The sequence below is a fragment of the Brachyistius frenatus genome, unplaced genomic scaffold (assembly GCF_029030835.1).
Source record: "Brachyistius frenatus isolate BFR_SWC_R1_liver_20210118 unplaced genomic scaffold, ASM2903083v1 Contig_113, whole genome shotgun sequence".
NCBI lineage: Eukaryota > Metazoa > Chordata > Actinopteri > Embiotocidae > Brachyistius > Brachyistius frenatus.
In genome coordinates this window covers 489226-561314 of record NW_027210712.1, presented here as the reverse complement: position 1 = coordinate 561314, position 72089 = coordinate 489226, and positions in this window count along the sequence as shown.

The window sequence follows — 72089 nt, the reverse complement described above, 5'->3', positions numbered from 1 at the left end:
AGACACACTGCTACAGAAAGATAAGGGGCATCACATCATAATATTAGAGAGGTGTGACATATGAATACAGGTGAAATAGGGATTTTAATCGCATTCTGAGACTGAGACTTTATTTTTTATCTCTGTCTCACCATCTTTTCGTTGGAGTTTCGAGTGAGTTGTCTCGGGTTTTTCAGGTGTCACCGAGGACACAGGGAGGCGAGAACCAAGAAGACGAGGGGGAATAAGAGGAGGGGAAGATGGGTTGATGGCGTCATTCTTGGTCTGATGTGTAAGGAAGAGATGACAAGATAAAATCTGCAGTAACAATAGCATACTTCTTTCTTATGGTGGAAAGAAGAGAATGAATGGATGATTTAGGGATTCATTGTATTAATACAGGATTTATTTTTAAAGTTTTAAGCATGAATTATTTGAACAGTGTGGACAAACTTCTAAAACACTTAGAAACCGTTTTTTCTAAAGATTTCAAACTCCAAACCACATCCTACTTTTTTTTGCGAGGTTTTTCTCAATCTGTCTTTGTTTTTTTTATATTTTACCACCTCGCATTCATTATTGGAAACCAGCGTCCTTGAATAACCCGCTCGAAAAAGAAGTGGATTTAATACATGTACTGGGTTTATTTGAGTACACTCGACGTAGACACTTTTCCACTGTGACCACAGCGCATACTTACTGTAAAACTGCTTAGGATTAGTATGTATGGAGTTGGGACACGGCTTTATACTCTGCCAGCTCTTTCTTTTTCAAATCTCCTCTTTTCTCCTCCTCCTCCTCCTCCTAATTCTTCTCCTTCCTCTTCCGCTACCCGACTCTTCTCGTTTAGCCACCCGAGAGTGATGCTCAAATGAAATTTCAGCTTGCACAACACACTCCGTGAGAAGTCGTAAGTGTTTGCAAAATCCAACATTGAAGTCAGTGAAGTAGCATTGGCATAACGGTTATTTTGACAGCACTGATGAACATGTGGACGGAAACAGAGAGGAGGGCTAAATGGTTTCAAAAAGGATGATTAGAGGGAAATATGGAGATGGGATTATGGAGGGATGAGAGTTTGTACTGCAGCGGACCAAAAAAAAAAAAAAAAAAAGCGGGGGTTAAGGAGTAAGGAAGGCAGCGGGGGAAGAAGGGGGGAAGAAGGGGAGGAGGGGGTGAGACGCGAGCGAAGAGAAAGCTTTTTGCAACCTGCCACCAGAGACATCACAGTTTTTCTGCTCAGAGGGTTTTCACTCGTTAGGAAGAGCGGCTTGTGTGTGTGTGTGTGTGTGTGTGTGTGTGTGTGTGTGTGTGTGTGTGTGTGTGTGTGTGCGCGCGCACACCAAACTAAGCCTGGACATGTTAGCACCGCCGGAAATCCCGTCTGCTCTGTATTCTTCTCTCTTGCACTTTTGTCTTTGTGTTGATGTCTCTGTCTTTCTTCTTTTGATTACTTTTTGTTGTTGTTGTTGTTGTTGTTGCGTTCCTTTCACCTCTCTTTGTCTTCCTCCTCTTCCTCTTCAGTGCCTCCTTACTTCCTCTTTCCTTCCTCTCCCTTTCCGTGTGGTTCCGCGGTTCATTTTTTTTTCCCCCCTCAGAAGGTAAAGAAGTCTGCGTTGCTTGTTTTTTTATTTATTGCCACAGTCCCATTAGGTCCATATCCCTTCACTCTACACCTGAGTGTCCCTGACAGGTTGTGAACATTCAAAGAAAAGCCTCACTGTCAATAATGGATTAAACAACATGCAAAAAGGAGTGAGATGTATACAGGAGAGGATGGAATGAATAAAAGAGGAGTTTCTTTTTTCAGTAACAACTGCCACCGTGAAGAAAGCGAAAGACTCCACGTGAATACTGTTGAATACTGAGCGGGTGACGGAGCTCCTGCTTCGCATGTTATCAGCTCATTAAATGTCCATTATCAATTTCCATCAGTCCCATAGATAAGGCTCATATGACCTCCACCTTCTCGACGACTGAGTAGGCTGTTATTTACGACATGTAGGGGAGAGTTGCCAGTGACCTTCGTCGCCACGGTAACAATAATAAACACATAGCTGACGCTGTGACAAAAATGTCATTAGGGTAAGAAAAAAATGATGCTTTGGGTTAAAATAAGCATGTCTGTAAATGATGTTACGGATGTGATGCAATTTTTAGTTTCACACGGGAAACAAACTGCCGTCTCCTCGGTGAAAAGTCTTGAATATGAACCAGCCGACTGGCAACGATTCATATGCAGACTTTCAAACTCTTTACACTAACTGGAGTCTGATTGATGTGCCGGCTGATATTGGCCCGTCAGATACAGCGTTTCCCCTCAGCAGACAGCTTCGGGAGGGCGTGATGGGTCGTCCAGGTTTGTCCATCAATAACTTAATTGTGGGCTTTTCTTTTGCATACAGAGCATATGCAGAAACAGATTCTTGGGGTAAATTAGAAATTGTGTTTTTTATATTTATTTATAATGATCAAATTCGTATACCAGAATATCAAAGTTATTTCCCTCTCTAATGTCAATATTGGCATTAATATTGGCACTACATCACCTGACTTCCTCCTTTGCTCCCATCATAATTACTACAGCCACTAGAGGTTGCGAAGTAAAAGCATTTTGCCCCAGTCTCAACCGTAATTACTCGGGTGATGACAGCTGATAACGGCCAATTAATGCTGATTAATGTCGAATCAGGTGGACCGAGGTAAATGGCCGAGGAAAAATAAAAGAGTTTGAGTTTGTATCCCCCCCACCCCCGAAAGAAAATGATGTCAGGTACCGGTCTCCAACAAGCTCCGTGCCGCTCGGTCGAGATTATTTATCAAACATCAGAAATGCTCCGATATGAGGAAGGATGCCTCGGCTCGGAGGGGCCGCGGCACTTCAGCAGATGAGAGCGAGATACACTGTGACAAGCAGACAGATAGATAGACACGCAGTCAGACGTGGCGCAAAATTGGTTGGTGGGAGGTAAGATGTACTCAGACGCGGGTCACGTCAAACAGGGCATCGCAGAGACAAATTGCATTTTTCAACCATCTCAGCCAGACATGAGCAGGTTTTAGTGCGGCGATCAGACTGGTTTTATGAGAGCTGGAGCTTCAGTCTGGAGATGAATCTGCACTCTCCTTCCAATGTCTTCGCTCCTATATTTTATCAGCCTATTGCTTCAGGTTGTGGTGTGAGTGATCGATATTAGAAAAAAGGTGAGAGCATGAAAAGAAATGTTTTCAAAATTAAAACCTATTAAATGAGTTACAGCAGTGTCGAGCAAAACGGCAGAAATTCAGTATCCATGTCAAAGAGGCATCAACAAGGAGTGTTTGCATGCATGTATTTGGCATTGTTTTGCTGGAGACCCCTCTGTTGCCCCTCAGCTGTGCAAGCAGACTGGCTCCATTTAAATAAATGAAGCTGCTGCTGTTTTTAAAGACGTTGGGTGAAGGTAGAGTACACGCTGGACCGAAGGCCCAAACACACACACACACACACACACACACACACACACACACACACACACACACACACACACACACACACACACACACACACACACACACACACACACACACACACAACCATTAATATCCAATTCAGAACCACCAGGAACACAGAACGCATGTGGTGTGTGTGTGTGTGTGTGTGTGTGTGTGTGTGTGTGTGTGTGTGTGATGTGTGTGTGTGTGTGTGTGTGTGTGTGTGTGTGTGTGTGTATGTGTGTGTGTGTGTGTGTGTGTGTGTGTGTGTGTGTGTGTGTGTGTGTGTGTGTGTGTGTGTGTGTGTGTGTGTGTGTGTGTGTGTGTGTGTGTGTGTGTGTGTGTGTGTGTGTGTGTGTGTGTGTGTGTGTGTGTGTGTGTGTGTGTGTGTGTGTGTGCGTGTGTGTGTGTGTGTGTGTGTGTGTGTGTGACATTTAGTTCCTCACTTTATTTTCACTCTAATGGCCTCCACAGACTGTTTACATGCTTCTCTCAAAGTTTCAGAGATCCTCAGAAAAGTGCAGAAATGAGAATGAGCGGGTATCTAAACGTGTTTGTACGTAATCTGAATACACGCACTTTATGCTCTCTATCGCCCCCTATTGACATTGCTGATGTATTGCACTGGAACAACTTAAACTGGAGAAAGACAGTCACATGGTTTTATAAGGAAAAATGAAATACATGATATGAAATTCCCTTCCAGTTAGTTTAATGCACTTTTGTGTTGTGCTTTTAAGATATTTAACAAGGTTAGACTTGGTTTTACTCAGTCATAACATTAAATCACTGTTTAATCATAACGTTAAACAGTGGAAAGGATTCACAGAACCTGCCTGAAATCTACTTGAAATGTAAACTGCTCCATTTTTCTAATTCCAAATGAACGTCCTCTTCATATATAGCCTACTTGTGAGTAATGTCTGTTGTGGTACAGCCTGACAGAGGTTTCAGACTACGTTTTACCAATCTGCATTGAGTCACTGTACAACAGAAGGGCACATTTGTGTTGCTCAGCAATATACTGTGTTCATGTTGTCAATAGTTGGTTTTTCAGATCCTGGTGTACCTTTAGTTGGAGGACTGTATTTTCCTTACTATTTAAACATCAGTCCAATCATTCAAATGATGTCAACATACACATGTATTTATGTTACAGTATTTATGGATGGTCCAAATTCCAATAGCACATAACTACTGCTTTTGTCTGATGAAACTGGGTGTTAGTAGGTTAGATTTTAGTAGCCTATGTTTTACACATGCAAAGCCTCTGTCTGCTAATATAAAGATATCTAAAGCTCTCCAACATATTTACTTTTGGGTGTACTTTATGGATGCATGTTCTGGTAGCATAAATAATACAAACCATATGGAAGAAAGTTTCCAGAAGAAGAATGCCTGTTTATAATATATTGAATTGTTACAGAGACTTTGTTCCAACTGAACAGCTCAACATTTCTGAAGGTCTTTGACTTACTGGGAATCAAACTACAACTAAACTAACCCTTGTAAATGATAATATGGTATTCATCACAGAACCCAGTAGACATGTTGTCTGCTGATGCACAGATCACGTCATGTGTTTCCTTGCTTTATTTTGAACATGCTAACCTGTCAAACAGGCCTGTGAGGCAGAGTTGAGAAGTGCAGAATATTGTGGTGACCTGGCTGCCATCAGCTCAGGCTTAATTGATGGCCCATCAAGGGGGGGAGGGAGGAGAGGGGGAAGGACTCCCCCCCCCCCACCTGCACTGCTGCTGCCTCAGAGCAGGCTATGTTCAGAGCAGGTAAACCTGCACTGAGGAGCAATGAGGACATTTATGAAACCCTGTCACCATTAGAGAAAGAGCTGAGCAAGCTACTAACTCGCATAGAAGTCCGGAGAAAAAGAGGCAGGAAGGTCCCTGTTTTCTTTACTGAGAGAATGAAGGAGTCAGTTGATTTGTTGATTGAAAGGAGAGATGAAGCTGGCGTACCTGCTGACAATCCTCATCTCTTTGAAGTGCTGGTGCCATGACAAACATACGTGCTTTCTCTCTCCCATAGTTTTTGCTGGTTGTCTTTTGCCTCTCCATTCAGTTCCCTCGCTCACATAGTTCCCGTTCTTTCTTTTGCAGATGGAGGTCTCTGCTCTGTGATTGTCAGCCCCACCAACAGTTCATGTTTTGGATCTCTATGCTGTCCTTTTCTCTCTCTGCTCTCCTCTCACCCCACACGTCCGAGTCTGGTTCTGTTGGAAGTTTCTTCCTGTTAAAAAGGGAGTGTTTCCTTCCCAGTGTTGGAGGTTTTTCTCCCTTAAAGAGGAGTTTTTCCCTCCTAGGTTGAGGGAATTATTTAATTTGTTGGGTTTCTCTGAATACTGTTGTAAAATTCTGTTTTAAGTACTTTAATGTGTTAAGTGCCATGAAACAACCCGTGTTGTGATTTGATGCTATATAAATACATTTGAATTGAGTTACTGATCATCACAGATAAAGACTATGGTATCAATTGGCCCTAAAACATTTTGGCAAAGACTTCCACATCAACAGATCAGATTTCCTGGAGGCTGCTATGCTGCTTGTTTGTGAACTCATTTAACAAAGAAGTGAGACATTTCCAAATAGGAACTTTTCCAATTCCCATCTGCCAGAATGCATGTTAGGAACCACTTTAAACTGTAGGCCGTTTCTACCAACAGGAGGAAGAGAGGGCCTGAAACACCAACGTTGCATTTTTAATGAACTTTCAGCAGCGAGTCAAATTACTTAAATCTAGTTAAAGGGCAGCTGTTGTTTTTCGTTAAACTTATTGTTCCCCTTGTGTGGGTACAAGATCCCCACACCTCCTTCCACAGGGATTAAAAAAGGAGTGTAGAACCAGGGAGAACCCACAAACACTCGCTGCAGCCAGGAAGCCAGCAAGACATGATGAAGATGGTGTGGAGTCAGAATGACAACAGTCCCGTGAAGCAGACTTGTTGCTCCTCAGTCTGTCTCTTCCTACAGGAGGTTTCCAACCTCTCCTTCTAACACAGGAACAGATCTCCTGCTTCACTGTCAGCAACACTCAAAGTCCCAACCAGCAGCCTCCCACCACAGTACCCATGCTACAGCCACAGACAGCACTTCAGTGTTTCTCCAACACCGTCCGGCCGTTCAATGCTCCCTTTTATTCCTGCGTGATCCTCCACACCCTCTGACACAGCTGAGAGTCATCAGTCGTTAGTTCTCTCAGGTGTCCACAGGGAGATAGAGACCCTCCCCTACATTTCTTTACTAAAGTTTAAATCCACCATTTTAAGTGTTCCCTGCTTTTTACTGTTATATTCAGTCAGCTTCCTCAGAGCAAAGTTCAACCAGCTCCAGTTTGTCAACATTATTTGAACAGAAACCTCATTTGTGTCAGTTATGAACCCTTGAATAGATTCAGAAGCATGAATTCATAGTCTGGTAATTTTATGGAGGAATGACCATTCACACTTCTCTCTGTCTGGTTTTCACATCAAGATGTCACAACAATAAAAACCAATGAAGACTTCAAATGTTTAGATTTTATGAGGAGACTAATAATAACAACATGGAATATCATAATCATAATTCCTTGATTAATAAAAGGGCTTTCCCACCATTCGGTGCTCGGGTCCTGATGAATTGTCAGATCATTAATTGACAGACACACCGATCTCTCAAATTCATTGATCACGTACAAACACCACGAAACCATATCTGTCTCATTAGTGGGAAAATAGAAGAGAGAACAGAAAAATATTACACGTTCATGGGGAATTTTTCAAGCTTGAAAATAGGACAGAAAAGGTTATCAGATATAATAAAAAGCTTTTGGTTGATCCAGGAGTAGTGAAGTGACGGTACGTTCTCCAGCCAGCAGGGTTGGTGAGATAAATCTTTGGGTGTTGGGGAAACAACGAACTCAAGAATTACTAACATGTAAATTACAGGCTATTTTTGACAAGTATGAAGAGTTCATTATTTTTCCATCATCAGTAATCATCAGTAATGTGGGCATAATGATTATGTGGATGAAGACAAACAATAACAGGTAGAAGAAACTGTTCAATTCAGAAAATGACATCACCGTCATGCAGCCTTTAAAACCAGGAAAACACGACACTTATGGCACATCAACATAAACAAAATCTAGAGTCATCTCATGAAACCAAAACAATATTGATTTCTTACCCAGCCCTACATTCATGGACATTTTAAAACACACAAGATGGATGAAGACTATTCATTAAATATGACAGTAATACTTTGTGTTTTCTTCAGATTTCAAGCCTCCTGACCAGTCAGTACCCAAAACCTGAGTTTATCAGGTTGAAGGGCTCCCTGTCTCTGTCCTCTGTCCCTCCTCATCCTCCCTGTCTCTCTCCTCTGTCCTCTGTCCCTCCTCATCCTCCCTGTCTCTCTCTCCTCCTGTGTCCTCTGTCCCTCCTCATCCTCCCTGTCTCTCTCCTCCAGTGTCCTCTGTCCCTCCACATCCTCCCTGTCTCTCTCCTCCTGTCCTCTGTCCCTCCTCATCCTCACTGTCTCTCTCCTGTGTCCCTCCTCATCCTCCCTGTCTCTCTCCTCCTGTGTCCTCTGTCCCTCCTCATCCTCCCTGTCTCTCTCCTCTGTCCTCTGTCCCTCCTCATCCTCCCTGTCTCTCTCCTCCTCTGTCTACAGAGGACATATCTCTACTGTCCTCCTTTAACTTCCTGTCTCTCCACAGAGTCTCAGCCCCTTTGATCTTTGATCTGCAGGACATCTGACATGAGAAACAGGACGGAGGGGGAGGGCTGAGGTGGATTCAGAGATGTGATTGGACCGGCCCGCTGTTAGTCAAGAAAATGACCCAACGGGCTGCCGTCTCTACTTTACGGTCCGGTCGTTGGTCCCACATGTTTTTTTCTACACATCAATCAGCCGATAGATTAAATTTCGGAGATTAAAACATTTCAGAGTAACTGTTGTGTTAATATTAGTCAACAGTTTAAGAGAAGTGTGTCGGCTGGTGTTCATGATCCATGTTGAAGTCTTAATCTAGATATCTGATTGCGTAATATTCTCTCACACACACATAGCAACCCTCCCTAGCAACAACTCTGTTATCTGTGTTTGAAGACTCGTTAACTTCAGTGGTTTTAGAGACATTTCCTCTCACACACACACACACACACACACACACACACACACACACACACACACACACACACACACACACACACACACACACACACACACACACACACACACACACACACACACACACACACACACACACACACACACACACACACAGTCTGCAGTTTGTAGATCTGCAGCCATTTTGTTGATCTTTCCACCTTTTCCAGTGTTTTGTTGACTCTTTTTTGAGGTGTTGCTTCAATCAAATTGATATAAAATAAGATAATAAGAAGATATTTTTCATAGACAAAAGACAACATGTCAAATGTTGAAGCTGAAAAATGTTATTGTTTTATTTTCAATGAAATATGGATTTATATGATCTGCCAATCATTTTTATTTACATTTTACACAGCGTCCCAACTCTGTTAAAAACAGGGTTGTACATATAACAGCAACAAAACTGAGAGATAACAATAATATTATTTATGCATTAAAAGCAACACAAATTATTTCACATATAAATGACAAAAAAAACATGATCATCTTATCATTAAATTTCAAAACAAAATCTGTGTAATAAAACAAGACAAAAGTCAAAAGATAAAAGAAAAAATTGTTTAAATGTTTATAAAATATGATTCCAAAAGAGATGGGCCGCCTCCTGTGGGTCAGAGTGCAGGCAGATATCCACAACAACTTCACCATCACCTTATATATCTATATTTATTTGTTTTTTTATCTTCACTTATTATTCATCTTTTCATGTCTGTTTTTACTTTTCACATTAAGACTAATTAATAATAATAAACCCACATTTCTGATGAAGGGTGTCGCATCCAAGTGAAACTCAGTAAATAAAAAAAAACAAAGAATTTGAAAATATATTTCATGGATAAAACATAATTCATCACGAGTACTTCACACAACATTTCATAGATATTTTTTAGAAACAGATGAAGAAAAAAAATACTTAATAAACAAATATAACCAAAATACTATAATGTTTGTAATAATAAAATCATATTTACATTTGATTCTTTTTTTTTCATCACAACAGTTGATGTGGCTTTTTGTTTGTTTTTAAGATGCACATATATCACACACTGTAAAAGCAACGAGACACAAGCATTATAAAGATGATTCCTGCATTGGAACGTTTTCGTACTCGACCACTGTGTCAGCTGGAGGCTGCTCTCCTCTCCTGGTCTTCAGGATCACAGCGAGCACAGCAACACAAACCATCACCAGCAGGACAATGAACACTGAGGACTTCACTACATGGACGGGGGAGGAAACCACAACGGGCTCTCTGAACTTTACAAGAGTTTTGGATCCTGAAAAACACTGATTGTACCTGTCTACATCTACACACCAATACTCCCCTGTGTCTTCTACTGAGACATTAGAGATTATCAGGCTCATATTAGGGTCAGAAATGTTAAATCTGCTCGTCAGACGTTTCATATCAAACGTTGAGACAAATTTTCCTTCTGTTTGATTCAACTTAATGAACCATACAGGGTTCTCACTCTCTCTCCAACTAATGTTGCATCTGAGAGTGACTTCATCTCCCTCTGAGAAGAGCTCTACAGCAGGTGGGTCATATGTTGGACACACTAGAAGACTGTACTGTTTTAATGTGTAATCACCACCACAGCTGTACACACCTGAATGATTCAACATCAGAGATGAAAACACCAGTGAGTTGTTTTGGTCAACGTACCGATTCTTAGTGGAGAAAATGTTCTTCATTTGGTCAAAGTTCTTTATCAAAGTTTCATTGTTCCATTTCCAGACTGGAGGCTGGTCAGTGATGTCATCAGGACAGTGCAACGCTGCTGTCTCTTCCACTGAGTGAATGAATGTCTCTGGTATCATGGTCAACCAGACATATTGACTGCTGACACACTGCTGTTGGTTCATCACCAGACACATGTAGTCCGTATTGTCTCTGATGGTGGATAAACGAAGAGTTGATGTATTTTCCACCTTTTGGATTATTTTTTGTGAACTGTTCACCACCAATGTCGTATTGTCCTTAAAAACTCTTCTCCATGATCCTTGATCATACTGCACCCACTGGACCGTCAGATTTTCAGCTGCTCCATCACATGTTATCTCCTCTGTTCCTCCAAGACTCGTATCAACTCTTTTTACATCATTTCTTTTGCCACAAACAACAATGCTGAAGTTTGTCTCACGTGTCACGTTGTCCTCAGTCCAACACTCCTCTTGGTACAGGCCGAAGTCTGATTGGATCAAGTTGTTGATTCTATAAGAAGTCTCATTGTTCCTGTTGGTGTCAACTTGAAGTCTTTGTTTCAAGTCTTCAGGTACTGTGGAGTTCTCAGTCGAGGGGTCGGAGGTGTTCCACAGGACAAACTTATCTTCACCAACAAATTTAGAAATCAGGCAGAAGTTGTTCTCTTTTGGTGGATGGAAGTTGAAATCGTGCCCTTGATCTCCCACCTGGAGAATCTCATTGGCTTGAATGTTGTAGATGAGAGCAACCAGCAGGAAGAAGAGCTGCGTGACTGCAGCCATTCTGCTCTGAGGTCTCCTCCTGAGTGGAACACCGACTCTGCTCACCTCGCTCTAAGTACTGTGGTCCAACCCTCAGCAGAGACTTGTCATCTGTGGTCGGAGGAGGAACACGACTTCTTTATCAGATCGTCACATGGAACTTTTCAACACGACACTCTGCATCATGTGGTCTGTCTCATTTCACAAGTTACAGATCAAAGGGTTAGATACGTTTAGTGAGGTTGCTTTTAGACAGCGAGGTGCCAGATCCATCCGTCCATTGATTATCTAGAATCAACAGCTGACGTTGGGTGAAGGTGGAGTACACGCTGGACCGAAGGCCCAAACACACACACACAACCATTAATATCCAATTCAGAACCACCAGGAACACAGAACGCATGTCTTTGTTCTGTGGGAGAACCGACCGTTGTGGGCCGACCCATCAAACATGCTCGTGTGGAGGAGTGTGTGTGTGTGTGTGTGTGTGTGTGTGTGTGTGTGTGTGTGTGTGTGTGTGTGTGTGTGTGTGTGTGTGTGTGTGTGTGTGTGTGTGTGTGTGTGTGTGTGTGAGTGTGTGTGTGCGTGTGTGAGAGTGTGTGTGTGTGTATGTGTGTGTGTGTGAGTGTGTGTGTGTGTGTGTGTGTGTGTGTGTGTGTGTGTGTGTGTGTGTTGTGTGTGTGTGTGTGTGTGTGTGTGTGTGTTTGTGTGTGCGTGTGTGTGTGTGTGAGAGTGTGTGCGTGTGTGAGTGTATATAGGGCTCAGACTGCGGCGATATACAGCGTCCTGTTATCTAAAGAAAGTCAGAGAGATAATTAAATACATACTGTATTTATATTTCTGTCTGACCATGTGTTGTGATGTAGGGTTGTTGTTGATAACTTACTTTATTTAAATGCAATAAATGCGAAGAGCTTGAGTCTTTCAGCCGAGAAGACTGAGAGAGGTTCACCTGTCTCAGAAAGACTGCGTGGGCAAATAGTGCAACAATTTAAGAATAATGTTCCTCAATGTAAAACTGCAAATAATTTCCTCATCTTGTTTAGTTTCAACATTTTATATTTGTCATTTGTAAATCATGTCATTCTGTTTCTATTTACATTTCAGCGTCCTGACTTTTTTGGAAATAGGTTTGTATACTTTCTAGTTATACATAGTTTAATTTTCATAGTTCAGTTTTTAAGATATGCATTTAGGAGATTCAAAGGTATACTGTATAGATTTTTTTCTTTTCTTACGTAAACAATGGGAAATGTACATTCACAGTGAGGTCCTGGCACATAAAACCAAATCCATCTTCATGGATAGAAACCACAAATGTCAAATTGGCTGCTTTTTTCCCTTTCTGTGTATCACATTTTCCTTTTATCCCTCTGCTCCCTTCTTTCATACGTCCTGTGATAATCTCATTTTCTCCTCTCTACTTTCTCACCTCGCTCTCTATCTCATCATCTGTCTTCACTTTTGTTTGTCAAGGTCAACTCTTATCTCAGTGCCTCCATGTGGCTGTTTCCCTTTTGACGTTTCTGCTCCTCCGTCCCGCCCCTCTGACCTCCACAGCTTCCACCACACATATGCCGTATTTGCGATGTGCTTTGACGTACATGACATACATTTGACCCTTTATGTGCCGTATGCAACATTCATGAGTCTTTTGTGTCCTGAGATTCACATTAGTGGAGGAAGACATCCTCCTCTGCACATTGGTACATAGAGACATTAATATAATATCATCTAGAAGGTGTAAGAGTGCAGAGAAAATGACAGTGGCTGCATGTATGGGCACCTGTGACTTCCATTAGGGCAGTAAACAGAGCTGGGATAGTCTTTCTCTGTATGTGTGGTCACCATTCATAAAAAAGTATGTCACATTTATTTAGGATCTGTTCATGAAAATAAATGTTTTCATCTTGGCTGAACTGTGCTTTGCTTTGAAAAGTGCTGTAATAAAGTCTAATGTTATATTTTTTATTGTCAAGATGCCACTGAGCTCTTCATGTCACGTCCATTTTTTTTAATTCTCTCTCAATTGTTTGCGTATCGTAATGTCACAGCAAAACTCGGTGTTGACAGTCGGACCCTGGGGAGGGGGGGATTCATGATGCACAACCCCACTAATGTCAGAAAACTCACTCGGTTGCTTCGGACCTGGCGTGCCTTCTTCGATCTCGGACGGTGACGTTCTTCCCCTCTTGAAACAAAGGTCACCTCACCGACCCCATTACTTCATTGCCGTCTCAGAACGTGTTGATTGACTCTCGTATATGTTGTCACACAAGTGATACACCATGTTTTCAACAGCTTCTAAATGTTTTCTTTTTTCTTTTCTTTTTTACAGCAGTTTCATAACTGCTGCCAATGTTCCCCCAGTTTTACTGCCTGAAATAATGTTGCATATCAGTGATCAAATAAAGCGCTGCGTTCGGCAATTTAACCTTCTTTTATAGCCTAAAATGTGTAAAAATGTTTCCTGCCTTTACAATCCTGGCTGAAAATAAACAGGCCCGGTGTTTGTTCAGTATCAGCCTGGGTATGAAATTATTTTCTCACATGACATGTGGTTTTATGTCCCTGGAAAATACAAGTCAGAGGTGCTAAAATCAGAAGGGGGGTTATGGTTGTGAAGGGAAAAAAAAAAAAAAGAAACTGGGATTTAAAAGGATTGAAAGCTGCACCAAAAAAAAAAAAAGTTATTTGTATGATATGTAGAATATATATATATATCATACAAAATTCAGCAATCATCCACAGAATTCCAGGATATTAAAAAGGCAAATAAGATGCGGAAATTAAAAAAAAATAAAGGACCAAAAAAATAATAAAATAAAGCTGATTATACTGAGCAAAGATGAAAAGTTACATAACGATGTAGCTGCTGCGAGGGGTGAGAACGGTGTGACAGACTGAGGTGGGAGGATTAAGGAGGCAGATGATGGCAGCGTGCGAGGGCAGACCAGACAGAGGAAAAAAGATGGAGGCAGGAGTTTTAAGAGGAGAGAAGATGGTTGAAACACTTTGTGTGTTGAAACGAATTCAGACGACACGGGTGGGTTCAGGAACAGGCTAAAAAGGTGTGAAATGAAAAGTGAAAGGAGAAAAAAAAGGGACGGCAGTTTTACATACGAGGAGCTTTGCCGCGACAGCTAAGATAACAGTGGTTATAATTTCCGAAATAGTTTTCTTGACATACTCTACTTGCCATGTTTGTTGAGTCGCCAAAAATCTGCCAGCATTTGTAACCGTGCCATCCTTGTTCCATCCCGGTATATTTTTGGGGGGGTTGAGGGGTGTAATTCAATTGACATGCACTCGGCCGCAGGATTTTCCTTAATCTTTTTTTTTTTTTTTTTTTTAAGGAAAGGTAAAATCTGGACCTCCAGGCTTTCTCGGCACCTCAGGACATGTTCAAGTTCAAGGACACGCAAAAGCACCGACACATCTCTAAATAGCTGCAAACGGAAAGACACTCAAAAAAGAAAGAAAAAAAAGGCATGCATTGAATGACTGAAGGACACTTTGCGGATTATCTTTTCTTCTTCTTCACACACACACACACACACACACACACACACACACACACACACACACACACACACACACACACACACACACACACACACACACACACACACACACACACACACACACACACACACACACACTGTACATCCCAGCACCACAGCTCAGAGAGGACACGTTGAGCCCACAGTGATCCGTCTTCATAGCAGCAGCATCTGCTCTCGTCCCTGTCCGTCTGCACAATGTATGAGTGGGAGGTAAATGCACTGGCCGGCACCACCGCGCCGACATTAACACACGATGGGGATTAAGTGAGGTCCGATACTTCAGTGCTAATATTATCATATCTTTTTTTTCCCATCCCTGATTCCCGCTATGTCTTCTCTGCGGCACATTGCAGGCGGTGTTATTGTCGTTCTTCTTCGTCCGTTATTGTTTCGTCTTTCGATTTGGTTGCTGTCACAAAGGAGGCTGTCAACAGCTTTGTCAAGATTATTTTTTTCATGGCTTTTCGGGCTGTTTGAAAGTGAACGCACAACCAATAAAATGTCACTAATGCCGGTTGCGGCTCTGGACTTTCTCGACTTTTGGCCTCTCGGCTCCAAAGTTGGAATTTGGACTGACATGTTATCCAAAAGAGGCGAGGGTGGATCGGAAAGTTCTGCGATGTGAGAACTGAGTGTAGCGCTGTAATTAGCATGGAGCAGGAGGAATTCCTTATGAGTAAGTATTCCAAGTTACTACCTGTGATCTATAACAGCCCCTGAGGTGCAGGCAGTTTGTTGACCACGGGTACGTCCACATTTCCGTTTTCGTATTCATGGCCGTTAAACTTGAGCATTTTGCGTCAAAACTTTTGGGGAACAGAAAGAAGTCGCAGGAAGACAAATCCTAATAAAACGTGTGGTTGGGAGCAACAATTGTGTCAACGATGATCAGAAACTTGCTTGTTTTCGACGTGCATTGTCAAATTGTCAAATGTTCTCCCTGAGACGTCCCAGAAGGTCTCAGTAGAACTCGGTGTTGACAGTTTGACCCTTGAGGGGTGAATTGCTTGGTGCACAACCCCGTGAATGTCAAAGAAAACACACCTGGTTGCTCCTGACCTGAGGCGCCTTCGCTCTTCGGCGGTGACGTTCTGCCTCCTCTTGAAACGTGAATTTAACTCCGAACACCTCGCCCGGCTTGTCGCTTTATCGCCATTGACTTTCTGCAGCATTTCAAGGGGTCTCTGTTCCGGATTTCCAGAGTTTGACACGGGTTTCAGATCCATGCTGAAATGCAAATCTGCATCTATCACTGCTCACAAAAATGTGTGTAACTCAGGTGCTGATTTTGATCAAGTGACTGAATTTGGAATACTTATTCATGAAGGTTTTTGCTTCCTCCTGTATTCGGGCGCTGGCCCAGGAATAATAACAACCTAGGGAAGTGTTGAATGATCAAAGGCTGACTGAATTTGTACAATTTTCATATTTTTAATCCAATGATTTTCTTTCTACAAGGGAGACACGACGTTTCTTGAGATAACACGTTGATCTGGATGTTTCTGAAATTACAAAAAAAATAATATTTAAGCTTAATGAACCCTGTGTGGAAACCTTATCTCAGCTAAAGGTGATAAATTACTACTTAATACACATTTGTTTTTGTAAGACGTCTGTCTATCGTCTCCTTAAACACCTCTGCAGTCTGTCTGCCACCAAATTATAAACAGGAGATTTGTAACTCATCAAAGCATGTCAGTCATGTGTCTCTGGAGCTGTTTTGGCGAAGATGATTTGAAATCCCGTCACATATAATCTGCCCTCTCCCCCCCCACCGATGACTCATTATTCCCACTAAACACTATCACACAAAGGTCACAACAAATAATTCTCATCTGATTGCAGTGCTTATTTCAGTAACTGTAACAGATTACAGCTTCATTTTTTTTTCCATAATCAGATTCATATAATCCTGTTACACGTAATCCCTCACTCCACAACCCTGCTGAGTCATCACTTCCATTAAGAAATAGTCACACATATTACACAACTATTATCTTCCATAGGCTTTTATCTCCCTTGGCTCTCAGCTGGTTCCCCTTATCTTCATAAAAGCAAGCTTTTATCTTGTGTTTTTGCTGGTAGCATTGTCTTGAGGGTAGGGTGGAGTGTGTGTGTGTGTGTGTGTGTGTGTGTGTGTGTGTGTGTGTGTGTGTGTGTGTGTGTGGGGCTGGGTATTCCTCTTACATCTAAATCATCCTGTGACATCTGAACCAGATTTCGTCATTAGCGTCCAGCTGTGTAGCGCAGTATATTTCTGTATCGCGCTCCAGATACGTACCATTGGCTCTTATGTTATGTGATTTTTACAATTAGCTCCTCTCCTCTTTAAGGGAACAACCTTTTATCCTGCCGCTTGCTCTTAACCTCGTTTGGTTCGCCTCTGTAATCATTCCCCGTTCGCATCACATCCCTCTTCCACTATTCTCCTTCATAGTATTGGTAATGACAGGTAGTTACAGTAAAAAACGACTTATTTTTATCAGTGTGTGGTAGTTCCAGTGTTTCCCATTACGACTGTGAGTGAAGCATATAAATGAGCAACTTAGTGCTGAACTGATAATGAGAGCACAACAATTTGAACAACAAGCAGCGGGTGTCCCTACTGAAGCAGCAAAGGTGATGACGTTGGCTTTTTTTTTAGGATTATCATATCACAAAAAGGACAGAATAAAGAGCTGTGAGCATAAATGACAAGGTCAGTGGGTGATTTGGGGTCAATCAAAAAACTGAAAAGCCTGTTCGTCAAATCCCATTTTAATTTTGGCAATTTTACTGTACAAGAGTGGTTGTTAATATATATTTTTTGTTTAATAAATGTCAAAAGTAGTTGTAAACATCATACTTTTATTAGGTTTAATTATTGTCCTAAATCTTACGACGTCTGTTTGTTAGCTATACAAACATTCCCCTGCTCATGACCGTGCACAAGTGCACTACACAGGATGCACTTCGGCCTCAAGATCCCCTCTGGAGTTGGAAGATGCGTAGAAAAACTTTTTGCGACATTTTATTTTGCACGCTTCTACAACACCGTACGATGGGAAACAATGAGTTCACTGAAAGTTTTTATTACAAGGCAACAGAAAGTAACGGCTGTCGACCTTAGGAACTTTCCACCGGCCCCTTAAATCCAATGTTCCCTACAGAACGTATCGATCAGAGGTGAAACCGTGTCTCAGACTCCGGCAGTCACAGTGCTTTATTTTTTTTACAACGGGATAAAGCGGATTTTTACAAAAGTCTTGCTCTTGCTGAAATATAACTGTGTCAGCTGAAAATCTGTGATGTAAATGTAGAAACGTTAACATCATTACTCGACTCCCCGTATCTCCGTAGATGTGGAGAACACAGAGGCCACGCTGAGTAAAAACTCGCCTCGGGCACGGAGCGAACAGTGCGGCCTTATACTGAAATGCACTGAAATGCACTGAAGGCTGGCTGGTGAACAGAAAGTTGATTAAAAAAAAAAAAAAAACCTACCGGCTTCGCGTCCAAATGTGTCAAATCCTGCGTGTCGACCTAAATACTGTTTGTGTATTTGTATCATTTGTCTTTCTTTGTACTTGACCTCGCAGCAAATCTGTCGAACTAATGTCCAGAGAGCAAAGTATTAAAAAAAAAAGTATTATAAAGTAGAAGAAACAGAGAAAAGTCGATTGAAAGCAAAGGCCTCGCCGCGGTCGAGACTCCTTCCGGCTGTAATGATCCAGCCTCCTCTGGGTGGCAGCTGTGATGAGGAGCTGTGGAGGCAGAGCAACCCTGGAAAAAACAAAAACCTGGGCAGGTAAAGTGATTGATAAATACTCCCCTCCCCCTGAACCACGCAGATAACCTTCAGCTGACCATTTGCAACCGGTCAAACACTGAAGCTGCCAGATTCGGTATAAATATAGGTGAGAGTGAAACAAGCGCACGCTGTTAGCCTGCAGCGATATGAAAATTAATTCACCGACAGGATATTTTGGATGCGTTTAAACTTCATTATTAGCGGTTCCAAAAATGGAATGTTGTTATTTTTGTTATTGTTTGGGGACACGTTGGGGTTTCTTTGTGTGCATACACATACCGATCTGGTGTTTTATCATCTGCCGTCTAAGGGCCTGATTTACGAAAGGTTTGCATGGGTGAAACACTCCAAGCTGATCTCTTAACGACTTGCAGTGCGGATCGCGTCTTTCGAATGTTTAATTCAACACGATGTCCATTTCCACGGCGCTGACTGTCTCGCTGATAATCTGTCATACAGCGCTTCTTCTTGTTATATTTCTATTTCTATGCTGTAGCTAAACAATGTGCTTATTGGCCTCCTCCACTATTATTCGACGGGATTCAAATTTTCCTTTTCTTTTTTACGGTCGTTCTGTTTTCCGCCTGAACTTCCAAACTGCCCGTCGCTAGAATCACTTTACGTGCAAACCCTTCGTTTGAATAGAGCAACATGCGCCAGATAACCACCAGATTGCACCAGATATAATGATGTTATTACTCTCCGTAAATCACCCATCAAGCAGGTGCAAAATAAATATGCAAATTTGGGAATAAACACAATAATTTGGTGCCCTTCGGTTGAGAGCCCAGTAAATCAGGCCCTGAGTGTACAACAGCCGAGCTGATCCACCACATCGTCCTATGTAATACGCATACCTGTGAATCTGTCTCTCAGACGAGACGACAGGAGATAATGCGGTAGTTTGATGTTCCTTCAAGGTGATCCGAGTGATTACCAACGCGCAATAAACACCACATATATTATTTACAAAGCCGGTTCGCGGGCTGTCTTGTACTGAATTTGCTCGAGTACGTGCGATCAGAGATAGGGATACGCACAGACAGACTCACTGTGCAAAAATACCTATGGGGGCGATGAAATCTAACCAGGCGTGTAATCTGGAGATTTCAACCGGACGAATATTCACTTTCCCGTCAGTCTGTTGCTTCATCGCTCTGTTATCACTATTCCTCCACCGTTCCCGTCCTCCCTCCCTCCGTGCAGGAGCAGACGCTCTCACTTGCTAAAGTAAACATCACCAGATGGAAATGGACTTATTCTGTGTGTGTGTGTGTGTGTGTGTGTGTGTGTGTGTGTGTGTACAAGTCATCTTTTGCTGTCTCGCTGTCTGTTTGTGTAATTTTTTATTTATTTAGTCTTTATTTATTTAAATTTTTGTTTTACTTATTCTGCACCATGCCCCTCCCTCTTCTTAGATTTCCTTCCTAAAAGCAAATATCACACACACACACACACACACACACACACACACACACACACACACACACACACACACACACACACACACACACACACACACACACACACTTACTTACTTTAATGGACCAAAGGGCTCTCATGTGCCCGCGAGGGGGAAAGCCAATCGTCCTATGGTGGTATTGCTGCCGTATGAAAAATGGATGATGGGATATGTTACACAGCAGAACCCATATCTGCACAGTTGTGAATTAATCATTCGATTTTAAGAGCACTCAATAAGTCCATTGGTGGCTTACGTTTTTTTTTTTTTTACTAATATTTTCTTTTTCTTTAACGAGCTGTTTCGGTGCCTTCGACTCCCTCCCTCCGCCGTTCACTGTCTGTGCCCCCCCCCCCCCGCCCTCACACACACACACACACACACACACACACACACACACACACACACACACACACACACACACACACACACACACACACACACACACACACACACATACTTCAAGCCTCTCTATCTTCTCTTCAAGTACTGGCTCTGATTCAGTAAACACTGTCCTAATCATCCTGCCCTTCCACGAGTCCGATTGTCAGCTTCCGGTTTGAAATATCATCAATATTTAATTAAGCGATTATCTTTTTAGGACACAACAGAGATAAGAAAAGGAAAGAGGCTTAAAAGTTGGCTCCAGTTCGTGGATAATCCTCTTGTCAAAATGGCCACCCCTGCAGTGGTGTTACTGTCCGCCCACCAGACCAAACTGAAATCCTGCCGATAAACAAATGGGGACTAAGATGGCACCAAACTGTTTTTTTATTGGGTTTATTTTAGCAGCCAGGGCTTCTGCTTCCCTATAAACTTCCTCCTGTCCCCCCCAGCTGCTCTGAGGCATGCTGGGAGATGTAGTCGGTGTAGCTGTGTGGCAATTTCTGTTTTTTTTTTTTGTCAGTGACATGAAGTCAAAACGCTCATCCAAATATGGTCACTTCCTGCACCAAACCGCTCCGAACTGGGAAGATGGCACCAAAATCCGAACTCAAGGCTTCATAACGGCCGTTTTACAAACCGATGGGTGACGTCACTGCTGGTCGCCGCTTGTCTCTGACACTTGAATCACGTCATGTTTTACTCTTTACTGGAATCTCTTGATGGTAGATCAGAATTGGGACGAGAGTTTGCTACCAGAAAAATGGTGTTGCTTTGGTCCATTTTTGATGGATAAAATGATAAAAAAAAGAAAGAAAAACATCCGAGTTGTTTCTGTGCCTAAATCGTACCAAAACCGAGAAACCACGGGACTCCAACCAGCAGATGGTAACTCTAAGAGGAAAAAGGTCGGAGCGCCCCGGTGTAGACAGCGGTCACTTTCTTCTAAGACTAATTGGTAACGATGAGCAGCTCAGCAGGCGCGTCGCTCCGTCAGGTGACCAAAGAATTAAACTGAAAGCTCTTCAGTTGCAGCTATTCGACAGCTGAAGTAAAAATACACGTTAGAAAGGACTTATCAGAGCAGCAGACGAGTGAAGACGGGAATGAGGCGTACAGGTCCAGGACAAGGACAATTATCATCTACAAACTCCAAGATCCTCTGAACCCCTTTGAAAAAGAAAAAGGTACTTTCAAGGCCTCAGCTGTGCTTTTCTATGACGGAGTATCTTGGAATGAACAAACACCAAGGGTCATCTTATTCAGAGGCCGAAGCCTTGAGCCAAACATGTGAGCAGAGCTTTTTCTCTTTGGAGACCAGATGGCTACTTCACACTTCCACATGACCTCACTCAGGATACCTCGGCTAACAAACGCACAAGCTCTCGAAAACCTACTTTGTTAAAAGTTAAACGGCTTTAAGGAGGGAAGCTGAGCAATATCATTTTTAATAAGTGGAAAACACCCTTGAGCCTCTGTTGAATTTTTTAGGGCCGAAGTTATTCGGTTATTACTGGTGAGGTACAATCTGCTGGTACACAACGAGTGTTCTGCCACAGCCTGAAATGGTAGCTTTTCTTGGAGGGGCATTAGAGACTCATATTGAACCATCAGAAGGCAAACTATATCTATTAGGCCTGCTTTGATTTTAATAGCTGGACTCTTTTAGAAGCATCCGGGGGGCAAAACCACTACCACGTTGCAGTCTTAAGTGGCAGCCCACGTTAGTCCCACGGTCGGGCATGTTGCCGGGAGCTGGGTAACTTGACACTCGAGGGTACAGTATACTGTTAAATGTCGGCAACTGATAAAGAAATACGAAGGGCAGTGAAAAGGAGTCCAAAACTACCTGCAAACAAACCCCGGCCCATTTGATATTTAACATCTGACATGTTGTGCAGTCACAGTCAAAAATCCAATACTTCTTTTCTTTTTTTTTTCCGACTTCACCTAGATCGTAATTTAATGCCGACGACTTGACATTTGCAGAAGTTAGCCTGGGTTTGTCCGTATTACGGGCCGGGTCAGCACTTTTCCACGTCTCTCTCTCCTCTGCTTAAACTGAATTAAGAACCCTATGGCTTTAAACGTCTCCACTGCTGGGGGAAGCTCTCACAGCGGAGCCCGCCCACCCCCATTAAGACACACAGCTATTATATCGGTGTTGTTGTTGGAGGTGATAAATCAGCAGCTCTGAATAATTTACCAGCGTGGAGGAGGAGTGTGATGAGATTTAAAGGTTCTACGATGGAGAATGGGAAGCTCTCATTTTGTTTGTATCTCGCCCACTTTTCTGTATTTTTCTCTGTGACTGCTTACACACGCACACACACACACACACACACACACACACACACACACACACACACACACACACACACACACACACACACACACACACACACACACACACACACACACACACACACACACACACAAACGTACAGTAAACACACATAACTCTATCTAGTGTTTGTGGAAATCGTGCATCACCGTGGGCAGGGATCTTATCGAGCTAAACTTTGATTTTGGCATGTACCAAACCGTCGCGTTATCTTAACTATGTTCCCCGATGTTTTCAGTTGATAAAGCTTATCTATTGAAAGGATTTTTTTTTTTTTTTTCTGATGAGGATTATCCAAGGTTTTGACAAAGAAGAGGGTGAAATCTGCAGTAACCTGTGTGTAAGTGGTTTCTTCTGGATCTAAACCAGCTCCACTATCCCACACAGCACAGTTTTTTTGTTATTGTAAGTGTAAATCCTTGTGTTTCTCTATTATTATCTGCTCTCGAACCGTCCGACCTTTGCCCGCTGTTTACTCTCCATCTTACTGAAGCTTTTGTCCAAAGACGGGATGAAGATAAACCCTCTAATCCGCAAAGTTTTTCTGCCATAACTCACATTCAAAACCCGGTGTTTAAACTCACCGGTGGAAAGGAGCCGGTATCATCGCTCTGCTAACGGTTCCTGACTCGCTCCCTGTAAATCACACTGGATAAGTGACTGACCTCAAGCCTCAGATGTAAACGTAGCATGTGGGCAACATGAGATAAACAGGTTGTGGGTATTATGAAAGGAGGGGAGGTTAATCAATCACACGAGGGCCTTTCAGGTCTAGAGAGGATGGAGGGAGAACTTAATACTTGTGGGATATCACGTGAGTCCGACTGTAAGCTCAGGCTCTTTGTCATCATGCTGGTCTTTACTTTGATTTTAAGTGGAGAGTTCGAATGAGCCGGCTCAAACGTGCTCATTGTGAATGCGGGTTTTTACATTTGTTAGTAAGCCCACCGCTTCTAAATTTAGGCGTCTGTCCTAATCAAATGGGAACACCAGGTTCACTGCTTCGTGCTCTTCTTTAAAATCATAACAACCAATTAAATTCAGCAAACTTCACTGTGTTTAATTAGCTGTGAAAATCCAACGTGCCGAATAAAGGACGGTGTTAATTACAGTTATGATTGCTAATCTTGTCTTATATATATAGTTTTGTTGTTGATGTCCATAAAGTCATTTTCTTTTTATTCTTTTTTATTTTTCTCCGAGTAACAATTTTAATCAAAGTGCCAATTTATGCGAGAAAGTACAATTAAGATATTTAGAATACATAATTAGGGCTGTTCAGATATATAGAGAAAAACTCCAATTTGGAATAATTATTTCTTTTTTGATGCTTCTTAAGTTTCGACACAGTGACTGAATCCTGTGAAGCTCATTGGATAAAGGAAGAGCCTCTGTCAGGAGGTTTTGGAGGCCGTTTCCCTCTGATGCCTCTCAGACCATGAATGTAGGTCACTTAGTTCAAAGGTGTCCGCTAAACGTCCTCTGTTAATTAGTCGGATTTCAGCTTTAAGTCGCTTGATCACCTGCATGACGCCTCGAATCAGATCTGTTGGAACATTCATGTGTGAGTGGTTGGTTTTATTCGAGGCTTGAGGCTGCGACGGGAGCCAACTTTGTTTTTAAAACGAAGTTAGTGCGCGACACTTTAAATAGCTGCCTGCGTGACATTTCTTTCATTTTCAACTGCTTCTTTTTTCTCAACTGATATTTGCCTGAATCATTTGCTAACAGACTTGATGACTGCAGTTTAAAAACGCTTTGTTGACTGGTTTCTTGTTGCATGACCTGTTGACTACATGCGTGTTTGGCTGCACGGTCGATTCAGCAGGTTTCAGTTGTAGGAATCAAGCAGGCGTCTTCTTGTCAGCAGAAACGCTGCAAATTCTCCTGAAGGATCTCCATATACTGTATATGAAAGTAGACGTTAGCTGAAGTGCCTTAAGATGCAATACCACTAGAGGTTGACTTCAAAAAGCCTCCGTCTCCATAGAATTACATAAAATTCTTGGTCAATAATATTTCTCCGAGTTATCTCTTCTAAAAATCACTCCTTATTAGTTTCCTGGCAGTTCATCTGAAAATAATTCTTCATTAATTAAAAAATAAGCTTCAAAAAGGTGTATGTTGTTTTGTTTTTTTTTTTTTTTTTGGGGGGGGGGTGTCTGTTTGATTGACAGGCCTGTGGTGGAGTCAAGTTACAGCTATCAGTGGGCGGGACGGAGTATCGTCGGGTTTCCAATCAGATGATCGAGTCAGACGCCAACAACAGGCTAATTTTTTACAGTGCAAAAAGGCAACTGGGGAGATTTATTTTCTCATAAATCGCATTTAGAATATTGGTTGAAGATAGAATTTATTGACTGGCTGAAAAGGAGACAGTTTGCTATGGGCATCTCCTCACTATTAATAGTTCAGCATGTATTTGCTAAATGTTTTTGAGGAAGCACATATTGAACATCTGCACGTAGCATCTGCTGTGAAATATAAACGCGGCTTTACAACCGGGTGTGTTCAACTGACTTCTTTGCATCCGATGTGAAAGGAGCAGGACTCAAAAGGCAACAACGCACACTTTCATTCTGCTGACGAAACATGTTCCACCACAAGTTGTTGGCGTTGAAATCCAGATGCACAAATGCAACGTGCGCTCGCCTTGTGTCTCAAACGTACTCATGCGTGGGGTCTGTGGAAACGCTCCGGTGTAATGAAGCAGGAACTTTAATAAGGACTTTACACGGCAGAGATTTGATTCACTTTCTCTCCCTCACGCCGTCTCTCTCGCTCACGCATACCTGCACACGCCATTTAATTTAAATCCCACCCAGGCTGAGCGGTCAAGGGGGGAGAGAGAGAGAGAGAGAGAGAGGGAGAGAGGGGGAGAGGGAGGAACATGTAATGAATATTGGGACATATATTGACTGTCACAATGGGACGTCCACTTTCATTTTTTTTCATCGTCCCTCCTTTTCTTCGGGGTCGCTCGGCCCTTCGCTCTCCCTCTGAGCCGCGGCCGCTCATCTCCTCTCTGATGCCGCCGCCTCCGCGCTCTCAGACCGGCTAATATGGCGGCTGTAGATACCGGAGGAGGGCAAGGAGGGTTCGAGACACATACTGCACATGGAAAAGAAACAAAAATAAAAAAAACTAGGTAATAAAACCAACAAATCAATGCGTAACAATTTGGATTCATAACTATAATTCAATCAAAATGAAACTAATCTCCTCTTCAATTTGAACCCAGATGCAGTTCGAGTCCACAGCAGTTTAATTTCACTGCATTCACTTTTAAGCTCATATCTTGGTCTTTATAAGGGCTAAACATTCATGCTATATATTGTTTTTTTCAGGACAGTCCAACCTATCCAGATGTCTCATCATTTAATTTGATAATACTTAAAATATAATTAGAGTAGCCTGTACATCAAGGAAAGACAAAAACGGCATATGAAATCTTTATCTATCTTTATCTGAGCATAGAATATTGTCAGTCGAGACATTTTTTTATGGTTGTGTAGAAGAGATTGTCTACAATCTGGCAATGTCTGAATCATTTTTGTGGGACACTGAATGACTCAGCAATTTGAAGGAAATATGTGCTTGGTGCCTGACGGAAAATAAATGTCACGAATGACTCCGGGTGGCCAAACCAGGAACTCGAACTCAATGCATTCGACCCTGTCACATGTGCCAATAACTCAGCTGTAGTCTATGCCCACAAATACGCAATTATTGTTCTTCTTTTTTTTCAAGCAAAGTGGGATGTGATGTCAGCCCTATATGTTGGAGGCAGTCTGGAGGTCAGCTGTGGTTTCAAAAATGGATTAGCTGAAAACGCTTTGATGTGAGAAACAACAGGTATCATCAGAAAGGTTAAAGGTCAGTTTTAATATAAATGACCCCTAGGTTGGAGGAATCCACAGACTTTGTTGTGGACTTCTTTGTTTTTTTTTAACTTTCTACTGAAGAAACTGTCGACAGAGTGTTGTTTGGGTTATCTGGTTATGGAAATAGACGTTGCTTCTGAAATTTCAAATAGATTTTGTCAATGCTGTAAACACCCCAAACAAAATTCAGCGCCGTTGTATCACGGTGCCACAGGAAATCAAAAGAGATGAATATCTCCATACCTGGCTGAATAAAAACCCAAAATATGCGCATGTCTGAAATCATTTGAATACGATTTCACTTTGTTATTTTATGATACTGCAAAAAAAAAAAAAAAAAAAAAAAAAAAGCGTTCTCCCTCTGGGTCTCCATTTGCACATCGTGCACTCTTGGTGGAAATATGAGAGCCACCCAGAGAGAGCGGGAGGGGGGGGGGGTGAAAGAAAAAAGTGAACCATGGTGAGGATTGTAACCACAGCGGGGGCACTTGTCTGCTATCTCTCACCGCAACAACCTAGAAGAGAGATCAGGGGGAGGTGGAGGAGGAGAAACTGAGAAATGCAGGGGTGGAGGGAGACCGGGAGGAGAGTGTTTTTTTCTTTTCTTCTTTTCTTTTCTTTCTTGAAGCTCAGTGAAGCGTTGATGTGTCTCCGTCCAGCTGAGAGCAAAGAGATAGAGAACATATCTGCTGTGGCGGGGGGTCTGCAGAGAAACAAACAGAGGATGGAGAGACGGAGTAAAGAGGGAGAGAGCGGGGTACTGATGTGACGATAAAGACCAAAAGAGACAGGAGGGATTACAAAAAAAAAAAAAAGAACCAAAAAAAAGGCTGCTGCGATAATAATACCATTGTTTACTCTTTTTGTGCTGCTCTTACAATAGATCTGTCTTTTGTTGGGGACAGTAAAGGTAGATCGCTGAAGCTGCAGGATATATATGTAAGATCACACACTTCTTCCAGGAGTTCACAGCACATTTCCAATTGTGTCTACTTCGCCACAATCTTTGGCGTCAGCTGCGAAACAGCAGCTTCGGTTCTAATGTCGCACTTTTACAATGAAACTGGAGGAAAACTGCATATGTTTACAGTCAAAACCGTAAACCTCCCTCCATTGTTAAACCTCACCACACACAGGAGTCTGAATGTGTGAGAGAGTTTTGTGTGCCCTCTATCAACCCCAACCACCTCCTCATAACTCTAATGCAGGTCATAAATGAGCGCTTCAAAACGTTACCTCTGAACGTAATCCAGCCAGCTGTTATGTTGCAGCCAAATATATTATTCATTTCCTTCTTTCAGCAGACAGTTAACATTGTTGATTTTTTAAAGTATGACCATCTGATCTTAACCAAAACCTTGCAATCACAATCTTAGGGAACCAATCCGGTTTTGAGGCTTTCCATATCATCAACCTGCAGGCGAGCGGCAGATTAGTGGATGGAGACCGAGATAGTGGAGACTAATAAATAAAAACTTCTGAGTATATAATGTTGATTAAAAGAGGGGAGTTTTTAGGGGTTTAAGCAATGCCAGGAGAGAGACTTTAGATCCGAGTGGAAAAGTATAACATTTTGTAACATAACACATATTGAGAGAAAATGTCAAAATATTAAACCAAAAAAAAAAAATTCTTTCTTCCAATCACAAAAGTACAAAATCGCAGACTCATTCCAGGTGCGTCGATCTGTGAAGAACACGCAGCGAGAGAGATTAGATCCAACAGGGGATCCCTGGTGATCACCGAAGACGAGCTTGACTCAGCTACTTTCTTGAGCCTCAAGGCGCGATGTTTATTTATTCTGCCACCCATCCGGAAGTGTCACTGTTTAAAACAGCCTGAGCCGTGGAACGATCAGTGGCAAGAGGATAATATATGCTCAGAAGATGCTGTTTTTGTAGACAACTAAAAATTAAATATGCAGAATATTGTATGCTAAAGACTATTCAACATTTGTAAATCTTTTTAAAAGACTTGTTCACCACTTTGTGGCTCACTTTTAATCTGAAATTCGATTCTCATCACAAAGATTTATACATCATGAAATTTTGAGTAAAATTGTCTAATTTCATGGCAACATTGTGTAGCTAACTCTGCGTGTGTGTGTGTGTGTGTGTGTGTGTGTGTGTGTGTGTGTGTGTGTGTGTGTGTGTGTGTGTGTGTGTGTGTGTGTGTGTGTGTGTGTGTGTGTGTGTGTGTGTGTGCGTGCTGTGAATTAATGTGTTGTGAACCAGGCCATTACTAAAACATGGAGATTACACATCCTGAATGGGCCCTCTATTCTTCATTTTAAAAATTAATGGAGGGTAGAGAAGAAGGGAGGAGGGAGGAGAAGGAGGAGGAGGGAGGAGGATGAGGAGGAGGGAGGAGGATGAGGAGGAGGATGGAGATGCGACACCAGGGGGAGAAGGTTTGGAGGGGCGAGAGCACAGGAGAGGACGGAGTCCTCGGTTTTAAACGCAGGACGTAGAAGGTACATTAGAGCCATCAATAAATCAAGAAATAAGAGAGTAGTTTAGAAAATCAAGGGAAAGAGGTGTGTGTTACATCTCTGGGTTTTTTAGAGGCTGAAAATAGCTTCGTGCCCAAACTGTCACCCAACCTCAAACTTTTCTCTGCTTTTTCCTTCCTCACTGTCCTTTCTTTGTGCGTGTTGAAGTCATGATATGGACTGTCGCCGCGACGGCCAGACGGTGGCGGAAATACGACTACGTGTTTGTTTTAAAAAAAAAGAATATACGGCGTCGGGCATTACTCGTCTTTCACCAACTCATTGTTACAAACTAATTTGATTTCAACAGCGCTGTAATGCTTGGATGGGACCTCGTTTAGTTATAAAGGCTTCCTGCTTCATTTTAGGTGGTCTTCATTATTTATGTCATTTCCCAATAAGCTTCTTCATTCTCACGGTTAAATGTTTACATTTTATGAGACCAACAATGGCTTTTTAACATGACGGATAGAAGATTATTTGAAGGGCGACTGTCTGGGATTTAAACATAACAACACGTCTGCTACAAATTTGGCTTAAAGGACAAAAAGTCAACATTTGTTTCGGATGAAATCATTTATTTAAGTCCCATTCTCCTCAATTGTCTTGTAGTTAAAGTAAAAAAAAAAAGAAAAGAAGAAAAGCTATTTTTTTTCTGACAACGGAGGATCTACTTTTTGTGATAAATAATGTACATTTTCATAAACGATGATATTACATCATCATTACAGATGCTGAGGAAGAAAGCTACCTCGGTCCCCCCGCTCACTCTTCCTCTCCGTTTTATATACGTACAGTATTTCCCTTTTATTGCCAGCTGACCTTATATTACTGCCCATATAAAATCTAGCAAACTGCATTTAACTTGTCTGGCACACTGAGGACCCGGTTTTTACTGGCATTTTAATGGATCTATTTTTAACCTTTTGGAGATGAAGCTTGTTAAAGAAAAACTCAACCTGTTGGAAAATTGTGAGTTAATGGCTGTATTTGATGATTTATTATTTTTAAATCCTTTCAAAAAAACATAAATATAGATGCCACATCGAGGACTGAATCCCGGGTGATAGATTTTATAGTAGTTCACCATTTTTCTTTTCCATTTTCATCGTTAACACGGCGAAGGTAGGCTATCTTTGATTCTCTCCAAAACATGTGTCTTCTTCTCTCTTTGCTTTTCACCATTTTCAGACTGGATGAAGTTACAGTTTTGAAAAAACACAAATAACACACACACACACACACACACACACACACACACACACACACACACACACACACACACACACACACACACACACACACACACACACACACACACACACACACACACACACACACACACACACACACCTCAGTGTGGATATGCCTGTATGCCAGATGATGAATGTTGTCAGCTCTGATGATCCCCTGACACTTCGTCTCGTGCCACAATGGCTCTTGGTCCCCGGAGGATAACTCCTCAGCCGCCTGATATTTCCATCGAAAGAAAAACACGCTTTCAGACAGATGTGTTGTTTGTTTCTTAATGATGCCATGCTATTTTCCTTCAGCACCACGAAGACAAACTTAACAAGAGAACAGGGATGGGATTTCATTATTTATTCCGGCCAACACTTCAGGAGCATATATTGAACACCGCGGTCTCTCAGGGGCCGCCGGTGGATGCTTTTAATGTTGCTTGCTACTTTTTTTTTTTTTTTTATGTCGGCCTTTTGTGAATATGTGGGCATGAGCCTGAGCCTTGAATGATAAAAGAGGCAGTGACGTTATGTGCACGCATGTGAATTTACATAACGTGTATACAGAATGTATGTTCCATGGGAAGAAAAACCTATAATTTAGAAAATACGGGATTTATACAATTGCAACAAACCGCTGTTGGAGGCTCTGTCGGGCTGTTTGTGAGGCGGCTGTCAGGCTGAAAATGATCAGGTGTGAACCTGTGAATTACTGGAGGTGTAAGGCCTAAAGGACGCCCACCAGCTCTTTTCCTCTGCATACAGTACAAGCTTAATTTTCTACAAAGGATTTCTACTGGATGACTGGATTAATAGATGGGTTGATGAGGTTATATAACCTTTGTGTTACATTGAGATCAAAATATCAGCTGAAGAAAAAGAGACTTGACTACAGCAGGGGACAATTAGAGAAAAGGCAAAAAATACAGTACAGTCACACTGGTCATTTACATAATTAACACAAAAATGTATACATAATCCCTAAATTATTCAAAGTTTATTTTGAAATCACCCAATGGGATGATGCTTTCAACGTCCACAGTGTTTACCTGTGGGGCGCCTGGTGCCAGAACTGAGCAATGCTGTACCGTCTTGTAGTGTTATTAAAATGAAAGTTATTAAATGAGTGTACAAAGCTGATAATGTGGTAATTAGTCTACATCGACTGTTTAATCCGTAATCTTTTGTGAAAACATCTGGAGCTGCTGTTTTTCTTTTTGAACCTTTTCTTTGCATTCTTTGGTGACTGAAGGCTGACGGCACCTTTTTACATTCAGAGAACAATTTACTGTTTATTACAGAAATATCACAATTGTTAGTTTTTTTTTAAATCACTAAAAAGAGGCAAAAAAGACAAATGTGTGCAGATGAGATAAAACAAAATATATATAAAAGGCTCAAAAGGAAGTCAAACTCCAACAAAAAACATCAAAAACAACAAGCAGGGAAACGTCTGAGTTAGATAAGAGCATCAAAACAGGCAGCAGAATGAAACATGATGGAAAATTATGAAACAACAAGATGCAGAGGTTAATCTTTCACAGGAGAGACAAATCAGGGGCGGAGCGTTTTTAAATGCCAAAAAAGATGCGATAACATATTCAGGAAACTTCACAACACTTCGTATGAGTCAACCTTTTAGAGATGGGAAGGTTCGTATCCAACTAAATGATGTTGCTTTCTGTTTTGTGGTACAGCATCATTATGTCAGTGTGTTTTTTAGCCGACTTAGCTTAACCAAAACAATTAAATAGAACCTCCTCATTTTAGAAATGTTTTATTCAGTCTAATTAGATCTTTGGCCGATAACAATCCTCCAGGTTTGAATCGTTTAGGTTTAATTGTAGGTTTGAAAAATACACACATTTCTGGACACGATGAAATTGCCCAGTTTGAATAATAATAATAAAAAAACAAACAAGACAGAATAAAGACGTTCTAGTAGACGAGATAAAACTCCAGTTCCCTTCAGTAATCTCCAACTTCAAGCAGAAAACGTTCACATAGAAACACAGATATTGTTAAACTGAATACAAATAAGAGGTAAATGTACCACTTTAACTGATACCGAGAAAAATATTTGACTTTTTCTCGAGACTCCTCCAGCAGCCAAAATCTTCAATGTGACACCAATCGAAACAAGAAAGAAGTGCCTCTCACTGGCCTTTTTCTATTTTATTCCCTGAAGGAAAGCTCGGTGCTCTCAACACTCAAAAGCAAATTCCTGGACTCAGTATTTTAGTATCTTTTGTACCACCGTCAGGTAAACTTGGCAAATCATTGGCAGTGGTAAGATAATAAAATCTGTAAATTGCTAAAGTTGGTGTAAAGCCTTAACCTCGCATTGTTGTTGCTTTAACAACCCGAGTCATCCTGCAGTGCCACCGAACCAATCGGATTTCTGTTAACGTGTGCTCTGTTTCTGCAGCCGTTGAAAACTGACAAACAAACAACAACGACAAAAAAAAAAAAAAAAACACAGATGTGAGCATTTATACCCGCTGTAGGGGAAAGGTTAACAGAGCTGCAGCCAATCAATTTCCCATCCATGGTGACAGTGTGTGTGTGTGTGTGTGTGCGTGTGTGTGTGTGTGTGTGTGTGTGTGTGTGTGTGTGTGTGTGTGTGAGAGAGAGAGAGAGAGAGAGAGTGAGTCAGAAGGTATCTGAGCACTGTGGATAAACTCAGCAACATCTCTCCAGTAAATCAATCATTCATCGTCACAAGCAGATTCAGTGTCCACATGATCAGCTACTCTCAACACACACACACACACACACACACACACACACACACACACACACACACACGCACACACACACACACACGCACGCACGCACGCACGCACACACACACACACACACACACACACACACACACACAGAGTTGTTAGTTTGTGGAGAACACAGGGGTTGTTTCTTCTCATCGATGTCGCCATCCTGTGAATGGGGAGCACCAATAAAGTTGATGTAAAGATTCATTGGCTTCATGAGAGAAGACAGTAATAGTGTTTGATTATCTGTCTCGGTTTGACTCGGTGTTTGTGTGCTCCCAATACGACATCTTAGAGAGAAGAAAGCACTTGTAAATACTCACCGAAGCACAGGGTCCGAAATAGCTGCTCTAACATCATTACCAGCGTAAAAACACACACACACACACACACACACACACACACACACACACACACACACACACACACACACACACACACACACACACAACGTGCTGTTTGTCATGTCTTGCAGTCTAATTGGTTGTCTGTCATGTTAACTGTCAGATCGTTAGCCTGCTACCGAGCTTACAAAGTTAACATCCTGTGACCTCAATAAGAAAAAACGGAAAACACGCCAAACACAAATGCAACACACATCTCATGTTCACGTGTTACAGAGCATGTGACAAGTATTAGTGTGCCGGGACACTTACACGTAGTTTCTAACTTACTTTAATGCCTGTCCATAAATAAAAATAATAGTTTGAGGAAAGCGTGCAAAAAGTAAGCGAAGCATTATTCAAAATTGAACATAGTTTTTTTCTGAACATCTAAATTAAGAAATAGAAACTTTGACAATCACAAGTTTTGGCTCCTTTTCTCTTTTTGTCGCCTTTTGTCAACCTCAATCTTTATGCAACAATTGGCCTTAAAAGCATGAGAACTTAATGGAGTCCCTAAACTTTTAAAACACCTGTCAAGTTGACTTTTTGGAGGTTGGACATTTCTGCGTGGCTTCGACCTGAAAGACGACCAAAGTATCAGCTACTTGTACTATCAACTGTATAAATGTTATCAATGTTATAAATGTGAAGCGTTCAATATCCCACATCGAAAAACTGACCTCCAACAGAAGTACACTCCCACACTAAGCAGAATTTATCTTCAGAATGAATGATTAATGAATGTATTAATAAGCTTCTATGTAAATTAATTATGAAAATACAGGTTGACACAATATGGTCTTAATTTTGCCACATTAAAAAGCTAATAGCCATATTTCAAAACCAAGAAAACTTTGGATAAGTATGTTTAAATGCTGGTTTAAATTAATCAACAGCTGCATAACTTTTGGTAGACTCAGCATTTCACCACCCGCTGTTTGCTGACGTTAGCACTAAGCTGGTATATATATATATATATATATATATATATATTTTTTTTTTTTTTTCCCCACAGCAGGGAGAAAGTCTGCAGAGAAAATCGTCCAAAACCATTTCAGACTCATCTATCCATCAAGTTTTGGCTGCGTACCCGAGTCCTGGTTATGGTGGCAGCAAACTGAGCAGAGTCACCGAGCCATACGTCCCGTGCTGGTTGAATGTGCGAAGAAAAAGTCTAAAGATGTATTCCTGTTTCTGGAGGCCTCCTAATCAGACTCCTGTGCTGAGTGGATGCTCCTTTGCAAAGAACGGAGCTGATGGGCATGCGATGACTTGACTGTTTTTACGACTCGTTCCCAAATTAATTCATATAGCAAAGCACAAATTGAGTTTTGATGGTTCCCTTTTAATGACACTCAGTAGTCTGGTTAGTCTGGGGCTCTTTTAATTACAGTTAAGAGAATAAAACCATCCGCGTGTTGCACCCTCTTCTTCTGCAGTAGTTTAATGGCACTCGACTGGCCAATTAGCGCTTGCAGCTGCACATCTTGACGCACTCCGAGCTAATATTTGGATAACAGAGGAACATAGAAACCTGCATTGAATCACCTGTTCTGGAAATTCAGTCACAGTTTTTACATTTTGTTGACATTTGATGTTTGGGTGAAGTTCTTCATAGCTCTTTATTGCTACAGTCCAATGCAATGGGACTGTTTGGCTGCAGGCCTTTGCACCAAAAATTGTGATTATGTCAGGCCTCCAAACCGGTGATATTGCCCTTTAAATTTTGGATGCTGCTCTGGACCCTTTCCATTAGAAGCTATGAAGGTTTAAAACCATTTTGGTGATGAACCAAACACAGTTCTAAGGGATAAAAAAAATAAAATATATGACAACAAAGGAATCTCTGAGTTCTTTTTTTCTTGGGGCTAAGCTCAGCTGAACTCCTTTGATTTTTTTTTTTGGATGGATAAGTATCTCTAGTCCAGGCAAGGTAGCTCCCTTTCATTTAGGCCTGCCTATAGTCCGCGGATTGCTCTCCGTCTGATCCGTCGACTGGAGAAATCCAACCAGGTGCTGTTGCTCCAGGCAGCGTATCTTCCCAGGTATATGTGTGCTCTGCAGATGTACTGTTACATATCTTTTTCTTGACAGATATTCCCAAAATGTTTCAAGAAAATTAAATCATTTGGGGACCCCAGTATTTATGTCCAATAGCAGTGACACGTGGTACATTTTTGCTCCATGGTAGCAGCCAGAAAGACATCTTTTCTGATGTGCTGTCTACCATCTTTGACAAAGGGTCAGTTACCAATCTGTAAACCTCGTCAAATCCAATGTCTTGAAGGTGTTGCGTTAATTTAGAGAAACAATTTAATTAAGATTATTGAGAAACACCTACTCGAAAATGATCCCTCACTGACTTCCCTCCCAGTTGTGTCCAGTGGTTCAGGTATGCTGGGAATCGATCTCGATCACTGTGTTGGTGGTGAACCATCATTTTTGTAATTCGGTAACTTCAGTGACCAACAGATTGACTTTTTGTTGACTAATTATGCAACTAAACTGTTCCGCATCCGATCCGACCGCCCAGGAGAGTTTTCCAATTGGATCGTTATCTCTCCTTCCCTTCCTTCCATCAATAACTGCCTCCATCTGTACACCACCTTTTGTCCATCAGTCTTTACTGTCCACTCTGCCTCTCACCATCTCCCCCTCGATGCTTTCACCACCTCTTCATCTTCCCACCTCCCCAGGCTTCTGTCTCAGTGTTCTCGAACGAACTAAAGCTTTTTCAGAGTCTGAATCTCGGCATTTCGTTTCCCCCCTCGTCCTAATTTATTTCCTATCCATTCTACTTCACCTTTTTGTGTCCCTCTCAGCCCATTTCCTCAATGTTTTTTCTCTAAATCACCCTGTCTACTATTTTCTCCATGAAATATGCTCACACTTAAACATAATTTTTTGGGGTTTTTTTATGCTCATGCGAAAGGTGGGAAGATATCCTGGGACATTTAACGCAAAATTACTATTTGATAATCAACTATTAATCAACCATTCAGCCAACCATTGTAAAGCATTAGGAACGACCGCCTAACCTGTTGATAAGTCACTCCCACAATGACCCAAACTACTGGAAAAACACTGTTTTGTATTGAGATTACCTTTTGTAATCTCTGATTTGTAGGTACAATAATTTTGAGCCACTCTAGACAACAGAATAAATATGTGTACTTTGCTTTTAACATCTGGAACATGTGTGCTGTCTCTCGCTCCCTGCCAACACTCATGCCATATATTGTTATTTACAGAAATATGCATTGATTTAAATCAAATAAAAGGCATTTTGAAAGAATTTGGATCCTTTATGCACAAAAATCCTTTGGAGACCGTGTGAGATTCAAACCTCGAATTCATTCATCACATTTGAGCTGAATAACAGCCGACAACAACGTTAGCCGGAATGAAATCTTCTGTTGTCTGTACGTTTTTCGCGATACAACTTTCTTAGCCAGGCAACAAACCTCAGATGTATTTCTCGGGCTGCCACATTTTTGCAGTGATCTTTAAAACACCTGTCCTAAAAATATTATGTGAAAGAAGAATGTAAATTATACCGAAAAGTGGAAAGACAGACATAATGATGACAGAAACATCGAGATGAACCTCCTCCAATCATCCTTACTGTTGCATCAAAGACCAAATCACCCAAGTTCCTCCTTTGTTCCGCTGAGCCCTGCCGACTCATAAACCGCCATTGCTGCTGCCATGATAAACTTCAAGGAAATAACCCGTCATTTTCCACTCAGGAAAATCATCCATTACGCTCCAATCGAAAGCACCGGGCTTTATCTGTCTCGAAGACGCGGAGACGCAGGCACGGAGAGGGAGAAAATTCAAATATATTAAAATATTCTGCAGAGACAAAGACAGTGCATGAGGGAGACAGTGGGTTGCTAAAAAAAAAAAATCAAATCAAAAACTCAATTGAGTGGCACAACAGATAGATATACAGATATCATTTTGGTGGTTTGGTTTGGAGTCGTCCGTGATTTCATCCTATCAGTCACAAATAAACGTGGAGCGATCAGCCGGCCCGGTGGGGAGCCATGAAGGAATTATCTGGACCTGCTTCTCAGTTTGGAGGAAGATTCACTAATCATGTGAGCCTCTTGGTGGACATCAGGGGTGTAGTGCTGTTTGTTGAAGTATAATGTGTGTATAAGTCAACAATATAAACCTGCTATTTTCTACGGTTTTTAACAATTCCAGTAACAACAGGTTCGTGCATATGACATTTTAAGGGTTTCTCTCTACTAAACCCCCAGAGGGCTTTTAATTTGAAACATGTACAGCAAGTGCTCAGTTTGTGATGCAGTAACTTTACAGGCTGAATGGTATTGAAGGTGTTGTGACTCAGTCAATACAACGTAAATGTCAATATGACAACCGTTCCATTTGAATGGTGATGATTGGATCTTCAAACACTTCAAAGATAGAAAATAAGAAAATAAGTTGCGAAGCGTCGTCACATTGCACTCTGGCAGCGGTGGACATGATTTCCAAAGTTCTACACAATTTAAACCGTGTTTCATTCTGTCGAGTAACATAAGGAACAGAAACTGTCCCCGTGAAAGTGAAGTTCTGCCATTCGCGCCACAGACGTACATCACCAGTGTAGAGGTACAAGTCAAGACCATGTTTCCTGTTCTGTCAGCTGGATGTGTTGGTCAGCAACACACTTGACTTGATAAGCAGTGCATACTTCTGCGAGTGGTAACTGCTCTGTTCTCCGTACGTTTGACAGGATGTGGAGTCAGACTGCATCTTTAATTGGCTGTCGACAGAAAAACCCAGCCTCGTTTCGGCCGGGTGTATTTCCACTGACGATGGTTATTGTGGCTCCAAGAGATCCCTGATGCAGTTAGAAAAATGGTCGTTCCACTGGCTAATTTCAGACGCGAGCCTTTGAAATGATTCACGTAAAAGTCGTGCTGTCTGCACCTTTATACACCGTCATGTGTGAGTCTTTGCGTTGGTGAGTGCAAAGTTAGGACGACAGAACTACAATGAAGGTTGGTTTCAATGCACAAAAGCTGCATTAACAGGACACAACGTGTGTAATTTACCAAAATAAAAGTCACGGAAATTTAGTAGAGGTCATATTTATATCACTCGGTTTGAAGCTGTATTTCACATCGACAGTGTTTGAGGTGATTTGAAGCCAAGCGTGAGTTATATGGCATGACATTCTCCGTTTCTCAGCACGCCTATTTTTGCAGTCCTTCCTCTCTTCCCCTCATCTCTCTCTGTCTCTCGCTCTCTCTCTTTCTCTGTCTCTTATATAAAGGAAATGGCATACAGAATAACCTTTAAAATACGACAGCCGACACCCATCTCCCACCGGTTTTGGCGTTTGCAAGTATTTTTTTTTACTGTTTGTGTGAATAGTGTATATTGACATTTTCAGCCAACTAGGGACTAATGTGTTGTCGAATCTATGTATGCCCCGGACACACACACACACACACACACACACACACACACACACACACACACACACACACACACACACACACACACACACACACACACACACACACACACACACACACACACACGAAGATGCACACAGATGGACACAACGCGCACAAAAGACGCTCACACGCAAAGAGCATGGAAACGTGTAACACCAATATGCTCATCATACTACCTGCTTTTCAACACACACACACACACACACACACACACACACACACACACACACACACACACACACACACACACACACACACACACACACACACACACACACACAAGCCTACAAGACAGTTACACATGCACAAAAACTGAATATGCACAAGTGAACACACACAGAACCTGCTTTTATTCAGGTGTGTGTTTGGGGATCTGATCAGAATTTCAATCCGTCTCCGCAGACACACACAGTGATTGACAGTTGTCTTTTTTCTTTCTTTTTTTTTTTTTTTTTTAAATCCCCTTCTGGCTGTGCTATTTCCCAGCTGTCTGTCTCTTCACCTGTCTGCGTTCCACCTGTCTCTCTCTCTCTCTCTCTACCACAGGAGGCTTTAATGTTTCATAGAAAAAAAGAAAAAAAAATGACTCACTCTTTCTTTGAAGTGTTGGAGAGTTTGCGCGAGTAATACGAGTCTGTGTAAGCGTGCACACGAGTGTGTCGCTGCATGTTAAAATAACATATTGCAGGGATGCGGTGGTGGAATTCACAGTCCAGACTGTCTTGAGCTTATTGGAAGAAATAGAGGTGGATGCATGAAGATGACTGAACAACTCAACTTGCACTGCTGAGATTTAAGTCGGGTGTGTCCGCACACCATGACGTCACTTTTGGTTGTGGCTACAGGTGCATACAACAATGGTGCATCTGGTGGGACAAATAAGAGGTCAATTAATAATCCATATAAGTGTGTTCTACGTGACATAAATTGCCACAACAATCATTTTCAGATGGTTTTATTTTCTCCCAATATTGGTAGTGAAATATTTTTAAGATTCCTATTTATTTTTCCGTGAAGCTGCAGGAGGAAGCTGGCAAGAAGCAGCTGTAGAGATTTTGTTCTGTTTTACAAATCCGGGTCTCTCAGAGGACATTTGAGGAGAAATATGCTGTGATGGCTGGCATGGCAGTAATAGAGGATAAGTGCCGGGTAAAAAACACAGGATGGTGGGATTCTCATGGTCTCTATGTGTGTCACATCTATTTCATTGTGGAGTTTCCATTTAAGTAGCTGGAGCTATATCTTTTGCCAAATAGAACAACGATTGTCCATTTCGACAAAATAGGCCTATAAAGTTTTATGGTATAGTATCATTTTGTTTTTTATGATATAATATCATATACTGCAGGCCACTTTAGTTCATTTTAACAGAGATGGAAACAAAAATTCTCCTTAAATCAGATGTACCTTCTGGAGTTATGAAGCAAACTCTTTTTTTTTTATTGCAGCAAACTCTTTTTTTTATTGCAGCAAACTTACAAAAAATAGAGACAATGAGTGTGAAGTAATACGACTGTAAACTTGGCTGTAAATGGAGCTTTTAAATTAGATGATGTTCACTTTTTTAGTAGAGAACGGATACGAACGAGCATACGATATGTAGGAGAATCTAACACAGTTTCACATTAATATAATATATGTCTGTTTTCTCACTGTCTGCCGCCCACATGAGAACATAGTTTTATATCTAAATGAGACGTGCCGCCTCTTATTTGCAGTTTCAGGAATGTTTTCAGTGAAAACATTTGACCTAAGCTTAGTGACGGTCATAGTATGCACATATGTCTGGTGAAATAACCTCCATGCTTGTGATGTTTCAGATAGTCTAAATGTTTCGGTTTTTTTCCACTGCAGATGATGTTATTTCTGTGGAAATACGGAAGAACGGCAATTTATTGTTGTGAAACCGAGACGTCATCGAAACGAACTGCTCATAACGAGGAAAAGGAGACAAGAACATCAGGTGGGAAAGTAGTGGGAGTGGGAGGAGAATAGAGTCAAAACTGTTATTGTTCCACAGCAGACCAACACAATGCTTTCAAGTTTCTTCAGTGCTACTGATTTCTTTTTTTTTCTTGTTTTCAGTCGTGAGCCAGAAAAAGTCTGAACAGACAGAAAAAGGGAATAAGAAAACTCGGGGAAAAGAAAGACGATATTAGCAGAGAAGGGATTTTGTTTTTATAGAGTTAGACTGACATCACTTCACAGTCCATCTGTTTCCATTGTTGATTTAGTTGAAATTGAGAAATCCTGAGCATGGGTCCTTGTGAAAAGTTAAATGCAAACAAAAGAGAGGCAGGCGGAGGATGGAGTGAGACGCGAGAGGAAAAGACCGGAGAAAAGAAAGCAGGGGAGTGTTTACTTTCACCAATTGGCCTGTCAGAGCTTCGCAGCCCATTTCTATCAGCTGTTGACTTTGCGGCGAAAATGCTGGAGGAAAACTTTTTCCGAGTCGAGCCTTCCTCTTGGGCAACACAACATATAAACAAATCTTAATGCCACCTGTGCCTTTCAGAAAGCTACAAAAACAAATTCAAAAGGTCAACTGATTTATTTTCCCTTTCATGCCAATATATTTTCATGACATTTTGGAAGTCGGTATTGATGTTTTGATCCGGGCTCAAAGTCGGGAAAATGAATGTATGGGATGCATCGTGGGAGTCAAGGTCAACATGTGATTACAGTACAGACAAAACTGCAAAGGCATCTAAGGTGTTTCTGTTTGAGGGGATCAGGGAAGTGAAAAGCGGGAAGGAGAAGAGAAGTCTCAGGTGTGGGCCATGCGGACGGTGGGGATACGATATAAAGTCTCAACTGGACAAACTACCCTGATATCAGTCGTTACACATAGTTTCATCGAGTGTAACGACAGACCAACAACTCATCCCTCTTCATCCATCAGTTTCTCAGTTTGAGTGGGGAGACTCACGGGCAGAAAGGGTCACTGAATGAGCATGAGAAGGATGCGAATCACATGACATGCCCTTCGGAGCAGCATGTTTCAACACTGTTGTTTGGTTTGAGTAGTTTGGGGAGTTATGGACCCAGTGGTTGTACCTGCTTATGGACCAAAACAACAGCGCCGAAGACTCTTTAGGAATTCTGGAGCGCTTGTTAGTAGTGGAACTGTGATCCGATCTCGGACCCAGCGAGGCACGTTTCAGCCGATCGGCTTCCATTGGCAGGTGCGCTCTTACTTAGGTTGATGACTGGAATGAACAGGTGCTTGCATCTGGCCAGCTGCCGGTAAAAACAGGGGAAATAAGGAGGAAAGTTAGTCACGTATGTTCATTGATTTGTTCGATTCTAACGATTATTCGATTATTCGAAAAAACGTGCCCCATCTTTAGAGTAGACGGGGCCTTCTTCAAGACCTTCTTCCCCGGACACATCTAGCCAATGACCGCAGTGAAAGAACGGCTTTTTGTAATTAAACCAAACTAAAGTTACCAACTCAATCAAGAGCTAATCCCTGGTTTTAAAATGGCCACAGATTACGCTCTCCATCCCCATGATCAAATTACCATCTTTCAGAAAGATGGTGCCCATTGCTCCGTAAGATTCCCACTGACTTTGAGAGCTCATGCCAAACCAAACTGAAGCTTTTCTGCAACTCTTCGGATCACCAAAAGCTCGCCACAACACTTGTGGTTGTTTTCTTTTCTTCAATAGCCACCCAGTCGTGTTGTTAAATGTCTCTCTGGCTCAGCGTCATTAAATATTTCAATAGTAGAGGATGGTAAACCACAGAGGGAAACAGCGGGGTCAATAGGAGACAGAAGCTTGTGCAGGAGCACAATTATAATGTGGAGGAGAAGCGAGTGACACACGGTAACAAGAGACGAGGAGGTTCAGAAAATGAGACATCTATTGTCAGTTCAGATAAAAATCACGTTATAAAGGCTAGTTGACAGAGTTCCAGTGGGACAAATGTCGAACACAGGTTGGTTGTTATCCGCAGACACGGCCCGGCCAGCCCCGACCCCACGAACTCGCTGTGTCATATCCATCTCATCACACCGACTCCTTCAAGTGGGGGTGGACCTTGAACACAACCCAGCATTTGTGCGCCGTTCTCATCTGCAGAGTGACGGGAGCGTGGGCAGAGACAGGGATGGAGGAGGTGGATTTTTTTTAATTTTTTTTACTCCGCGCATTCCACATCTGGTGGAGAACGATAACCGAGTAAAGTACATTTTTGGTGATTTGCAGGTCTCGACATGTAAGGGGTTAAAAATAAACATTTCTGAGACATATGACAACTGTTAATTTAGCATTTAAAAGACTGCGTTTATCTGTGCAGCTAGGATCTGCTTCACATTGCAACAGTTATGTCAAATCTGCTGGAAGAACTTCATATATATATATATATATATATATATATATATATATATATATATATATATAATCTTAACATTAGATGTTATTGCTTTTACCATGATTGATACAAATCAATGAACATGTGACTAACTTTCCTCCTATATAAGAGGCCATTATAACCTGTACAGTTAAAGATAAAAATGACTTCTCATGTACATCCAGCCTGAACCACAATCAGATACTCTATATTGTAAACCCGCCTTAACACCTGTGAGCGAGCCTTGAGAGGACCGCATCTGTAAATCGAATTGAATGTTGTTGTATTTGTGGTCATGATGCTTTATGACAATCACTGGCAGGAGGCTGTGTTTCTCTTCTTTTTTTGTATTCACCACTGCACCGGCTGTGATTTGTGGACCTCCAGACTGCGTAGCGTCTAAAAAATGGCGTCCGGCTCTCTTTCTCTCCCAGTAAAAGCCTTTTAAAGGCCCCTCTGAGATTAATAACATCGGACAACATACTTAATGCCCGAGCGTTAGCCTAATGAGTATTTGGGGTTCAGGCTGAAGCACATCGAATGGCTTCAGCACCGTGTGCTAAGAACTTTCTGCAGCTGCTCCTGTTGGCTTTTGGGGTTGCTGAAATTGGGTTGGTTTGGAGGACTCGGGGATAGGTAATGGGCGATGAGGTCATTTCAACAGAGGCAGGCGATACACTGGTGCCATTATTGGTGAGGAAGAGTCGGAGGGAGGTAGAGAAAGGGAGAGTAAGAGGGACATCTCAGAGACAGACAGTCAGAGACAGAGGGTGATTAGGGTTAGACGTGGTGCCACAGCCGGGCTGGATCTATAGAAATGGCCTCTTAACATGATGTATGAGGTACACACAAAAAACACACTGTGAGCTGATGATAGTCGCAGTGTGCTGCCAGTAAGGCCCCCCCCCCCCCAAAAAAAAAAACTGGGTAAGTTGTGTAAGTAGTGTAATATATCTTGTGCCAGTGTTATCAGGAAACATTGATATTATATTAGAGTCCCGGCGTATGCTATTATTCTGAGTTTGGAGTGCTGCTTTCTTGAGTGTATTTACACACTGTAATCCAGTATTGGCCAACTACTCTTTGGTTTTTGCACTTTTTTTTTTTTTTTTTTAAGCTGTAATACACAGCTTTTCTTTTCTCTGAACACTTTTTTACCACTGTTCGGTTATTGCTTTTAGAGGATCAATTCTTCCTCCAAAAATGTTTTTCTTTGCAGCGTGGCTTATTTTAACTAAACCGCAGTTAAATCATCCCCTCTGGATTCAAAACGGAGTACACAGAGCTTTTGTGGGTCTGTTTTACTGAAGAAAAGAAAATAATACGGTTGGTATTAGAAATGTGGCAACCGCAATGTGAAAGGGTTTCAAACAATGCACAATAACATGAGCTGCTTTTGCACCTTTTCAGGCTTCGTCCACACTTCGATGTTGCGGTTTTAAAATGAAAGCTACCTGTGTCTTACCTGAAAATGCATATCACGTGACTTTTCATGCTGATCGCCCGATACTAGTCATTCGCTGTGTCCGGTGACCCATCAGAGTGTGCGAGCTGCGGTGTTGATTAGGTTGGTTAAAGTGAGAGAAAGGAGCGTAGAATTGACAGGAGGTACAATTAGAATTAACAGGCAATTCGTGATGAAGCTGAAAGCAGAGACTGGACGCATCACAGATATTCCCACAATGCATCACACGTTCGCCGTGCGGTGTCTTAACCTTTGTATTCATCTTGTCTCTTCCTATGTGGACGCAGCGAACAGTGTTATGAAGATGGTTTGATCATCGTTTTTGAAGAGCGTGTTTTATGTCCCCCTCTCTCAGAGATGTGCAAATGGAAAAGATATGGGCTAATAAGGAGAAAATGACATGAGCGCAACAGGTCTGTATCTTTATGAAAAAATGGTCCATTATGTGCTGTGTAACATGTTTGTGGTTTTGCTGGACTAAAAAAAAATCCCATGGAGTACTGTGAGTAGCTTTGTTTCGCCACCGCTCCTGCATTCGTGTGACCTTCCTTTAACACGTCAGTGCATTTGTTTTTTCAGCGAGCTTCCACTTTGAGTTTTTTTTTTTTTTTTTACACATAAAAGATCAAAACCACCTCTGCTCTGCTTTTTACTTAATTTAACTATACACCAGCATTATTGTCCTACTTTTGTTTCCATCATTCGCACATTTTTAAACACACGAGTGCCGACATCCCATCATCGCTGAGAGCTGAACGCTGTTAGCATACTCCAACCATTGCATTAGTAGATTCACATTTCCTGTGCCCTTAACTGTGAGGAGGGAGAAATACACAAATGGCATTATGTAGTTTAAGAGCAGGCTAGTAGATAACGTTTCAGCAAGTCATCGATACAGAGCGGCTAACGGTCTCGAGTTCATCATGCTGCAGGGACACGTGCATTTCTACGTGCTCCCTGCCGCCAACAGCTTTCAGCAAGTAGAGACACATCTGCTGAGATGGCTGTCTGTTGCACATACACAGGAATAAAATCGAGTAGCGGTGTGTATGTGTGAGTGTGTGTCGTCTGTCACAGGTGGGAATGAGGCCAGGTGGGTTTGGGGAAATTACTTTGACAACAAGCAGAGGAAAACAAAAACTATAGAAAGCACACTGAGAACAAGCCGCTACAAACAAAATAGGAAGTAAAGAAAAAGGGGACGGATAGAGAGTGCAAAACAGCTGAAAAGAAAGTTAGAAATTGAGAGGCGAACAAAGGTGTTGGAGTCTCTTAAGGCTTGATGAAGAATTCCTTTGTGCCTCAGATGGGATCCGGAGTTTGTTTATTCTTTGTGATGCAGTTTTCTGACTTTCAACAAACCTTCCTGGCTGTTGTGGAGTTGGAGTGGAGTGAAATGACCTTTCAATCCGAGTGTAGCAGAGTGTGTAGTGCCGTTGAGGACGCGTGATAACGCTCCCCCACCTAAATCTGTCATTAAACGCAATTTTACTTTAAAAGTGCCAGGTGAGATAAGGCGAGTGCTAAAACCTGCAAAGGACAAAGGTTGAAAACATGATTGTTTTCAGGGGACTAATCCGCAATTGACTGGAATATAGTGACAAATCAAACTGCCAAGATGTACGTGCGCTCAGTTCATTTTTATCCTGCTTCACTGAAGGTCCAAAAAAAAAAGACGTTTTCTTCTGTTTTTCATTGATTGAGTTGAACAGAGAAGCTTAAAGTCCATAAAACAGAATGCAGAACAGTTTCAGTTTCCCTTTCAAAGTAATTTTCTTTGCAGTCTTAGAAAGCTTGAATCAAAATATGTTTCAAAGAATATTTTAGGGAAAGTTCATCCGTATTACAATAATAAAAGAGTAAGAAAGTATGCAACAAATTACCGCAAAATGTTTTTTTTTTTTTTTTTTTTTTTTATACTCATCTGGAAATGTTTAAAGCCACAAGCTCTCAGAAGTGTTTGACCGGTTATACTCGTGCAGCGCCGCAACAATACAAGTACGGTGTGGGGTTTGTAAATGAAATAATGAAACGGCTAATCAGATTATGTATTCATGTTAGGTGTAATCTTTTAATCCACTATCCAGATAAAAGACGGTGAAATCTGATAAGTCTGATAAAGAACTCCCTCCTCCTCCTCCTCCTCCCTGTTGTTGTGTTATCATCAGATAAAAATGAACAAAAAAGAAAAAAAAGAACAGATTTACACTCTCACTTTGTGTGAGCTCACACCTTGGGTAAAAACAACTACTTCTGCACACACAAGCGCAGGCCAGAAAGGGAAGAGGTATTATTCTTTAAAAAGAATACTTCAACAGTGTGAACCACGAAAAGAAAGAGGAAGAACAAAGAAAGAAGAAAAAAAAAAAAGCATGGGAACAAAGTTTATCGGCATGTTTTAAAATAAATTCCATTTTAATAGGTTTAATGGTTCCTGTAATTGAATAGGAAGTGACTTTTATAGCGGAAGAATACACAAAAAGCTGTGTGTGAGAAAAAAAAGAATAATTCAACATCCTACCTGTTTTCCCAGTGAACGTGGCTAATGGAACGGCAAATGAGCAGAATCACAAATAGCAAAACAAAAATGAGGATTTTATTCGCGCGTGTTGCATTAAGAAGTTAAAAAAAAAAAAAAAAAAAAAAAAGAACTCGGCAGATTTAAGGAAGGGATAGCCAATTATTTGCAGTGTTTTGTTTTTCATAACCTCAGAGGTCAGCGTGGGGTCACGTGACTAACACGAGAGCCGCGATCAAAAGCCGTGTTCGGTTATATTTTACTCAAGTGCGATTTTCAAAATGTTGGAAACTATCTTTCTCAACCTTAAACCGAAAACTTTTATAAGACGGCGCTGTACGGCTGCTCGCAACTTCGGGTATTGATTTAAGAACATCTGACCAGTGTAATGTAGTGTAGCGTTCTCTTTCTCTGGACTTCAATTCAAATAATGTAATTTGTCAGAATAATTTTAAGTACAGCAGGATGGACTCTTAAACCACTCAGATGCGCACAGTAATGAGAACAGGAAGAAGCCTCAGCTCTTTGATTTTGAATGAAGTCCTGTGTCTGACAGGCAAAAACTTCTCTTATATTTCTCTGTTTCTTCACCTCCACTTAGACATGAAAAAAGAAAACTGCAACATAGATACAGAAAAAGACACAGCTTCTAATTTTTAGGGAACTTTTTTATTGCTCCATCCTGGATTTGGTCATTTTAAACCGTTTATTTTATTTTTAATATCAACCACCAAGTTTAAGAAGTTGTTCTCTGTATTATTTGTGTCAGCACATTTCTCGTGCCGTTATACGTCATGCAGGAGTCTCTTTTAGCTTCGGAGCCAAAGGTGAAAGTGCTTTGACTACGGTATTGTCCCAAAGTCGGCCTCTCACAATGATCGACTTCAATTACACAGCTGGGGCCCTCACATAACATGAGCACTAATAGGAAATGTAATATCTGGTAGTAATTGGGTGGTGCTCTTTGCTAATGTTTTTTTTTTTTACTGTGAGAGTCATTAAACACACACACACACACACACACACACACACACACACACACACACACACACACACACACACACACACACACAAGCCTTCAGTTTTTAAATAAAACAGATAAATCAATATGACGCTGAGTGCCATGATGTTAAATTCGGCATCCCGGCCTGAAAAGTTAAACCCAGTGGCATAAAATAAAAAACTCAGAGGAGGGGCGGGAGAGCACCAAAACAATTTAAACCAATGACACCTGCCAGGCAGAAAAAAAGCACAAGACCTCCATTTCAAAATGAAAAACAAAACCTTTTGACAAGTGACTCTGAAAACAATTTGTGTTGGATTGAATATAAATTTCAGACTGAAAACCCTTTTACAGTATTCATTTGTGTTAACAATATTAGTGCAGCAACCATTGAGAGAAGAGGATTTTTTTTCTCATGAAATCTCATATTTACGAAAGGAAACAGTTTTGCAATATTTCCATATTGAAGATAATTAGTATTGAATACCATTGTTTGACCTCTGCAGACCTGCCACACATTCCTATTATTATATCACCTATTATTCCAACCTGTAAATGTACAAGTACTCGGGTCTTTATTTCCTCATAACTTGGCGCTCACCTCTCTTATTGTCCCAGTTTAACTCCTCAGCAACCAGAAGAAAACATTCTTTGAATAATAATATTTAGTGTATTCCACTGTTTCATGACTGAGTGTCATGTTACTTCGCAGCAGGATTTTCTCGTAAAGTCTGATTCGTTTGCTAACAGCAGCATATTTTCAAGTATTTCTTGTTCTTTTTCACAATATGTAAATCTACAGAGAATCTCACCTCCTGCGTTCTCTGTGTTACACATTAGTTTGAAAAAAAAAAAAAAAAAAAAAAAAAGCCCAAAAAGGGTGAACTGGGCCGTGGTGCCCTTGAGCTTTTTTTGGGGGGGGGGGATTATTGGAATTCAGTGACTGTTAGTCAGTGTGGCTGCGGATCGGGTGGTAGACTTGTAGTACGGTCGGTGGTTCAATCCCCGTCCTTGGGCAAGACACTGAGCCCCAGGTCGCTACCGTTAGCAGTGCTGCCGTCGGTGTGTGTGTGTGTGTGTGGTTTAATGTGCTTTGTAGGTGCAGCCCTTTTTTACGATTACCATTTCTTCAAGGCTGCAGAGCGAACCGTGGGTAATGTACTTGCCATTTTGTGTGATTTGTTCCTTTGGCTTTTTCCACACGATGTCGGTCATCAAAGCATCTTTTATCAGAGAGAAGTTGGGGTTTTTCAGGGCGAAGAAAACGAGGTGAGCAATTCGCAAAGAGTTGTCTTCTCCTTTTCCTCTTCGTGTTTCCGTCATCTTTTTTCTTCCTTCTGGTTGTCTTTGGTTTTTTTTCCTCCCACCTGTACTTCCTCCTCTTCCTCCTCTTCCTCCTCCCCCGTCCAGCTCTGTCTACCCCATTTAACCTTCTTCCTCCTCTTCACCTTCGCCATTATTTTCAACTTTTTTTATTGACTCATAAAAATCAGAGGTGGCTAGTTAAAACCCACACCATGGGCTGGTGAGCGTAACTATGAGTTACGACGCCAGCTATTATCCCTTTTTTTTTTTTTTTTTCACCTTACATCACTTGATTAATTAACAAGCAGGAGAGGCCGTTGGTCAGCACGGCTGTAATACTGCCAGGCATTGGGTGAGAATTTATGGACTCGCGGTACTTAATTATTCAAGAGAAAATGTCGTGCTAAATGTCACGTAACAATATTTAATCCAATGTAACATTTGCAAGTAGCAAGGTAGAGAAGACACCACCGAAGGCCGTTCGAACATGTAAAAGTCACTGGTTCAGTCCCTATAACGTTATATCGACTCTGAGCTCCTGCTGCTGACTCATGTTGAGTTACACAGTTTAAAAAGCACCAACTGAGTCTATTACACGGCACCAGTGTGACGACTTGGTCACTATGGAGAATAAATTATTATGATTTAATGACTTTTAGCACTTTGATCTTTGTGTAAAATATATTCATATGCTACTAATTTGCTGTGCCAAATACTGCTAGAAAGAAACATGACGACTTAAATTCACTGGATTTCTTTCTATATTTTACAGATTAGGGAATAAGAACCTGTCAAACTGCACAGAAGTCATTAGTGAGAGGTCTTGGGGGGGATTTCTGGGTTGTACAACACACAAGACTGTAACACCAGCCTGCCCTCAGCTTCCCAAATGTTGGTCTGAATATTGCTAATAACCTTCGCTGGGAGTAGAGAAAGATTGTGGTATTCTTTGAATACTTAAAATACCCACCAGGTTTTAAAAATTAAACGACACAATATGTGAAATATTTTCTGATGATTAAACAAAAGCATCTGACGTCACTATGGTTAAGGTTTTATATATATATACATATATATATATATATATATATATATATATATATTTTTTTTTTTTAAAGACTCGGTTAAGGTTTGGGACTGATGGGGATTTTAGAGTTTTAAAGTTTTGTTCACCCGTCCATCCACCCAGACTTCCTCCTCTTTGCAGACTTTGTAGGAGGACAGTCTCCCAATACACAAATATTTTCCAAACCTATAGGTTGTCTTATCATAAAAAAATTATTCATTCATTGTTGCAAGGAGTCAATATATAAATATAACATGTTAACAATGAACGTTTTCAAGGTAACATCTGTTTGCATTAAACAGTTCTCAGATACTTAAATGTCGACATTTCTTTGTTCATAAAAAATATAATCCAGGCAGCATTACTTTTTTCTACAAAACACATTTGCACCTAATTAAACACGATTTCAATTTACATGTATAAGAATCAATATTTTGCAAATAATTTAGGAATATGATACCAAATGATCTGTTAAAACCTTCCCTTGTCTCTAAGTCCGTCGTCCATTGTTAAAAATAGAGATCCAATATCGAGCTTCACTGTTCCACCCTCCTCTTTTCCTCAGCTTTAACATAACCAATATATTTATCATAAAGACCAAACACAGAGGCAGTATTGTCTTTAAACACCCACTCGCTTTCCTCCACCCTCTCCCTCAACGCTGAGGACGCAGTCTGACCACACAACGAGAAAGACACTCCTCTCCGCTTTCACCAAGGGGGTCCTCCATCTAATGAGTTTTACACATGAACTAAAGCTCAACTCAGACCATGACTTCACACAGAGCACTCCACATTCATCGACATTAAATAGCCAGAAAGACGAAAAGAAAAAGGAAAAAGTCTGTGATGAGTCTCCTGTTTAATTGTCCATTGCCCTGGGACTCTCGGCCTCAACCCATGGCTCATTAGCACAGAGTTTCAGCCTCCACTGACACAGAGAGAGACGATTGCTGCATTTTATTCCTGATCTGCCGCTTTTTACAAAGTCATTTATGTAATTAAATATTACCAGTTGTTGTTTTATTGCCCGAAGATTAAACCCAGCAGCTGAAATACTGAAAACCCAGAACAGGGAAAATCACTGATGAAGAGAGGAAATCATTTCTCAGTGAAGTAAAAACCTCAACTTTGTTTTTGGACATTTGATTTGCGTTGACTCCTGTAAATTGGGAATGTAAAATCAACACTGCTGCATGAGCTCAATCTACCCTTGTTTGCTGATAACATGTATTAAAGGTTGCCTTATTATTACTAGTTTATTTTATTCCACTCAAGGAAGATGTTGGGAGTCTATTCATCAGAGCTAATAATTATACATATTTATCATAATTCGATCTGATCAAGGTCGGGGTGGTGCAGACATGCGGTGGCGATGTTTTTCAAAGCGCAGCAAGGTTAGATTGATAAAGACAGATTTCTTTCCCTCCTGCAAACACGTACTTCTTAGAGATTTCAGATGCGTCCACGCTCACAACAGTATTTCAACAAAACCATGAGTTAGCACACGTTTGACATGAGAAAACTTGCTGCTCACTGGAATTGAGCTCTTATCTCACAAAGGTTTTTTCAGGTTCTGTGCTCGAAGGGCAGTTTTACATTGTCGAGAATGATTGGAACCTCGTAGCTTCCGTGAGGGTTGAAATCGCACGTTTATCGAGCTGAAAATCTAGACGCTTTTACACAGAAGAAGTGAACGACTCAAGGCCACGATACACTTCAGACGAACAAGATGGCTCAGAGTGTGTCCTTATCATGTTTGGTCGGCACATTGACTGTATATAAAATGGGTCTGAAAAATGAGGCCGATGCTAAAGTGCCACCGAGTGCCACTAGAGGTTGGCTCCAAAGAGCCTCCGGCTCCGTAGACTCCCATTCAACTAGTCTCATAAAATTCTCAGTCAATACAATTTCGCCACGAGTTATCTCGGTGTTGTGAGCCGAAGTCACTCCTTCTTATTAGTTTTCTGGAGGTCCATCTGAAAATAATCCATCATTAATTAGGAAATCAATTTCAAAAAGCTGTGTTTTGGGGGCGTGTCTGTTTGATTGACAGGCCTGTGGTCTGGTTACAGCTATCAGTGGGACGTCGTATTGTCGGGTTTCCAATCAGATCAGTCAGATTCACCACTCGCTCCCCTCAGCCCGTCCAAATATGGTCACTTCCTGCTCCACACTAGGAAAATGGCCCCAACCAAAATCCGAACTCGAGGAGTCATAACAGCCGTTCACAAAGCAATAGGTGACATCACTGCTGGTTACCACTTGGGTCGCCAGCTTTTGCTCTGGTGCTGCTCAACTGAACCGGTCCTGGGCGCAACCGCCATCATTTACTGAAATAATTATAGTTGGAATATATCGATTGTCACAGTGAGAGTAATGTCCTCTGAGACATGACCTAGTAGAGACTCATTGTGAGTCTCTAAAGTTATCTGATGAGGCCATGCAGTGTTTGAGTAACACACTCGACCTCCTGAGCAGGTTTCAAGGAAACGTACCTGATGCCTCCAATCGTATCGCTCCTTCTGTGCACTGCGGAAGGTATCTCTGGCAGGTTGGAATGAAAAGGTGATAATCAACAGCCGTGGAAGGAAACCACAAACCTTTTTTTTTTGTGTGTAAAGGCAGCTTCATCAATACAACCCCCTGAAAGGCTGAATGAAGTCAGTGCTCCGCTCCTTTCAGTGATCACTTCTAAAGGTCAATTGCACTTTGACTTTTAGCCAACATTTTAGCGTGTGACCTCCATTGAGGATCAGACCCTTCAAACCTTTTTTTTTTGTTTGACTTTCTGTGTATTATAAAGGGCTTTTTTTTAAAAGAATGAATGTGAGCAGCTGCAGATGTCTTACAGTAAGACGTCATTTTTCATGGTTGATCCACAGGGTCAACATTTTTTCCTACAATGTAGAACACTTTTCCGTGCATCTTTACTGCTGTATGCTCAAGTAAAGACAAAAAGCTTTGAATTCCCAGTAACCTCACCAGAGAAAAGCTATTTGATATCTCGTTGGTTCAAAAGAGGCTTTTCATAACTGCACATAGAAGACACTAGAAGTAAATGGGATGAGCAGGGCTGATGTTTAATTGTGAATCATGTAATCCAGTCACGTCCTCTGCCATCTCTTTCATCTGCTTCAAATCAATATGCTAGTTGTGTGTATTGTTTGCATGATGTTTAGAAGTAAATACCAGGGACTCTCATAAAATCAATAACTGAATAGGGATTCCTAGCCAGAAAAAAAAAAAAACAGCTTTATGTGTCTCATTGGTTCAAAAGCATCTCTTTTGAAATTATTAAGAATTAAAAGCAGCCTTAGGGAGAGAGAACAGACAGAATGTAGAAAAGAAGCCGAGAGAAGAAGAAGATGGAGGAATCTGGTTGTATTTATACAGTTTTCACCACATGCGGTACATTCGAGCAGCAGAGAGACAAAATGAACGACACAACAGTGACGAGGAGGCAACAAAACCACGCTGATGAAAGAGTACAGAAGGCCAAAATAACAGAAAGGCTGACAGCCACAAAGGACGGCCAAGAAAGTAACAATCCTTGCAAATGACAATGGTGAGAATAGTTCATTCAACTCGGTGATTGTGTTTCAGACTCAAGGTCTGTGGTGCTGCTGCTTCAGGTCAATGCGAACATCCATGTCTGGTTTTTCAGCCAGTGGCGGTGGGAGAATGTACTTGACACTCTTGATGCAGCGACATAACGATTTTTGTTGACGGTTCGGGCAAACGACAGAGGTACTCGAACTCTGGACGGATTCTGCCGCCATTGAAATGATGCCATAAAGATAAGTTAAATTTTTTTTTAGCTCAGCACACTTCTATCCCAGCGGCAAGAAGGTCCTGGGTCCTTGGCTGTGGTTTTTGCATGTTGCTCCCGGGACCTGCGTGGATTTTCTCTGGGTCCACCGGCTTCCTCCGACCGTCCAAAGACAAGCATGTTAAGGTTAAAAAAGTGATTGTAAATTACCCATAGGTGTGAATAAGAGCGTAAAATGTCTGTCTGCCTTCAGTCTGTCTTTCTGCGTTGGCTCTTGTGATGGACTGGCGACCTGTCCAAGGTGTACCCCTGCCCAAAGTTAGCTGGGATAGAGCTCATCAGAACCATCGGGACCCTTTAGAGCCCCATGAAGTCCGACCTCCAGAACGGAACTCGAGTATAAATGTTCCCTGCTGTAACTTTACAGATTCAACTCTGTATATTATCAGTAGAGCATGCAGTACATACCTTATATATCCATCTACCTATAGGCTCAGAAATAGCAACCATTGAAATTGTCTGTATTTGACCTATTTTCGGTTGAATTCGTATGAAATCTAATATTAGAACGATCCAAAAAAAAAACCAACCTTGTTTTCTGTTCGGTTTATAGTTATCAATTAATTTTACAACCTTTTATTTTGAGCAAAAGCAGCAAGAAACACCATTCAGCTTAGATGTTTGAGGTTAGCATAAATTAAATTGCTCTGACATGTTCCTCCCACTCCAAGAAATCTATTTCTGCCTAATGTGCTTTTGGTACCAGTAATATCCCTTTTTCCTGCAGTCCTTTGTGTTTGACATTTTAATAAAGCACTGTATTGTTAGAGCACACTCCCACTCTTCCTCTGTCTCTCCCCGCTCTTTCATGCTCGTGCTCTCTTTTATGTTACGCTCCGCAGAGATTGTCGTCAGCATATTGTCGTATATAAGATCAGTTCTCGGTGACAGGGAGAAGAAGCAGAGAGAGGAAAGTCGTACGGAGGCGAGCGGGAAGACACTTTGTGTGAGGAGTTGGATGATGGTGAGTCGGGGACGAATGAATGAAAGCAAATTACGTGTGACGGATGAGAGCGAACGAGAGTGTAGTCTGGTGATACAGAACTAAACCAGAAGTTGAAGTGTGCCAGAATCAGACGGCCCCGGTCTCACGGAAACCTCTAAAATGCTCAATAAATGCGACGAGGTCAATAGTCATGGCTGGTTTATCACCAATACCGCCATGAGTTCATTTTTGAAAAATAAAAAGCATACCTATTCCCATTACCACGATGCATATCATCGTTTGGTGTGCAGTGAGGTCACCCTTGATATGTTGTGATGCGTAATGTAATCGCTGCCTGGATTAAGTTCACAGGCAACAGGTGAAGGTCAGGTTTAGAGTTGTTTATTGCAATTTTTTAACCCATGCAACAAGTTTTGTTGACTCAAACCAGAACCTTTGAGAGTAAACCTGAGTTCAGGTAACTTAAAAGTTCGCCTGTAATGTGTATCTATGTTTATTTAACTGTAGATATAAACTGTAGTACTGGCACTGTTACTGTTCTTGTGCCCCATTGTTAAGGAGGACAACGGCCCGACAGCCAATATTTAAATGAGTCAACGCAGCGGTAGCAAAATAAAGTGGTTTATTAATAACCGAACACAGGTTGAGTAAATGTGGGGGAGGTTGGGACAAAAAGGTCGTGTCAAACAAAAGAAAACACTACAACAAAACTGGGCCTAACTAAGTCTCTGCCTCGGAAATCAAAACAAACAAAAGGTTAACTGGCTTTGCTAAAAAAAAAAAAAAAAAAAGGCTGTACAACAAAACACATTAGTGTGCGAGTCATGTTGTAATAATTACAGTATAATGGTGTTTTTGTTTTTGTTGTTTACCTCATTACTGGAAATACAGAGGTGCTTTCCCCTTGTTCCGCTTGGTTGTTGGCTCTTTTGTTAATTCTTTGCTAACTTGACTCTATTATCACGTTCGTACGGCGGAGTATTATTCTCGCATATTGTCTAACTTTGGCGAGTTCGTGACCCCTTTTTTGTGAGATTCCATGACACCGTGTTGAGCGGACACTTGAGACAGTCAGCGAGAAGCTGCGCTCCCCGTCGTTGCAACAGCAGGTAGAGTAATTAACCCAGATAGAGTTAGTTTCTGCTAGCAGCTCATATTCCAGGTATTCCTACCAGCCCGGGTTTTTTTTTTTTTTTTTTTTTTTCCACCGTTATGGTTACAGAGGAAGTAATTAACGGACTTATGGAGGGAATACGGCTATATTAGATCCGGGATGAGCGGTCCTTTGGGACGGTTTGTTCTCGTTCTTTCATTCTCTTTTCTGCTCACACACACACACACACACACACACACACACACACACACACACACACACACACACACACACACACACACACACACACACACACACACACACCCACAAGTCATCTTCCACCTCCATTTGTTCTCTTCCGCTCTCACTCACGATCTTCCCTTCTCCCCCGATTTCGCTCCTTCGGATTCTGTCCCTCCGTCTCACTTGTTCCATCTTCTCTCTCTCATCCCCGCCTCAGGACATCCTCCGACTGCTGTGATGACTTCATTTTCTGGGGCTGAAGGAAGTTTCTTTATTAGCCCGTCTTAATGGTTCTTTATGATGGCCTAGATACAGCAGTCAGTCTTCACAATGCGCCGCCTCAGCGGCTGTATTTAACATAACTCTCAGTCTGACAACTCCACAAGTGGTTGATTGAAAGGGCGTCTTGTTCATAGTTCGCCATCGGTCCCTCCATGGTTTTACTTTCCCTTGTTTGGTCTTTCCATTATTTTTCACTCTGGATCCCTCCCATTTCTCTTTTTGACACGAGTATTAGCGTGATGAGTCCATAAGTGGCCGTGTTTGAATGCAGCTCAAGTATCCACTTCCTCCTTCACTCCTTGTTGCTGCAGCTTCTTTTCTCTTCTTTTTCTGCTGGCATTGAGACTCCCACTCCATTAAAAAAAAGACCTGCAAGCTGCTATTTAACTTGAATATTAGGCTGCGAAGTCCTGAAGTGATTTCTATAAATGGTAACAAACAATTGCTTCAGTCTTTCCTCATTTGTGGCTACAGATGATAATTTCCTCCAAATTTTTTCTTTTTGCACTTACCCTGTAGGAATGAGGGGATATTCAAATTTGGAAAATATAATGAAGTAAATTCAGCTCTGAAATGGCAAAGGAGTAGGTATTAAAGTAAAATAAAGTAGTCCAAAGGTTCTCTGTAAAGATTGCAATGGAAATATCTGTAATAAAACAGGATCAATTTAACATATAGGCTCATGAAATCTGATGTAATTATTTCATGACCTTATCATATGAACTGTAGTGTTGCTAGGATGTGTATATTCACCACAGTGGCCAAGTCCAAGCTGCATGAAGGTTATATGATCAATAAAATGGGTATAAAGTAGAATGACTTTATACTTTATACTGATATTCGTACTTATAAGAGTCAAATCTGGGTTTACTTTCATGACCACTTCTCATTGCACTATCCCTTTAACCAGGCAGTGACAGTTGACTAACTGTACCATTTCTCGAGACCAATTTGTGTATCCAACATCCAAGTTGGATGCTGAGTGCTGAGAAACCATTTTTAAATTCTGCTGCGACTTGGAGAAAATTAGTGTTTTTCTATTTGCCACAGGAAGGTGTGCCATTAGAGTTGGCTGTAAAAACACCGCATAGTTGTCACATGAAGTGGAAGTGTGGGAAAGAGAACAGTGGGAGAGACTAAATGTGAGATTGACTGAATGGAATGAAAACATTGTGAAAGTTTAGGATTTTTTTTTTCTTTGTGTCTGGGAACTTTTCTTCCCCCCTGATTTCCTGCCAGCCAGCCAGCCAAAAAAAAAAAAAAAAAAAAAGGCATCAGCCAGTGTTTTTTTTTGTTTTTTTGGTCTTCAGCTGTAAAATCATCACGGAGATAATAAACACTATATAAATAATATGAATGGAGCAAGACATTATTGTATAGTTTGCAGGCAAAGTCGATTTAAAATAATCATTTAATCAGATAAAAATGTCAAAGAAGTAAAATAAATATACAAAAAGTCTCCATCATTGTTTCTCCTCCTGCTCTCAGTGTCTCTCTTCCTCTCTCCGTGCTGCTGTGAGGAAAGAAGGGGATTTGGAGACTCGGAGCTGTCTTCACCCGTTATAACACAAAGAGAAAGTAAAGCCGAATCAACAAATGCACAAGCTTATACAAACGCATACACAAACCACAATATGGCTCTACAGTCAAGGCAGAGAAACAAAGAACTTTGATGTCTTTACCCGAAACGCACGCATCCAACCTCATTCCCGTTTCTCCCCTCAAAATACAGATACGCATCTTTGCATCGCCGTTAGGAAAGCAGCCTGAAAGAAAACATCACATTCTATATGTTTCCTTATTCTTAGCTGACTATCATGCATCTGAAAACAAAAAAACAACACGCAGTGAAGAACACTGCAGTGAAGAACACTGCCGGAGCAAACTGAAATAAAATTGTTATTCAGCAGGAGGAAAAAAAAAAAACTACAGTTGTTTTCCATTGGCAGAAGTTCACCATGTACAGTACGGCGAGAATAAATCTCAACAGAAATGCTAGTTAACATCGTCGTTTTTCAGAAGAGAACCCGATGACCTGAAGATCGCCGGTTCAAACCTCAGATTGTCAGACGTGATCTTTTCTGTTCAGGGTCTGTTTCTGCACTCAGCACGTCTTCCTCCAGGTCAGTGCAGGTTAAAGGAGCACACTTTAAATGAGTGCGGTCCTTTTGTCAAGTCACTCATTAAGTAATGGGAACATTCTGTTGACACAAATTCAACCTTGTCTACAGAACCGATTGTTAAGGGTTGTTTTAGTTTGTTCTGTTACATCAATTTGTTGACTAACTGCTGGACTCGTGGTTATTTTGAACATGTTACCAAGGATACATCATTTATTATTAAGATGATTTTTAGAAAATCAGACATTGTGAGGTCTGGCGATGTCAAACATTTTACGTTTTTTGTCGTCTAAGTAGATTTATGAATATTTTTACAGGATAGAGTACCCTTGATAGATATTATGTTCTCTTTGAATCCTTTCTGGTTATCTGGTGGCTGGAAATGAAAAGTAAAATCTGCAGTTAGCACTTTGTTAGTGAATACATTACTGAAGGGAAAGCAACATTATCAATTTAAATCTGCCACGTAATGACTGAGCTCATGCTTTATGGTGTTACAAGCTACTATGTATAAAAATGGATGTAGTCTCTGGATCTAAAAAGTGAAACAAGTGCTTTTAAACTACAATACCACTGAGGGCCACAAGGGGCTGGCTCCGAAAAACCTCCGGCTCCAATAGGCTCCCATTAATGAAAGCGTCAAATTATCCCGTGAAAGACAAAGTCAATATATTTTTTTTCCACAGGCCATCATGATGTGTTGTACTTCCTCTAGTACACTCGCATATAGTACTCATAGTACACTAATATGTTAGTACAGTGACTAACTTGAATTTGAAAGGGTTGTGTTGTCTCAAAACACACACTGCCTTTCTGCACGTTATAACTGTAACATTTGGAGGCATCTACTGGTATAATGGTGACCGTTGAGGGTGAAAGGTGTCCATCGTTTCCATATGTAATGAGTGGACTTCTTTGAGTGCACCATCCGGGTACTTGTAGTGCACTGCATGTTTCCATACTTGTCAGTGTGAACGCACTTAGTGCACTCAAAGTTTTGGTACATGAATTGTGATCTGAAACAAAGCATTTGTGCCATCGGGTTCTCAGTCAGATCTGCCCCTACCTCCTCCCATAGTTCGTCCAAATATGGCCACTCCTGGCTCCAAAAACCAAGATGGTCACTCGAGGCTTCAAAACGTCAGTTCACAAACCAGTGAGTGGGTGTCAAGTCATACTGGGAATCCAGCCGACAGTTTCCCATGCTTTGTCCCAAGACTGTGTCATCATCAAAGACTGCTAGCACTCAGACAGGTTTATACTTAACATAAGTGACTCACACAAGTGAGTCACTGAACAAACATTTTGTTATATTACCAAGCACAGTCATCACAAGCAGAAAACTTGAGAATCTACCCAGAACATAGTTTACTTATGTTTCTAGCATTGTGTGCACTATTGTCCTTACTCAAGGCCCTTGGGGATGCGCTCTACCCAAACAGGACATGCCATAATTCTCCTAAGCTCCATGCATGACAAACAGTCTTGCACACAATCGAATGCCTGAATGAACACAAAACCTAATCTGGCATAGCAAGACATGTGTCTTATCTAATTTAGAGAGTCTGGAAAACTCAAGAACAAAAGACAGCAGAGGATCGTACGACGTAAACAGAAAACCAAAGGTGGAGAAAGTCAAATCTGAGAAGACAAAACAAAGTGCAGGAACAAAGAGGACACTAATAAGTCAGTGTAAGAAAGGATGGAGACGGTTTTTGAACAAACACAAATTATTAAGTATTTGTTGTCCAGAATTTTCCTGCTATGTTAAACGCATCATGGTGACACTTTGAAAATATTTTTATTGAGCAATATTTAGTTTGTTGACAACCGGGACGCCTCTAACGACAACTAATAGACATGCAGTGGATATTCTTCATAAATGTTTGACAAAAAATAATTTCCAAATTGGATGAAATGTGGCTAAACTGAATAGATATCCTCGCCGACTGCAGACAGTTTTTCTTCTTATGTCTTTATGAATATTTAAACCCTCTGTCATTGGTATGTCGTGGGGGACTTTCATGAAGAGACAGCGAGACGACACGCGAAAGACAGGGAGACGGCGTTGGCAGAAGAGAAGAAGAAAGACGCGAGCATTTAGCCCATTATTTCCACGGGCTAGGTCAGAATGAATGAGAGTCAGCGAGAGGAGGAAATGTTGTCTTCAAAGAGCGCTGAAGACTCTGCTATTATTCTCCGTCTGAAAAGTGACACTCCACTCTAAGTGTTCCGCTTTAGAACGGCCTTGGGAGGCTAGAACCATGAATGTCAAAGTTGATTTCACACTCTGTAACTCCTCTGGATGGCGTGATAGATGTGGCCGGGGTGCGCGCGCGCACACACACACACACACACACACACACACACACACACGCACACACGCACACGTATGTCTGTCCGCGTGAACACACGCCGTACACATACGCCGACAGACGGGGCTGGGTTTATGTATATGCACGACGTAAACAGGTAGGGACGGTTAACACATGCACATATTAATATACGCACGCACGCACGCACGCACGCACACACACACACACACGCACGCACGCACACACACACACACACACACACACACACACACACACACACACACACACCAAGCAGAGAGGATTTCAACCAAGGTCAAACAGCAGTATTTATAGCTTTCTAGAGCATCATCGTCGAAGAAGTCACAGATATATGAACACAAGTGGAGCTCTAATTTAAAAGTGAGTAAATCTGGAAAGGTCTCGTGACAACAGATGCCTTATTTTGAAGTGATGTTACAAAGGACTGCCGTATAAACACATTCAAACTTGAAATGCACAATTATGCAACCATTTTGGGAAATACACTCACTTGCTTTTTTTTTTTCTGAAAAATCAGAATAACATCAGAATAGCATGTCATGTTTTTTTTTTTACTTTTTTTTTTTTTTTTACTTTTTTTTTACTTTTTCTTAATAAACGTGTCAATTCGCGAGTCTTATTGAAAACTGGCTAATGACCGTAGCTTTGTTATTGAGTATACAGACATGATCTCCAATCTATACGACCTTATCGTCTGTAACTAACCTCAAACACGACCCTCTGGTTGGGTTTAGGCACCAAAAAAAAAAAATGCTTGAATAGTGTTAGAAAAAGATCATAGTGTTAAAGTTAGTATTTCCTTACAGTTATGCAACCTTCTCATTGTAGCAACAGTAAACATGGTTTTAAAAAAACAACTGCCCCTACTTGTGGTTGTATATGAGAAGCCAACAGCAGTCCCCTGCGTCCACTGTTGTGTTGAACCACTCAACCAGCCTCGTCCCGACAAGAACAAACTCCATATAGACGCCATCTGAACTGAAACACTGAGATTTTCATTATTTACACGACCGCTAAAAGTTGTGCAACTTTAAATCGTGTTTGTTGGTTGTAAAAATCTGCTCACAGAAAAGATCTGGGGTTGTATATTTGGAGGACAGTCTCCAAGAGGGTGGTATTGAGATTCTCATGTAACTCTACGCCAGAAAGCAAATGTGTGTCCCTAAATCGCAAACTCTTCCTTTGAACAATATTCAAATCAGTCAAACCTGTTGTTTTTTTCTTTATTGTAGATTTCTTGCCGAGTACATGTGCTATAATGATCTGTCTGATTGTGGTAAAAGTATTCTTTCCTTCGTAAAGTTAAAGCCCTCTACAGTTGTTGTTTTTTGTGTGGAAAGGTTAAGAAGAAAAATATACAGCAGATTATAAGGCAGAAACACATTTTTAATAGTTAAGAGGTTGAAAACTCAACGCCGTCACTTCAAAACCAGAAAAGGTAAAAAAAAAAAAACAGCACATGTCCGATCAGCACACGTCTGGCCGACTGTTACCGGCTGCCAGGGATGTTAAAGCAAGAAGGGGATCAGAAAGTGACATTTTTAATGTCATGAAGCGCGCAGATGTTTGCTGTCTGCTCCCTCCGCTAGACTGCATGCATGAGTGTTTACAGTTGATAGCTCGTCAATGACGAGCGTACGCCACTGCTGTAGACCGAATCGTGTCGAGTAGCGTAATGTGACTGTTACAGGAGGCAGGAATATCCCGAAAGTAAAATAATTATCGAACTAAATAGAAAAAAAAAAACTTTTTTTTTTTTTTTTTTTTTTTTTTTTGCCCAGGGGTGTTTCTTCAGCAGAAGATGGGGGGGGAAAAAAGAAGAGAATATTTTATTTTTGTCATATACAGTGGCACGGTGGCTCTGTAGTGGGAGTTTTTTGGGAGTAAATGCTTGGCAATTACACCTAAGTGCTGTTTGCTGATAGTGGCAGATCACGGCTGCTGGAACCAAAGTGCTCAGTCTGTCATGATATCAGCAGAAAATTCAGTCGAGGCAGAAATTCTTCCCCCCCCCAAAAAAAACCCCACTGAATCATCATTTTATTTTTAATCTTCTATAAATAAACCATGTAGTCGTGCAAACAACACACTTCAGTAATAAACATTCATATGCCAGGTTGCGTATATGTACGACAGCATGAAGGATAATTAACAAAGAAGTCGAAGAGCTTTGCTCCAGTCAAACATTTTTCTGATATTGTCAGATATGTTCTGCTTTTTGAAGGCTGATTTCTCTTCATTTCTTTTCGCACATTCGTCACATGACCGTACAACGTTGACATTGGGGGTCTGTTCCTGTGGAGATGGTACGGGTGTTCTCACCTTGCTAACAAAAGTAAAGCTATGAAACATAAAATTCCTCACTATATGAAGCAGATGGTCCAAAACTGTCCACAAAAGGTACAGTTTAATAAAAAGATTTACAAATTGCATTCAGTTCTGCAGCTTTGAAACATACGTCGATAAAACAATCTCGGTTTAAGATCAACTCATTCTTCAGCTGTCAAAGTTGTGATTGTCAGAAATAATTCGTATTGGGCAAATGATCAAATTTGATTCAAATATCGGGGCGCCACAATAACTAAACGGGTTTGTTCACCTTTAAGTCAAATTGCGAGTCCGAGCGCTGACTTCGCCAACCAGCTGTTAACGCAATAAATGTGCACAAATAATCACAACGAAGTCTTAAAAGAATTTATTAACATCAGCAAAATGAATTAATGATCAATATTGTTCTTAATTTTGGGAATATCAATAATTAACTGGGGTAATCATTTAATTTATGCCCACGACCAAATCTGCAACATTACTCTTTTCAATGTTATCTCATTGAATCCATTCTCCTGCTTTTGACCGCTTCGCACTTCTTCATCGGAACGCTCAGCTCAATTTGTAGTGGCGTTTGTTTTGGAAATACCGATTCCTATACGAAGGTCACGATAGATGAGACGGAGGGCGGCGTGTTTAAAAAAAGAAAAAGAAAAAGCCAGGCGCGTGACGTGGACGGCCACTTCCTGCTGACAAAGAAAACACGGTCACAGTTGACATTTTCCAGGTGAGACCGTTCTTAAGCCCTCGCGGTGCAGATAGTATCTGAGGAATATATCATGTCGCAGAGAATAGCAGCACTCAGTTGCTGACTAAGGCCTGCGACGGTGAGGAGACATAAGCTGTTTTGAAGATACATTAATTTGAATTCCTCCAGGAAACGCCGCCGCATGCACGCGGCATTTTAAACACCGACTCGCATCCCGCCGAAGGCAATTTCAGGATACACGCTAAACCGAAAGTGACTCTTATTACCACGAGAGGGAAATGTAATGAAATGGTAGAAAATATCAGCACCTGCAGCTTTTTTAGACGTTAAAGGCATAAAGTCCGTTCGCGTCGCACGCATTTACTTCTGTTCTGGGTTTGTGTGCACACGCTGAGCATTTGACTTCTTGTTAAATTTCAGTGTCGTGTTTCTTCACTTTTATGAAACTGACGGGATGAGTTGTTTTCTGCTCGAGGATATCATCTTCAAGAAGCTAACCACATAAACCAGTCCCTCTCGTGATCGCAATAATTAACGCAAAGTGCAAGCAATCTCAATATTAGTTGCGGGTGCTCGCAATGTTTTGCCAAATTCCCACGATTTTTCCGCAAAAAATGTCGTCTTCTTCGACGTATTACGGCATAAAGTCGTCTTTCCAGACAAAACTCACTTTGTTAACAAAACGAACTCCTTATTTATGATCAGCGGCGCTCTGTTCCTTCTCCTCACATCACCAAAACAAACCGCATGCTCGCTAAACCGGACAAAACAGTGCTGGCGGGGAAAAAAACGGAAAGATAGTTTGTGGGAATCGTTGTTTTTTCATTGTGATGGTGAATGTTAAAATAGTTTTATGCACCCTAAAAGTTATAAGAGACTCCACTTTTGTTTTCGTGCTTACATTAAAAACTTTTTTTTTTTCAATTAATATTAACTAACCAGCAAAGTTCATCTTTGACAGCTTTAATAATAATAATAAACTTTATTTGTATGGCACCTTTCATACAATAAATGCAGCTCAAGATTCCTCACAGCAAGAGAATTACATGGTGTTTCACGTAAAATAGTTTAAATTAAACATTTAAAATATAGAAAAAAAATGAGGCGAAGCTTTGTATCATCTGTTGAAAAAAAAGTCAAAACAAAAAAAGAACTAAAATATGTCTGATGTGCAGCATGATGATTATTATCACAGGAAGTGATTTACTTTTTATCAGTTAAAAAAAAAAAAAAAAAAAAAAAGAAGCAAATCCCGCAGTCTCTTAAAATTGCCCAAATTACAAAGCAGCTTTTGAGGGAAATCTGCCCCGAAATCAAACATCTGTGATCTCAACAAACACAAAAAAGAATAACAATCCTGGAGTCGCTGACGAACATGCACAGGCTTGTTAAACAGCGTTTTGATTTATTTATTTAAATGTCACTCGTAAAACTAAAATTACCACGCAGCTCAAACAAGATCAGCAGGCCTGTGAGACAAAAAGTAATTCCAGAAACAGGTTTGATACGACTCCATCTGGGTGAAGATTAGTATTATATCACCTGGTCTCTATCACACGCACACGCACACGCGCACGCACACACGCACACGCACACACACAGCCTCATACAAATCCGCCTCGTGTAATGGAGGTCATCTTCAGTGTACGCGGACTGCTATTCATCTCTCAGTGTGATTATCTCCCTCTCTCCCTCCCTGTGTTATTTTCTCCCTCGTTCATGTTGATTTCCTCTCCTCTCCCTTCGCTCTCGCTGCTTTTGTCTCCCTTTTGTGCGTCTGACCCCCCCCTCCCCCCTCCTCCCCCTTCTCCATCACCATCTCTCTCTCTCTCTCTGCTCCCTTCGGCCGAGCTCGTCACCCCTGTCGTTCATAAGCACAATGCCATTCTGCTTGTTTCAGTAATAGGATAGTCCATTATCCCGCCGTGTCTGTTCATCAAGGTGCTCCTGTCGTACATTTCTCCCCCTCCTCTCCTCGCCTTCGCCTCGCGCGGGGGAGGCTGGGGAGGCTGGGGGGAGGTGGGGTGGATTAGTGGGAGGAGAGAAGCCTGGAACGAGGACACCTGAAGGGAGACTCAGAGAGAGAGAGAGAGAGGTGGAGAGGAGGGCGTAAAGATAGAGCAGATGTGTGGAAATCACAGTGCGAGTGAGAGCTCTTACATCTCCCCCGTCTTTCTGTGCATTTCATCAGTTGATTGCCCCGATCAGACAGATTGAAGGAGGCTCCAGCTCTCGCTCTGACCGTCTCAATAACGCCGCTGCAACTTGATTAGCTTTTCATCACCAACCATCGCTTTCCCCTCACATTTTTTTTTTTTTTTGCCTTTTTTTTTTTTCTTTTCATTTTTTCTTCCCGTTGTAGCTTTTATTTAACCGGACAAGTTGCCAACGATAATATTCTTATTTAAAGCGTCAGCTTGGGGAAAATTAGATTTAGGAATGAGGATGGCTGCACTAAAACATTTCAACAGTTACACAGCTGAGGGTGGACTTAAAATCTTACTGCAGTTAACTTCAATTTTTAATTTCCAAGAACGCTATCGATACCCATTAGCTATTTTGGTCTTCAGTGGATTTCAAAACTTTGTTTCAACAATTCTATAATTTCCTATTCGGTTTAGTTTTGAGGGGAAAAAGTCAGTCACACCCCGTCCCAGATACAAAGTCAGTGAGCGGACAGCAAGGTTTGGCCTTTGATTCTATTCTATTCTATTCAATGCAATGCAATGTTGTGCAGTTCACTTCAATTCACTTCACTTCAATTCAATTCAATTCAATGTAATCCTCATCACTTCATTTCACTTCAATTCACTTAATTTCTATTAAATTCACTTCAATTTAGTCCAATTCACTTCACTTCAATTTAATTCAATTCAATTCAATGAATTGCAGTTCAATTCAGTCCAATTAAATTGTATTGATACTGCATCAAATCACAACACAGGTTCATTTGACCTTAAACAGTTAAAGTCCTCCCCACAGAACTTAACAGCATCCTACAGAAGAACCCAACAATTCAACAATTCCCTGCATAAGCTCGGAGGAAAACAGCTGCCTTAACTATGACTCTTAATGTTGACTCTAAATCCTGAATAATGCACCAATATATTTTGAGTTTCCATCTGCCAGCAGGTCCATTAGTCTCGCACACAGCTAGCGAGAAGAGAAGCTTAGCTATAAGTCTCTTGGATATTTTTCATTGATCATGGTAAGACATTGCCCCAATTTATAACCGCCAGCCAATTAGGGGGAAACAAGCCAGTGTTACCAGCCCGACATCATAAAATGTATTTCTTCCTCGACATAAATCTGTAATTTCCACCGTAACGCGTTCTTAATTTCAGCCAGTCTGTGATTCACTCTGTCAGCCAATCAGCCATCCGGCCACCGAGCGCCGCCAGAAAAACTGACGTAGCAGCTATTGAGCGGTGAAATATGCCCGGCCCCACATGTTAAAACTTTATTTTGAGTTTATATATGTTAGGAATTCAACGGCTGGATAAATCAGTGCCACTGAATTCAATATTAATAATAATCACATCAAACCAGAGAAGCACAGAGTGACTTATGATTTTATAGATGGATTACGCTGCAGTTTATTGCCGCAAGTGAGGTGCGTGTGCGTGTGTGTGTGTGTGCGTGTGCGTGTGCGTGTGCGTGTGTGTGTGTGCGTGCGTGCGTGCGTGCGCGCTTGTATCTCTATCTTTGTGGGGACCAGTTTGAGTTTAAGACCTTGGATGTGAGGACATTCTGACCAGTCATTTGGGGTTACAAAAGAATAAGAATAAGCATTAGGTTGGAGGTCAGTGATGTAGTTACGATGGTGGCGTGTCCTCATAAAGATAGAAATATAAATATGTTTTTATGCATGTGTGTGTGTGTGTGTGAGACAACATCTACGTAGTCAAATGTCTCCAGATTTTTCACGCACACACGGATTTATTGCTGCTGGCAGCTTTTACAAGAGCTCTTTATTCCCTGAATGACACTGGATATATTAGACTTCAGCAAGAAAGAGAAAAGGAGGAACAGAGTTGTGTTAGCGAAGGAGAGACACTTCAGCCGAGAGAATATTTTCCAACTTTTGAGCGAAGCCGCCACTTGATCCGAAAGACATCTAGGAACCGCTCACCACTCAACATATGCTGCACCATCAAACTGCATGTCGGAATATAAAAAATGCATGAGGGAGTTTGTTTGACTCGGGCAAGAAAAAATAAATAAAATCAAACTCCTGCTTCAACAGAAAAAAAAAAGGCTCAATATAGATAGACAATATTTACAGGATATCCAGTTAAAATGAAAGTTTAAAATATCAACTGGATTTATGTGGTTTTGATCATTTTCATCTTTTTTTTTTTTTTTTTTGGTATGTCCAAAGAATAGCCAGAGATGTTGGAACAGGACGGAGCATAAAAGTTTAACAATAAAAGTGAATCATGTCAACCTTCATTTTAAAGTCGATAACATAAAGTTAAACTCTGAGCTATTTCAGGATAAAATAATGAAAAGAACAAGAAGAGAACTTTATGAACACAACTCGTCATTTTTATATGCTGTTTCGACAAAGACTTTAATCAGTTTTTATTTGACTCCAACGACTCTGGCGACCGTTTTTTTTTTTGATGGAGTTGACAGATGTAGTTAGTCCGGGTCGAATTATTGACTTCAATTAAATTTCCGATGAATTTTTACAGTCAGCGCCTGACGTGTCTGCGGGTCAGAAGGTCAAGCAGTTGCATAAATTGATATCAGTGCTGATCTCACGCATTTACACACTAAATAGTGGGCTCAGTTTTAAAGCTCTAATAGTTTCAGAGTCAAACTATCTCTGCAATTAAGTTTGACACCTCGTTATAAGCGCTCCACTTTTCACTTTTGTTGCTTCATTAGTTTTTTTTAGTTTTTTTTTATTGTAGCCACAGAGGAACCAAAGACACATGAAGAGGTTTTAGGTATATTTTGTGTTTAGTCTTTGGTCTCTTTTTTTTTTCCCCATCTGCTGTTGTCAGTTACTCACAAACGTTGCGTGTCGAGAGCATTTCGTTGGACTTCCTAACGTACTCCATCTTGGGATAAACATTGCAAAATGCGAAACTGCTCACACTCACCATGTGTTTACAGGAACTGCAGTCATGTTTAGAAATGAACTGTGTCGTGACAAAAATTTGTAATTCATACACATGAATAAAAATGAGAAAGCTTTGTTTTGATAGTTGGCTTCAACCTGTCGTATATTATCCAGCATATTACCCCCCCCCCCCCACACACACACATCCACACAGTAAAGAAATGCTTCATCACGAATCAGAAAGGGTTTGGGGTGGATGTTTTTACTCTGCTTTCGAGACCAGATTTATAAACTTGATTCAAAGTTTCCTGAAATTTTACGTATTGTTCCTTTAAAGATTTACATCACAAAAGAAAGAGACACAATTCATGTTGCTGCCAGCTTTCTCTCCCCTCAACACAAGCCGAGTCCTCTTACACTAGACGTGTGAAGATGAAACCGTGTGTCCGTGTGTGTGTGTGTGTGTGTGTGTGTGTGTGTGTGTGTGTGTGTGTGTGTGTGTGTGTGTGTGTGTGTGTGTGTGTGTGTGTGTGTGTGTGTGGCAGCAATGAATCACAGGCTTTTGTGTGGGGATGACAGTTTGGGAGCTGAGCAAGAAGAGGAGGAAGAGGAAGAGGAAGAGGAGGAGGAGGAGGAGGAGGAGGAGGAGGAGAGAGGAGAAAAACTTGAGAGGGGAGGAGAAGCCCCGGGACACACAAGGAGCACTATCTCCCCTTCTTTTATTCCTTCTCTCCTTTCCTCTATCAAACACACACACACACACACACACACACACACACACACACACACACACACACACACACACACACACACACACACACACACACACACACACACACACACACTCAGTCAGTCAGTCAGTCAGTCCCAGCAGACACCCTCCAGAGGAGATAAGGCTGAAAGACAGACGGGGTCAGACTGTATTAGCGAGCCGCCGGGACGGGTGTGTGTGTACGTGAGCAGAACAAAAAGCTCGGCTCCGTAATAAGGACCAGTTGACGCATTCGACGATGTGGAAAAACAAGTTCCTACATGTAAACTTAAGTCGGTCGGCGGCCGAGTTTTCAGAGCTGAATCTGACGAGCGCTCGTCTTCGTCCGGACCTCCTTTAACCCCTTAAAACCCGATGAATGCGAAGCGCGTTCACATTTCACTTCCTGTCCTTCTCGGGTCGACTAGCGCGGCGAGTATTCATCGCAGACAGATGGGACGCTTATCTCGTGAACCTGCGCTGAACTTGAGCTTTCCAAAAAAAAAAAAAATGCCAGCGACTCGTCTGTTTGACGAAGCGCCGCAGAGATAATTGAAGTTGTGTTGTCGTTGCATGATTGAAGTCCCGAACCCTTACCAACGTGCTGCATGTAAAGGCTAATATAAAAAAAAATCACAACGTGCGGTCACATTAAATGAGAAAAAAATCTGGACAGCCTGGACTGTCGATACGGCACCGAATCATCTCATCACATGATTCCCTGGAACGTGGGTCTGATTTTTTTTTTTTTTTTGCAGCTGTATGACATCATCATGCGCCTGCAGAGACCTGGTTAGTTCACTGCATGTAATAATACCAACCACAGCAGCCAAATCGGCCTGCGTGAGTATTTGAATAGCACAACACCATGCTACGCTGTTTGCTTGCGTCGGAGGATGTCGGGCCTCATTTACGGAAAAAAGCACATTAATTCCTTCAATTCAATGCAGTTAACCAGGAAGAAAGCATTGCCATCGTTGTACATGGGGCCTGCGATAAATTATTGATCTCTTTTGTCACCGATGGGAAACGCTGAGTTGACATTTTTACTCAACTGGCAATATATACTAAAAGACATATTTTAAATTATTCATAGCCCCATCATAAAATATTTAAAAAAATTTAAGATGTTTTTCTCTATAATCACACGATTATGTAACGATTTCATCACCACTTCATTCAAGAAGAGTTTGAGTTTAAAAAAAAGAAAAAAAAGTCCTGATTTCATCACATGGTTAAATCTAATTTGTGATGAAGTCGGTGAAGACGAGTTGGGGACACAAGAGTGAAAGTGGTCATTTTTTTTTTTCATTCTCACGTCATCCTGGTTAGTTCCATTATTTCCCAGGAGGCCTCTGTGCTTTTGAGTTCGATTTTAACAGGATTTTGAGTCTTTCCAGCAGGTTTACGTGGTCAGCTGGGTAGCGTGACACTGCAATTTTTACAAGATCATAACCAAGAAAGAAGTACGGAAAGAAAATAGAAGAAAGCGTTGTCATTTTTACAGCCATTGACGTTTTGAAGGACTATATCAATATTTTCTTGCAAAAAAACAAAACAGATACAAAACAGTAATTTTAGTTATTCAGTTGAAAAAGCCTCTAAAATACAATAAAAATTTTTTTTTTTTAAAAACATCAAACAAAACTAAGATTCTCGTGTAAAATGCAGAATAAATTATTAAAGTTACATGACAAAAAATTGGGGTCGACTTCTTCACGTGAAATGGATCCAATATGATGCTACATCATATAATGAGTCGCC